The sequence below is a fragment of the Echiichthys vipera genome, assembly GCF_963691815.1.
Source record: "Echiichthys vipera genome assembly, chromosome: 21".
In the NCBI taxonomy this organism is placed as follows: domain Eukaryota; kingdom Metazoa; phylum Chordata; class Actinopteri; order Perciformes; family Trachinidae; genus Echiichthys; species Echiichthys vipera.
Genome location: NC_139846.1, coordinates 4,365,499 through 4,436,704, shown reverse-complemented (window position 1 = coordinate 4,436,704; position 71,206 = coordinate 4,365,499). Strand labels below are relative to the sequence as shown.

Below are 71,206 nucleotides of genomic sequence, written 5' to 3'. Positions count from 1 at the left end.
GTTGTGGTACTTCAACATATTTTCTTTTATTTATTTATTTATATATTGAATACATATTTAGTAGTTTTCAGTAGGCTGTGGCACTACAAAATACTTTATATAATGGATTTTTATTTATTGTTTTTATATATTGCATAAACATTAGGCAGTTTCCAGTAGACTGTGGCACTACTAAATATTTTATTTAATTGATTTTTATTTATTGATTTTATATATTGAATAGATATTTAGTAGTTTCCACTTGGCTGTGGCACTAACAAAGTTTGGAAACCTTTACCCTTTTGTCATTTTTACGACTGCAAAAAGTGCAAAAAAAAAATTATTTCAAGGCAAAAAAGCAGTAGACATAGGATAGAGCATAAACATGCAAAACAAATAAATCAGAAAATAAGGTAAAACAGTAGAAATAAAATAGAGGATATAAGGAGTGGGGGAAAAAACACAGTAGACGCCGTTAAAGTAAGACTTGTGTTCTTTCCTGGTGCAAATTAAGCTGATTTTCTTGAAAAATGAAAAAACAACATTTGAATCCTCATTTTCTTTCAAAGGGTGGCCGAAGAGTCTTGTATCTCTACGGTTACACCAATCAGCAGATAGACGGCCTCAGTTTCCCCGAAGAAGTCACCGATCCCGACGTTGCTAAAGTGGCCGCGGTGACGCTGGAGGTCATGAGCTTACGCACCGAAGTGGACATGCTCATTAAGGTTCGTATTTGTCGTCTGAATGCCATAAACGTCACAAATAGGTTTGGGTGGTAAATTCACTGTATTCCATGACTTTTATATATATTTCTGTGTTTGTTTAGGGCACACATCCTCACGTAGAGCTCTTCAAAGATATCATCCCATTCATCACCCAGCAGGTCTGTGCAAACATTTACAGGCTGTAATACTGGAATATGTGTCGAAATGCATCGTTCAACTGTAAAAATGTTTTTCCCAACAAATGAGGGAGCAGAAATAAGATATATTTGAAGATATATAACGAGGAATGTAACATTGCACCAAACGCTTTGATTTCACTTTAATAATCCTCAGGGGGAAATTCCATTGCCACCACAACACACAACAACATACATCCCTGAAGACAAGGCACAGTACAACACACAGTACAACACACAGTACAACAACAAATAAATAAATAGGTTGGCACCAGACTTGGGCACTGAAAGGACACAATAATCACAGCAATATCACCAGCATAAGTCACAACAAACCAACATTATAAAACACAATCAAGGCATAAGTCACAACAAACCAACATTAAAAAACACAATAAAAGCATAAGTCACAACAAACCAACATTATAAAACACAATCAAAGCATAAGTCACAACAAACCAACATCATAAAACACAATCAAAGCATAAGTCACAACAAACCAACATCATAAAACACAATAAAAGCATAAGTCACAACAAACCAACATCATTAAACACAATCAAAGCATAAGTCACAACAAACCAACATCATCAAACACAATAAAAGCATAAGTTACAACAAACCAACATCATCAAACACAATAAAAGCATAAGTTACAACAAACCAACATCATAAAACACAATAAAAGCATAAGTCACAACAAACCAACATCATAAAACACAATAAAAGCATAAGTCACCCATATCAACAGCTATTATTAAAGAGTCTGATCGCTGTGGGAACAAAGGACCTCCTAAATGCTACGCTAGGCTTTCTCCCTCAAAAAAAATGAGATTAAAGACAAACGAGGAGTGAAAAAGATCCCTTTATTCTAATTAAAGACATATTATTTCTGAGGTATAGATTGTGTAAAACAGTGCATATTTCCTTTTTTTTGTGTAAAAAGTGAAACTGAACATATATTTTAAATAACAGAAGCAATACTTACATTTTAAGTTTGTAGCTCCGAACGTTCTGTTTTTTAATGAATGTTAGCGTATTTATAAAATCTGTGAACTATAAACCTCATATAAACACCAATGCACTTTGTAATCTAGTTGACTTGTGCACTCTTTTTGGTGAGTGGGGTTGCAACTTTTTCCGCTCGGCTGCATCATGTTTGTGTCGTTCATCACTGTTGTTGTTGTTGCTCTGACTGAGGGAAACTTAATGCTGCCAAACCTCCCATTTAACCCATTTAGACCGGCTCCAACGTACATGCGCTTCTACTTTTTAAGGCTGGATGAGACGTCTGTGTGTTTTGTATAATCCTGGTAGTTTTTAAGACAGGTGACGCGGTGAAATGCAATGCGATTCACTGAAATACACGTGAAGAAAGCGGAAGGGAAAATGAGCATTATTGACAACAATCAGACCATGACGCAGAATCTAATGTTGGCAACGTTGACTTTCGGTGCAGTTTTTCAGGTTTTGGGAGGTTGTTTTGAAACAATGCTGAGATTTTAGAGGCTGCTTTTGAAACTTAATGCGTTAAACACAGACTGCTGCATCCTCAATTTCTCTTAATGCACCCATGATCCTCAAGGATCATGGGTGCATTACTTTCCACAAGCAAAGTCAAATGTAGATGTCGTCATGTACTGTCTGTATCACACATTTGTATCATTGTATTCCTATACATGTAAACTGTTTATGAGTTTGTGTTGAGAAATGTGGTTTTTCTGCAGTGAATTGTAATTTTAAGAACAAAATTGTGTGTTCATGTCTTTTATGAAGCAAAACATTTTTAAAAAGTTACATAAAGAACGGTAGAAAAACAACAGATCCTTAAATATGAGTAAGTCTTTCCTCATCTGTCGTCATACAGTCTGTCTGCTGCGTGTTCAAAGTGTACAGAGTGTTAAATCTGATGTCGGTTTCTTCAGGATAAGCTGGCGGTGAGTGACGCTGTGGTCGTCCCGCCTGCAGAGGAGAAGCCGGCAGAAAAACCCCAGGTGCCATCTAAACCCACTCTGGGCTCCGGGTCAGGACAACCTCTGAAACCATCAACAGGTGAGCTTCCACCATCGTTTTTATAGAAAGACACCAAGAGACTAAACGGGTCACTTGAACGCTTTCTTTGTCAAAGTGTGACATAAAAGTCTCTTTTGACACCACAGATGTATGATTGCGTTTGCTTTTATTTCTAATATTATTAGGTGGAAGTGTTTTGTGCAGCTAAATGACACTCATTGGCCCTCATTTATCAAACGAACGTACGGCAGAAAAACGTGCGTACGACCATTTCCTGGCAAACTTCGGCATTTATCAATTTGGACGTGAGTGGGAACTACGATCAAATCTCACGTCAGGTCTGAGATCGTGTACGCAAATTTCAGCCTGTGTATTTGCGGTGCAGCAAAACCTGGCTGAAAATAATGAATAAACCTCAGCTGTCATTAAGCATAAGCAGTCACATATTAAGAACAGATCAAAACGGATTCTTAAAACGAATAAAAAAAATAAGAATTCTTGGAGCAATTGATTGTATTCATGTGCGTCTGAAGGCACCATCCATGAATGATTACGCATTCATCAATCGCCAAAACTACAACTCCATAAATGTACAGGTGATTTGTGGCCGGGGGGGGGGGGCACACGCGATTCCCGACCCCCGACAGGGACAAGCGGTTGAAGATGTATGAATGAAAAGGAAAGCGCACTGCAGAGCCAAAGTCATCTCCTCGGTTAGTGGCTACCCTCGATAAATTGCATTAAATCAATCAAGGTATCAGATGATTAACATCTTGGTATGGTTCTTCTAGGTGACAAAGGTTATCCTCTAACGGTATACCTAATAACCCAGCTGGCAAACCCCGCTACAGAGCAGGAGCGATGGTTCAGCAGTGCAGCAGTTTTTATGGGCCCCTTTTATTCCACTCTTAAGACTGACGAAATGCACATCTTTATTTTGCTCCATCTCGGATGTCAGGATGCAGATCTGTGTGTCGGAAAAGTTTCTTTTCTTAGCAGTGTTTCTCCTCTCCGTGTTTGACCTCAGTGGGCGAGGCCTCCGAACCAGGAATATTTAAGGGCGTAACATGTTAATGACGATCAAATTCAGCCGCTGCATTTATCAAGGCCCGCTCATTCGTACGCTGAGATTGGTCAGATACGAATGTTTCATAAATCACACGTGGGTCCTTTCCTACGACCAATTCTGCGCTCAGATCTGCGCCCGTTTTCAAGCAAGATTGATAAATGAGGGCCATTGTCTTTCTGTTTTTCTTTTTCTTCAGGCTCTTCTGCAGCGAGCGACTGCAGTTTGTGCGGCGCCGCTTCCTCTCTGCTTTGCCTGTCTTGTGACACTCAAACCTTCTGCAACGCATGTGATGACCTCTTTCACCACCACCCCTCCAGGGTCACTCACAAGAGAGAGAAAATACAGAAAACTAATCCGGGTATGCCAGATTACAACAGGCTTTTAAAAACAGGAAATCTGTGTTCTTTAGTTTAAAATTTAAATGTGTCTTTTGTTTGCTTGCTGTAGGGACCTGCACCATCTGTGGGATTTCTGCAGTGCACGCTCAGTGCTCCACCTGCAGCCAGAGGCTGTGTGAGAACTGCGACAAGCTTTTCCACTCTCACCCCGACCGCAAAGGACATAACAGAAGTATTCTCACGCCGGTCAAAACATCCAGGTGAGGAGAACAGGAAGTTAGGGTTCACCTCTTCACTTCTGCAGCAGTGTGGTCTAAAGACCAGAACGGCGGTAACGTTAATAAGATCATAGGTTTGTTCACCTCCTGTTCGGCTCTGTCAAGGTTGATACTGAACACTTTTTTTAAACAATGTGGATACGTTTCTGCAAAAAACAAAATGAACATTATCGCGGTTCCTCAAACAAGATCTTATCAGGGTGAAAGCTGGATGCAAATTTTGCCCCAGAAAACACTTTTATGTCACGTGACAAAGAATAACTTTCAGAAATGTTTTGTCCAGTGAGTCCACTACTGACTACGCCCTTTACCTCCCTTCAGGTCATTTTGGGTGCACCGATAATAATATACTCATTGCAATCATGATTTTGGCTTCCCACAATGAAATGCACATGATGAGGATGATGATCAAAGTGCTTCCTAAACCAGCAATGTTTTGGATCAGCAGCAGCCTGTGAAAAACCTTCCTGAATGTTGCAGCTGCAGTCCAGAGTAGAAGAGTGATATACAGCAAAGACAAGACAGGCAAAAAAGGGGAGTGCAACTTAATTTAGTGCATCTCTTCTGGGGGCTACACTGAATTAATATGCACTAAGTATTTTTTTTCCGACTACTGTTGTAAAGTACTTACTAGTTGTCCAACAGCATGAGAGCTAAGTCACCATCTGTGGTGAATCCCTCTTCGTCTTTAGCTCACGCCAGCGAGTGAACGCCTGGCCAATATTGATCCTCGTCCGCCCTCGGATTCTGTTATTTCCCTTTTTCTTCTCTTGGTCTCCACCGACAAAACCTTTGCTTTCTTCGGTTTAGTTTCATTTTTCGGCCGTGACATCAACAAAGTACACACAGACTACACACGCTGTAGAGGCCAACAGACAGGCATACACATGCGGGCAGTGATGTATGCCGTAGAGCAGTTGATATTTTTTTGTAGTGCACAGGTGTCTTACCGAAATCCAAAGTTGCATTGTGCCGGAGAAAGTGATACAGATTCCGTTAGGATACGACAGATGTGTCATTACACTTATTGCAAGTCGATGAACCATCACAAGGGTCTTGGAAATATATTATCAAGGTTGAAAAACTACATGGTGTTGCTTTAAGGTGAAGAAAAACGTTATTTTAAGTCTTATTTTGATGCAAAGATTGGTACATTAATAGGAATGTAACGCAGCGTGGAAGTGAAATTTAATGTGAATGTACAATAAAAATATTTAGTCTCTAAAAATCAGTGAATATGGTTCAAAATAATCATGAAGTGCAGCCCTTCTTTTATTCTTTATTGTTGTTTCATATTTTATATAATGCTGGTTTATCCTTTATTTGCAGCCTTGTAAGTTCATGCTAAAGAGAGTAAAGTGGACCAGATATAAGTTCGACTAATGATTGAATAATGTTAAAGAAATTAGAAAAGCAGGTTAGACTTTACCATTAATGTAGTTTAATTTGTTTTCTATCATCTTCCAGTCCGTCTCTGTCACCCTGGGAGTGCGCTCATTGCACTACAGTGAACGAGATGCGAGCCGTCCTCTGCACGACCTGTGAACGGCCTCGACTCGCGACACCCGCATCCACCGTTCAAGAAAGCCCGATCTCACTTCCTACATCTCCCAACACAGGTGAGACTCAGACATATACATAATAACATAGTTCATTTATACAGCACCTTTCAAAACAAAGTTACAAATGAAATATTCTACACCTTAAACCAAAAAAAAGATAACCGACTGTTTAGTTATTGCATGGAGCAGTGATTTTGATTTTGTATTTGTGCTCCACCCCTCAGAGTGGCAGTGTAAGAGCTGCACTGTTGTGAATCAAGGCAGCAGCATCCTCTGCGAGGTGTGTGAGCGCCCTCGACTGGCCACACGCCCGCCCCTCGCACCGGTGCTGTCCAGCCCAGGATCTCTGTCTGACTCTGGAACAAAGGTTTGATGAAGCTTTCTTGTCCTTTTTATTCTGACTCACATTAACACGGTGGAGGTTTGGAGTCCCTATTTAACATTTCTGCATTGTATTAAAGCGGCTGTAATTTATATGTTTATAACAACAATCCATCAGAGAGCTTTGTACACTGAGTTTCAGCTCATTGTTTATCTGTCCAGCTGCATTTTCACTCTTCCGGTTCACTCTCACCCCTCATCATAGGACGCTTTCACACCAAGACTTTCTGTTTGATCCAGTAAGGAAGTGCCAAAAACTGCCGTTAGTAACCCTAACCCCAGGTTTCATAACAGAGCAGTTTGTCATTGACCCCCATGTTAAACAGGCCGTTTTCACAGTATCATTAAACCTATCTAAGGACTTGGACAAAAACATTTTGAACAGGGGGTGCTGTGAAAAAAATGTTTTTATTTATTTTTCTGATAAAAAACCTACGAGCCTATTGGCCTATTTAAAATACATTTTTAAAAGAAATAGATTGAGATTGACTACTTTATTGTCATATACACTTCAGTGCACACAGCCAGGGTCTGTAACACACAGATGTCATCAGTTCTCAGATGGATATGCGCTATTAATTAAACATCACAATTATAACAATGCAATAGATTTGGTCAGCTGCTCTGCACCATTTACGTTTATGTCACACGACTTTATTAACTCCAAAATCATTTTACGCACATCACAAGGAAATAATCTCTGATTATTTAAGCGTTACGCAAAGAACATGTTCACAAAATAACACTTTCTGTCTCCGTCGCCAACCTTTTTACGCAAACCACAAAGAAATAATATCTGACTATTTAAGCACATTATTGAACAGTTCTCCACATCCATTACGCAAAGAACACACGATCAAAATAACACTTTCTGTCTCCGTCGCCAACCTTTTTACGCAAACCACAAAGAAATAATATCTGACTATTTAAGCACATTATTGAACAGTTCTCCACATCCATTACGCAAAGAACACACGATCAAAATAACACTCTCTTTCTCCATCTCCAACCTTTTTACACAAACCACAAGGAAATAATCTCTGACTATTTAAGCACGCTATTGAACAGTTGTGGGCATGCATCAGCGAAAGGTGTGGGAGTCTTTTCTTGGTCATTGTGCTGCGTATCCATGTCTTCAAAAGACAAAAAGGCTGAGAACGTGCGCTCGGATGAGGCCAGGGAGATAGACACAGACATAAGTCCATCAGTTTTTCTGTCTCTGAAAACATGGCTCTTGTTTGTGCACTCTGTCTTTGTGAGATCGGTAAGCTGGTTGGTGATGCTTGGCCCAAGCATTGTGAGCTGGAGTTCAAGTATCAAGCCAGTGCCACAGAACGTGAGAATGTTTCACAACCACAACGACGTGCAGGAAATCTGAAACTGGATGTTTGCTGGAAAGGCTCGTCTAATCCAATCACTCTAGGCTGGTTTGAGGGTGTTGGGGCTGGGCCTGCCGGTGCAACTGCAGCAGAGGCGGGCGTACAGTCTCCTCACTCCGGCTGCTACCTTGGTTGTAGTACTAGTGTTCTTCTTCACTGGGGGTGGTTTTCCAAAATAATCCCAAATTACTCGTCTGCTGCTGCCATGGATGTATTAGGTCTCCAAATAATTAAATTAAAATCCAAAATACACGTAATAGCCTATGTGTGTCAAAATAATTTCCCAAAATATTCATACGGAATTTATAAATCGTGCAAATATTTTCAATACATTTTAAAAAAAGTCTTTCTCTCGGTAGCAAGAGGGAGAACTACGTTGATTTCAAGATTCCTGAAATTATCAGCGAGGCGGCCGCCTCAAAATGTATAATGCAGAAAAAACCCTGTGATGATTTGTTTTTCTGCAGTCAAAAAAAATCTGTTCTTGCAGGTTTAAAGACAGAAAACAAGAGTTGACCAACAGACTACTCTCTTAAAAATGCGTTATATTTATTTTTGTTTAGTTCTGTCTACTTAACGTGTATGATTTAGTCTTCTTCTCTCTCTCTCCCACAGTGGATGTGCCAGTTCTGCACCTACATGAACACCACTCCCACCGTGGTTTGTGAGATGTGCAACCTGTCGGGTAAAGACTCTGAAGCTGGAGTTTCTCTGCCCCAGTCTCTCCAGCAGACTCTTTCATCCAGCAGCAGCAGCAGCAGCAGCAAAGATCAGCCACAGCCGGGCGTGAGGCCTCAACCGAAGCCCCGAGTCAACATGGAGGTGAAGAGACAGAAGATGATGAGGGACGACGGCCTCCATCTCATCCACCAGATCAGAGTAAGTCAACAGGGAGCCATCTTTCCTCAGGGAAAGTGTGAACATTATAGTTTTCTCTTTAAAGAGATGAGCTGGGAAACTGTGTGCATTCATCTGTCCATAAGCTCATTTAGTCCAAAGAAAAGCACTGAATTCTTCAGATGAATCACTCAAAGACATTAGAAAAGAGTGAAAAATGGCCAAACGTGACCTCTTCTTGCTCAACAAAAAGTCCAATGCACAAAGATGTTTAATTTACTATTATCATTAAATGTTGTGCATTCAGTACATCAATTAACAAAATAACTGCAGATTAGCCTGTGAATGTTCTCATTTGTCCAGGTCATCGTTATCCTCAAAGCAATTTCAGTCAAAAGCAACTGGACTTGGTTATTTGTCTAGGAAGACAACTACACCAGTTAGTTGGACCAGACCCGGCCTGGGCCTGGTCCTGGTCCTGGTCCTGGACCAGTCCCAGCCTGGTCAGATGCGTACATGAACTGATGAAGCCTCTTGGATGAGAGGTGAAACGTCTTCCTAGACAAATAACCAAGTCCAGTTGCTTTTGACTGAAATTGCTTTGAGGGTAACTGCAGATTACTTTTAATTAACTAATTGATTCATTTGCTAACTATTTCAACTCTGCAGATACATTTAAAAAAGCGAATTGGCATCAAAGTTGATGATCAAATACTCTTACTTTTAAAAGTAATATATGAAGCAAAAAAATGCCCCCCAAAAACTTTTCAGCTTCACAAATGTGAGAATCTTTGAAAAGGTTGTAAATTGATCATATTTGGGTTTTGAAAACTTTTTTCACAATTTTCTGACATTTTATAAATCAAATAATGAACCTTTTCATGTAAATAAAATGCTAAAATGATCTACTTAGTGGAACAAGTTACCTTAAACACCAGTCACATCCTAAAAGTGCTAGAAGCGGGGCTACAATAAACAATTATTTTTCATTATTTTCTTGATTAATCGATTGATAAAATGTTTGAAAATTATTTAAAATTGCCAGAGAAATGCTCTAAAGCCAGAAGTTAAGTCTCCAAATGTCCAAAACCCCAAATAATTCAGTCTTCTATCACAATTAAAAAGCTTAAACCAAAGAATGTTTGGTATTTATTTCTTTAAAAAGCATTTAAAAGATTAAAAAGTATCAAAATAGTTGCCGATTAATCTCCTAATTCTTCCAGCTCTACAAAATCACAGTATTACATTTTTTTTGTGACGATTATAAAGTAAACAAACCGGTTTCTCCTCCACAGGAAGCAGAAAAGCGCGGCGTCAGTGCAGAGGAGGTGTACGCGGCCATCTGCATATGCGGCGGCAGCAACACCAACCCCTGTGATTGGCTGGCGTCAGAGCTGCCTCACCTGCTGGACGAGATCTGTGCCATGGCTGCTTCCGTTCAACAGAACTACGGAGGTGCAAGGAATTCTGGGACGCAACCCGATGTGGAGAGAGACGGAGAGGAGGCGGCGGCGTCGGAGCACAGCCGTGCTAATGTCACGGGTGAAGGTGTGAAGCTGTCCAGAGCTGAGGCCAAACTTGCGTGGTTATCAGCCGGAGGAGACACCGACAGAGCTGTGAGACAGCTGCTTAGAGACAGACAGGTCAAGGTAGGAACATTAAATATGACTTCTTAAACACATACACACACACACATTCAAAAACATACAGTATATTCCTGCAAGAGGTGGAGAAATTTCAGCTTTAATTTCTGTACTTTTTTCCCTACAAAACACATATTTTTGTTTATCAACAAAAGCAAAGGTCACACACTTTGTTTAAACACAAGCAGAGAAGAAGAACTTTACCAAAATTAAATAATCTAAAATGACCATGCAACAAAAATAATATCACAATATACATGTACTTTTACAAATGCTTATTCCAAGGTTATTCTAAGAAAGGAAACGTGCAGTTCATCCATATCTTAATCTAAAAAGAGACTTAAAGAGGCTTTGAGTATATCACACAAAGCGCGAGTGAGGCAGCAGGCGAGACAGTGTACGGTGTAGATACGGTTCATATGTTTAAAACACATATACAGACTGATCTGATCAGTCTGTGTCTCATCTCCTTGAGTACTGTAGGTTACACCACAGCTAACACAAGCACTATGCAAAGACACCTGCAGCACCACAGCTCTCTGCTAAAATCAACCCACTGTAAAGAAAATAATTAAACTTTAGTGTTAAAGTTTAGTGTTAAAGTCTCCTCCCGTTCTTGTGGACTCAATATCGTGTATCATCTCGTCACACCCCTTATTCTGAAGTATGGTATCTTTTTTAATATTGTACTGTCATCACAGTGATGGTGCTGTCAGTTTACCTTCTGTGTTTCATCTTCAAAAGAGCACAATAAAAGTTTGACAATTTGAAACGGCACATTTTGATTTCTGCATCTATTATTGACTTACCGTGTGTGCCCCTAAAATTTCTGGTCGGGGGCCACAGTGCTCCTGGTGAAAAAAGTGAGTCTGGCCCTGATTGTATTCTTCTATTCAGGAATGATTCTTTTTTTATGCTGCTGCTAATAATGTTTCCAATGTCGCAGATGAGAGAATGTCTGTGTGCCTGTGTAATATTTTGATATTTTCTATTCAGAATATGTTTGATATGCTACCAAAATTTGATTCCCTGCCCTCCAGTGAGTGATAGAGGAATATGATTTGCATTTTTCTTTATATCATAAGGAAGAACATAAACATTCTAAATGTGTCCAAGTTTGATTCCTGTTGCAGTGAATGCGAATGACATCAGCTGACAGGAAGTTAACAAGGACCAAGGCTGTTGCCCAGTAACGGAATTCCATTAAAAAGGTCTATACAGTTAACCTATTCATAGGTTAAAAAACAGAACGTGATGATACTCTGTGACCCATTACAGTCCATCAAGTGTCTTAATGTTTATACGTCTCGTACTGCAATTCATTTTCAATCTTTTTATATTTGCAGTGACAAAATCCCCAGATGTGATGATAAAGGTTTTGAGAGTCTGGAAAATGTCTTTAAGTGCTTGAAAATCTTAAAAAACTGTATGAACCCTGTATGTTTCTGATGCACCAGTGTTGAGTTTCTTTATTTATGATCACAAGATGGTGGTGGAGCTCAACATCTGGCTGCAGAGAGGTCGATGAGCAGCTTTTTTGGTTCACAGGTGAAAGAAAAATATGAGAAAACAGGATGTCTCCGGGAGTGTCTCCTGGTTTTCTGACCTTGAAAGATAACAGCTTACAAAAACAGCGTGTGGTGCGCTGGGAGTGATTATGTAGGAGTTTTATTCTCCATTTAATGAGTAGAAAGAAGAGATATATGTCTTGGCTTCTTTACAGTTAAAAAGTTATAGATCCAACAAATCAACTGTGTGAAGGCAGTTCAGGTGATTGAATAAGTCAGGTGTTCTTGCGTGGTTGGAATGAAAACCTGCACCCACAGCGACCCTTTACTGGAACAGTTTGACACCCTTCAGTTAAGTCTTTTATCAACTAATATACCCAAAAATCTAGTAGCTTTTACTTGCATAATTTCTGATCCATTTATGAATATTTGCTTTTATTTGTCTTGAAAAAGATCACAAAGTTACATTTCTTTATTTTAATTGTTAATTTATTAAGTTGAAACCATATAGAAATATAAGATAATTAGTCATTCACACAGTCCATCGAATTATTGAAATAATTATTAATTGCTATGAGGTTTGTGTCATCAGCAAATACTATAGGAGAAAATGTTTACAGGACATGGCTAAATCGTGGCCCAGAATTGAACCCTGTGGCACCCCATGTTTAATTCTGAAGAAAACCCCTTAAGCGACACATATTTATCTGTTTGGTAAGTAATTAATAAACCAGTTCAGGGCAATATGCTTCACTTCACACTGTATCGAATGCTTTACTAAGGTCTAAAAAGATCCCAGTAGCAAACTTTCTTTTGTCCATGGCAGTTGAAATAATATTAGTTAGCTGGAGGAATGAATGTTTTTTAAGAAATCCATACTGGTGAGCAGATAGGATGTTAACTTCAATTAGGTGTTTGGATACTCTTTTATAAACTAATTTCTCCACTTATTCGGAAATGCAAGGCAAGATGAATATGGGTTGATAATTACCATCTTGGTAGTAGAACCAACAAAACAGTTTTTGAGGCTGGGACACACAGAGCAAATGCCCGCTTTTTAAATTTTTTTTGTTTATTGTAGTTTATTCTTCTTCCACCACTTCTTTATATATATATATATATGTGTGTGTGTGTGTGTCTGTGTGCAGATGAAGGAGCTGCACTCTCTGGGCTTCAGAGACGTGTTTCAGTGTGAGGAGGCCCTGCGGCTGAGTGGAGGAGAGGTGAAGGGAGCTTTGTCTTTGTTGCAGCGCCCTCTCCTGGAGCCCTTCCACCAGCGTATCTGGACCGACCAGAAGGAGCCGCCGATTGATCCCAAAGACCCGGACAAACAGGTTAGTCTGCACTGAAAACCACCTGAGGGCATAAAGTATGGTGGTGTGCTATTATTATTACTATTATTATTAACTGCTTGATTGTCCCGCGGGATCTCTCTGCAGAGGATGTGCAGGCGTCTGCTGGCGCTGTACGACCTCCCCAGCTGGGGGCGCTGCGAGCTGGTCCTCGCGTTGCTCCAAGAGCCGGACGTCACCTATTCTCTGGAGGACGTGGTCCAAGCTGTGAAGGAGTCGCACGACAAGGATTTCATCAAGCGTCTCCTCATCAACGAGTGTCCCATCTGCCTGAGCATCTTCCCCCGCAGCAAGGTGACAGTTCAGAGTTTACACCGCAGCGCTTTCGCGCAGTTTAACTGGTCTAACTGTTTTCTACATGACTGTTTTTCAGTTGCCTTCAAGTGAATTGATAAGAAGAATATATAAGGAACCCAATTACACATAATGACATCACCAAGAGTAGTTTCAGAGTTCAACGTTTAGTGCACAGTCGTTCATTTCTTCGTCTTAGTCTTCTCCTCTCTGTGTTCCAGATGCAGTCCCTGACTTCTTGCCAGTGCTCCGTGTGCCACGAGTGCTTCGGGCATTACTTCACCATCACCGTGAGAGACAAACACATCAGAGACATGGTGTGCCCCGTCTGCAGCGAGCCGGACATCAACGACCCCGAACAACTGGACAGCTACTTTTCCACGCTGGACATCCAGGTACACAGAGAGAGAAACACATGAAACAACAACAAAAGCGTTACTTTTTAAAATCTCTGAACCACAAACGGCTTCAGGGCGTCACGTTTTGCTCACTGTGGCCTTGTTCTTTACTGTAATATAACGTCCTGCACCTCTATGGAGACAGCCATAAATTGAGGAAAAAGGCATGTTGAATTTCTTTGATCATTTATTGTACAAACGTTGGAATAAAAGTGAATCTCTATAGAGTGCCTTTATTTCTTTCTGCTCTTTTCAAACAGCCTGCAGTTCAGTCAGAGTTTCACAGAAGTTTTGTCTTGTGACTGTCGATCACAGCTTCACAATTGTGCTGCAGAATGCAGAATTTAATGTTTTTTTACAGGATCTAGTTTGTGCAAACGCGTTATTTTTGGGCCAAATTTTAAATGAGACATGTTTAGAATTAAGTGATTCGGTTCAAATATCACTACTAACAATGATGTTTTATACATACCAAATGTCAGTAGCTAGTGTGTAATAAGAGGAAGTAAAAATAAAAAAAAAAATAAAAATGGATGACATCAATCAAAATATGGAATAATTCTGAAAAACGGACAATACAACAAAGATGCATTACAGTTCAGAATCTGTACACAATACAGTATAAAACAATATTTAACCGAAGCGTTTGTCGCACGTGATCCGTTCAACGGCAGTAAGAAATGTGAAAATCTGACAAGAAGTGCTTTTTTACTGAACATAATATTGAACAAACATCAAGAGTGTTTAACATTGACAGATACAGTAAGTTCTCAAAACATCTCTTAATCTGTGTAAATGAGCTGCAGGGAGGTGACGATGGATGAGTGTTTTGTTGATCCACATGCAAATGTCAGTGCATAGAGAGAAAGCAACTAAACTACAAGAATAGTAGTATCAAAAAGAAATGAACCCTTTGAACTAAAATTGTTCTCTTTCCACTTCAAGTTATTCACGTTTTGTTTTTCCAGCTGCGGGACTGCCTGGAGGTGGACGTGTACGAGCTGTTTCATAAAAAACTCACCGAGCACGCTCTTATGAAAGACCCAAAGTTCCTGTGGTGCTGCCATGTGAGTTCAACTATAATGAGTCCACTTTTATCAGCTCTCACAATCTGATTTCCTCTTTTCTTACCTGGAGTTTGCATATCCTACTTTGCATTACTTCGGCCGTGATGTGATCGCCATGTTTATTCAAATCGCTGCAGACTTTAATGCTAACTGAGGCCCTTACTTCATTCCTTCTGATGTTTTATTTATTAATTCTTATGTGTTATTGTGTTGTTGTTGTTGTTGTTTAGTAAAATCTGTTCATACACCATCAAACCTTTTTAAACACGAGGAGGAAAAAAAATGTTCTAAACACTAGAAAAGATGCATATTTGTATTAAAGCGTAAGTCCTGTGTTAATGGTCCCCATGGTCTATTTTGGCATAAATATACCTCAAATAAACCATCAAGACAGTTTTTTTCATTGATCAACTATTAACAGAGAAATCCCAAAGAGACGCTATAAGCCAGACATGGCTAACAGTGATTAGCTAGGGGTGCACTGAACGCATCCAGAACTGCATTTTTTAACCACTAATACTGCTGAAAATAACAGCAAACCTCTGCAGCAGCATGAGAAGAGTCCCTACACAGAAAACAAAGCACCAACTACGTAGTTAGTAGGGGTGGAACGGTTTATTGACGTAGCGCTGTCCGTCTCAGCGCTACGTCTAAGCGCTTCAAATCCCTGCGTGCTGGGAGACTTGCTCCACGTGCGCCCTGTAGGCACACGGCCACAATGCTACGCACACTCCCGCTCCGCTCTTCTTCGTGGGTTTCTGAATCCTCTTGGCAGCAGCTCGCTAAGCTCCGCTCTGTTTGTTCGTTTCTGTCTGGTTAAATCTGTGGTTAAATCACCACATCAATGTCTCTTTCTACTCTGAAAAAAAGAAAAGTTGACACAGAAAACCGTCAGTTCACCAGAGAACGGACAGAGAAGTTGTTGTTTCTGTCTCTGTGAAGCCTGAGTTTACTCTGCAGCCATATCTGAGTGTAAAGAGGAGAAGTTGATCAAAATCATGCTACTCTGCATTTATGTTAGATTCATTTGTGTCAGTCCAGTTTTTGATGAATAATCTAATGTTTCATATGTGCTCGTCAGCCTGGTAAAGTAACTAGTAACTGAGGTAATCAGATAAATGCAGTGCAGTAAAAAGTAAAATATTTCCACTGATTTGTAGTGGAGCATGTATAAAGTAGCATCTAAATAAAATACTCAAGTAAAAGTAAAAGAGCCTCAAACTTGTACTTTAGTCCAATAATGAGTGAAAACCTCTGGTTCACAGGTTTGTTCATTCAACAAGGATTGTTTTTTGACAAGCTTGTTGCTTTGAGGCCTATGGCTACTATTTACATTGATACAATAAAGACAATATACTGTATGTACTCTACTACTGTTGCTGCGTTGTTTTACAATATCCATTAATGTGATGCTCATATTTTTCCAGCCCCTCATTTTGGATCATTTTCGTCATTTGGCCCCAATTCCAAATTACTTGAATAACCCTGATGTAGCCTTTATTCAGTCAGTTCAGTGATTGCTGTTTGTGGCTAATTTAGTGAAAGAAAACCTATTTTCTTCATTTTGTCTAAGATTTGATCATGTAAAAGTGTTTATATTCTTACCTAGAAGGCAAACAATTGTTTACCTTTTTGCCAAATAAATATATAAATGCATAAAGTAATCGCTGAAACAAACTGCCTTATTATTTCAGTTTTTGCATGATTGCATGACATGTCCTTAAGAATATCTGATTACATTTTTTTTTTTTATTAGGCTACAGATCTGATGCATGGTATTTTTAGAATCTAAAAGAAAATGGAAAAAAACAACCGAACTGAACCGAATGACCCCAAAACCGTGATATGAACCGAACAATGGATTTTGTGAACCGTTCCACCCCTAGTAGTTAGTGACCCAGAGTTTGTTAAATAAGACTGTTTTACAATAGTACAAGCCTTAGCAGAAGGCTAAGTCCGTGTTGAGAGGGAGTCCGTACAAGTCGATTACCAAATGCACTGGAGTTCAGTTCAAAACTTTCCTCCTTGAACTGAACTCCAGTGCATTCAGTATTTGACTTGTACGGACGACCTGTCACCATAGACCTTCTGGTCTTTTTTAATAAACCCTGGGATCACTAACTACGTTGTTGGTGCTTTGTTTTATGTGTAGGGACTCTTCTCATGCTACTGCAGAGGTTTGCTGTTATTTTAAGCAGGATTAGTGGTTAAAAAAGACGTTCTGGATGCGTTCAGCACACCGCCCCGAGCTAATCAGTGTTAGCCCTTTGGGGCTGTAAGTGTCTCTATGGGGATTTTCTATTCATGGTTGAGCAACTAAAAAAACTGTCTCCATGGCTTATTGATGGATTTTCATGCCCAAAATGACCATGGGTCCATTTTAACCGGAGTTTCACTTTAAGCCTGATCTAAAGAATGTGACGTAAATAATCCTTCTATCTCCCTCAGTGCACCTCCGGGTTTATCAACGACGGAGATCAGCTGAAGGTCACCTGCCCGTCCTGCCGCAGGAGTTTTTGCGCTCAGTGCAAGAAACCTGTGAGTATGAGTTCACCGTGCTCCCATTTCTCATCACATTTAGGCCCCTTATGTCTATCAAAGAGAATACAAGCCTAGGAATTCAGCCTTGAAACTTTGGCAGCCCTTCAGTGAACTAACAGCGCAGGATGTGCCTCCCTTTATGAACTCCCTCCCTCTCCCTCCCTCCCTCCCTCTCTCTGCTCTCAGTGGGAGCCGCAGCACCAGGATCTGTCCTGTGAGCAGTTCCAGCAGTGGAAGCGGGACAACGATCCGGAGTACCAGAGGCAGGGTCTGGCTGGCTTCCTGAGAGATAACGGCATAAGTGAGAAACATAAAGTTTCTCGACCTTTGTTCAGACATCAGTCTGCCTCAAACACCACACTGTTTCATATCCTTTTTTTCTTATTGTTCATTGTTGTCACTGAGTTGACCCCCTTATGAGCCACTAAAAGTACTTAAGTATTTAAAAAACTAAATTTACACAGTAGTCCTCTCTCCTCTTATTTATTTTATTTTTTGCGACTGTGACAGAATTGTGTTACCAGCCAGACAGTTTTTGGCTGAAATTCTATCAGATTTTCTGTTTATGCTGGTGTAATGTTTTCAGTTAATGAAATGGTGTCAAACTAAAGTCTAACTTCTTACCTTTGTAACCAAATATCGCTTTAACAGCCTAATTCAGCTTTGCGGTGAATTAGCGGTGAATTAGCTGTGTGCTGATCCGATCTCGTCGCTGTAAACACTGGCCGCTGCTGGTCGTCCAAAGTCCAAAATCGCCATTCTGTCAACACATCCTGGACAGTACTTCAGTCTTCCATTATAAAATGACATGCTTCAACAACCCCAAAATATACCGTAAAAACAGTTAATGTCCATTTTTTAATATAAACCACCACTTGAGTCACTCAGGCTGAGCATTGCCCAAAACATTCTTACTGCTTTCTCTCATCAAGGTCACTTTTGTATAATAATTTGACGTATAAATGCCAATGTACTAATATGAAATTTCACTTGTAGATTCAATTCAATTCAATTTAAAATTTATTTATAGTGCCAAATCATAACAAAAGTTATCTCAGGACACTTAACAGAGTAGGTAAAGACCACACTATGACTTCTATGAATTCTTGGAAGTGTGTAGATTAATTCCACTTGCACTTTGGTGGCGATAACCCATGAAAACACCACAAACCACCGCTACTTTCAGTCCACTATATCTACAGCTACAGTTCCTTTTCTGCACTTTAATAGATCACATTAAAATGCTGCTCACAGGTTTATGCATAAAAAATAACGACAGAAAAAGTTATTCAATTTAAGTAAAAGCGTAGAAATACTCTGTTACAAATAAAAGTCCTGCAATCAAACCTTTACTGAAAGTATCATCATCGAAGACACATAAAGTGGAATAAATATCATTCCAATTATTGATGCATTCATATGTTTATCACTTTAATGTTGCAGCTCATTTTAATAACTTTATATTGTATCATGATATATTATTTTATGTGTCCTCCTGCAGCCTGCCCTCACTGCAGGTTCCAGTACGCTTTGACCAAAGGCGGCTGCATGCACTTCAGCTGCTCCCAGTGCAGGTACCAGTTCTGCAGCGGCTGCAACAACCCCTACCACAAGGTGAGAACATATTCCAAGTGCTGCACGCTTTGCTAACTGGATATCAATCACCAACCGTTACCACATCTTCCTCACTGTTTGTCTTGTCTTGCAGACGGTGTGTAAGCCGGTGCCGTGCACTTACACAGGTCTACATGCCCATCACCCCCGAGATTGTCTCTTCTACCTCAGAGACTGGGAGCCTAACAGACTACAGGCTCTGCTGCAGGTACCCATACTGTTAGTTTTAGTCTTGTGTTGTGTCAATAAATGTAATATCAGCTGTGGGTTTTTTTTACTGTTGTTATGACAAAAGCTGACTGGGTTCATGCAAAGTCTTAAAAGTTTGGAAAATGCTTAAATTCAACTGTTACGTTGTCACGGTTAGGACAATTTGAAATGAAATAATTCAGATGTGATTATAAATGCTTTTAGACTCTGGATTTTCTGTTCTAGGTACCTTGGAAGTGCTTGAAAAGTGTTTAATTTATTTACATACACAACATACATAAAAAGCAATACATTTAAAAACAAGTATCCAAAAAGATATTCATAAAACAAGTTTAAAAACAAAGTAAATAAAAATGACACAATAATGGAAAAAAAGCTGATGTTTCTGTTGGTTGTATATTATATGTATGTCCTCTGTGGGTGTTACTGTAATCATGTTACTGGTTGTAGTGGCTTATTCCTATCATGTGACATTGAATCAAGAAGCGGAAGAGCTGCAGCTGAGTAAATGAAACCGTGTCTGACCTCAGTGTAACTGTGTTTCCTGTGACTGTGCCAACATGTTGCCTTGAGTTAGGAAGAGGATTACTGTGGGTCTGCAGGGACTCAGCATGCACACAATACCATCATTCGTTTACACATGAGGTCTCTATAGATGTGATATGACATTAATGCTGCTGAATGATTGGATATGATAGAGTGTAAGGCCTTTGCTGTGAGTAAACAAAGACGCTTCACATGCCGCGCCTTTATGAGCGACTGTTAACTCAGGTTCGATTTGACTCTGTATTTGTTTGCAAAAGCTTTAATAAACCACACAAAGGCGAGGTTCTCTCCTTATTATCTTTATTTGTTTATTTGTTCAGGTTCCCACCACACTGGTCAGCAATATTCCATTCATATCATGGCCAACCTAACTTTGGCTCTAGGGCACTGGTTTGGCTTCATCAGAAAGAAAGCAGAAGCTCCTGTTTGCAAAGCAACTCTTATTTCATGCTACAGGAAACTTCAATCACAAACGTTTAAATGAATCCAGCACAGTTATAGCACTGAAGCAACAGTAGCAGTAGTTGTAAATATTTGAAAATTTAAAATTTTAATGAATGGGATGTCCGCGTGTTCATTTTTCTGTCCGCAGAGGAGCGGTGTGGAGTTCAACACGGATCCTTCTAATGGAACTCAAACCGGTAAAACAGCTTTTACTTCTCGTCTAACCTTTTCTTTTCGTCACTTTTAGGAAGTAAATATAAACTTTAAGTACAGTCTAAATCATTTTTCATTGCCTAAGAATAAACGCATCCTAAAATTTCCTTTAAAAAAACGTAATTCCTTAAAACGTTCCTGTGTGTTGTGTGACGCAGATGCTTGTTGTGTGATGGAGCAGAAGGATGAAGACGGGCAGCAGATCGATTCACCGTGTGGCCTCCAAACACAGCCGGGACAAGCTGGACTCTGCGAGTGAGTTTCTGACGACTGCGGGGAAAATCTGGGGTGTTTTTTTAGACAAAAGAATTTTAATGACATGATTTACGATTACCTCTGTCAGTTTTTGACATGCTATAACTTTTTTTCCACAAATAATACTACAACTTTTTTTCCCACTTTTTTCAACATACTATACTAAGATTTTTTTATATATATATTTATTTATATAATTTTTTTTTCTTCAAGAGACGTTAACAGCTCAACATAAAGAGGCTCTGCACAAAAAACATTTACAAAAATAGACATGGTCACAATCAGAAAAACAACAACAAACAAACAAAAACAGACAAACATTTACATATTGCAGTTGCGTAAAAATGAAAAAGAAAAAGATGAGCACATTAAAATGGGCTATGTGGCAAATGTATACATGATGTAAAGTAGTAGAGCTCCATTACATCTGGGGTGCATTAAGAAAAGAGGGGAATTAAAGCCTGTTTCTAATGGAGTCCATTCTCAAAGTTATCGGAGGAGCCACATTCTGTGGATCTCAACTTTTTAACTAGATTTCCCTCAGCCTTGGAGTCCAGCTGATAAACTATACTATGATTTTTCTCACTTTCTTCGTACTATACTATAAAAGTCATAGTATATCAAAATAAGTGCTAAACAAAGTCACAGTATAAAGTTTGTTGAAGGTCAGGAAACGTTCATTCCCCGTCTGCTCACGTCTTTGACCAAAAGCCGTGTGTTCCTGCAGGAAGCACTACAGGGAGTACCTGGTGAGCCTGATCAACGCTCACTCTCTGGACCCGTCTCCGCTCTACGAGCCCAACGAGCTGATCCGGGCCTGTGAGAGATACCAGGTGGACGCGCAGAGAGGAGAGAACGAGGACGACGACGTTTACCACGCTCGACTCCTCAAGGTGAGAGACACCGCTACCTTCAAAATAAAAGAAACGCTGTGTAGAATACAGGAATCAGGGTGCTAGAGTTTATTTATCCGTAGTACAGGCTGACTGCACGTCCTTAAAGATGTTTTAAATGACCTTTTATAAATGTATATTATAAATTAATAAAAGTTATTTAATAGTCTTAAATTTGAATTTCTGACGTTTTAATTGCCACAAATATTTTTATTTAACTCCATTTATGTGTCTTTAATTCATCAAAATGAGTCAAACTCATGTCATTTCTGGAATTAATAATGAATTTTTACTTTTAGAACGTCTAATAACCGCATTCCGATGAATAACCTTCCTCTGCACAGGACCACATTTATACTAGTTTTTGTGCAAAATCTGTCTTAAATTTGGTTTTAAATCATCCTGAAAAGGTCTTAAAAAGCACTGAATTTAAGTGTCACACCTGTCTACATACTAACTTTATTTCTTATATTATAAATATATAATTATCAGACTTAGACTTCTCTTTATCGATCCTTTGGGATGACTCCTCCCTTCAAGGGAGATATAAAAATATACAGTTCAGGATAACCAATAAACTCTTAGCTAAATAAATACAGAAAGTATAAAAAAACAACAGTAAGCAATAAACTCTCTAAGTCAAATATTTTTGAGGTAGATGTAAGAATACAGGTCAAAAAAATTCACAGAAAGTTAAATCAGATAAGTTACATGTAGAGAAAATGTATAAGAATGTATAAGGCTTTTTAAATGCATCTTATTGACGTTTATTTGTATGTGGAGTGTGAATAGCTGTGTTTTCTCCATGTTTCAATCGAAGGATTAAATAAAAGCATAAATGTCTTTATTTTTAAGATAAATATGTTGTTATTTTGAACCCACAGAAACTGATGGAGGTCCCTCTGGGAGAAAAAGTTCCTCGAAACAAATAAAAGCCTCCAGAATTCCTCCTCCTGCTCTTAAACAACCACACTGAGCTGTTTTTATAAAAACCATCATCTGTAAAGTGATGTTTGCTCTTCACACTTTGACAAAAGCAATGAACATTAAACTGGTTTGATTTGTATCTGATCATAAACTTCATTATTATTATTTATAAAGTAATGAAGCTGTTTGTTTCTTTGGGTTTCATCTCAGCTACGCTCAGACTTGTTAAAATACTTTCAAATGTATTTTTTGGATCTTGGATGTGACGTTTGCACAAGAAGGAAGACACATTTTCTATCTCAGAATAATGTCGTATATATATATATATATAACAGAAATGAAACTATCTTAAGGTTAAATATATTGATATATTATCACAGACTGTCAGGATTTTGTCTGTTTTGCTTTTAAATGTTGGATGAAAAGAATAAATCATATTTTGAAATGTGGATTTATTGATGTTCTTTGACCCGTTGTTGTTCTTTCAGCACTAAAATAATATTTACACTTATTATACTTATTATAGTACTTGTTGGTGTACACACTTTATATTATCCAAGTGCATTAATAGGTACTTCAGAAGAGAGTAAATCCATTTGCCGATTAGTTTTTATGGACCAGATATTGTTAAAAACAGCCCCATCAGCTGTCAACGTTAAATTCTTCATTTTTATGAAGTTGAGTTGTTTGTAACTTTACCTTAAAATCCCTTTTTCAAGTGTCTTCGGCTCGGCATCAGCCATCAGGAGCTACTGACTAAAAAAGAGAACACAAACTTCATCACAAGATCAGATATCGTCAGTTTAATCCGTCAGCTGCTCCACTTCCACTCATCAGTATTTCATAGATGGGATAAATGAATGTGTATTTTAACATTAATAACCTTGAAATAAGGCCGGAAATGTTTTTCAAATTCCTTGAATGTTAGAGTTTACCAGAATAAATCTTATTTATTTTCTTGTGTTTAGCAAATATTTCGCTGGAAAAGCCGAGTTTAAACTAAAACTACTCACATCAGTGTAGAAATAGTCTACAGCACTAAAAGTCCTGCATTCAAAATGTTCTTAAAGTACAAAAAGTAAAAGTACTCATGCAGAATGGTTGGTTTAGAATTGTGTGTGTGTGTATATAATTTAAAAATATATATATATATGGGAAGTACTGAAAAATGAATGTAGGCATTAATTAATTTGTCAAATAAGACATACATGGATATTTTAGTTTTCTTTTAATTTATGTAATATAAATGTTGTATATATTCTTAAATGTTAATTTTAATTATTATGTTTAAATATATTTTTGCATTTGTTTTTAATTTAGTTTACATTTATTTTCCCAAACTTATTTATTTCTATATTATTGTTATTTACACATTTCTAAAACAAATATATTATTAATAATAATAATAGGATCCTAGGATAGGATAAATAAATAAACTAACAGAAATATGAGCTTATGCACAACGCTGTGCTGGAACATCACTCTGGTTGTTTTCATCACAATAACATTGAATTGGATGTGAAGGAGAAGTGTCATCACCGGTATCCTGTGGTTACTGGCAGTTTGGACTTTACTGCGCATGTCCGTTGTCGCCCCCTGATGGTCACGCACACACACACACACAGTTTCCTCAAAGTCACGTGGTTTCTGGGAAAAGGAGCGTCTCTCCGTGCAGCAGCGAGCAGCAGCTGCAGCAGCAGAGCCGAGCCGAGTCGAGCCGAGCCGCGCCGGGCAGCACTCACCCTGTCCGCAGACACCTCGGAGGAGGAAACGCAACCGAGGTAAGCGAAACTTAGCTGCACTTCCTTAATGGAACACCTTTAGCCTCCGCCAGCCTCTATATTTATATGGACCTATATTCACGTACAAACACCATAAACACACACACACAGTTCGCAGAGGGTTCAGACCAGACTCCGTTCAAAAAGAGCCGACTGAAGAAACGGGAGTTAAAGTGCGTGCGTGGAGCCACAGCATCCGCATCCAATGAGCTGGCTGTTTACACTTTAAATGTTATATTCTGGTGTTATTGTCAGCTTATTAACACACTTTATTAACTCTTCTGAAATGTTATATTTCACACTTTATGAACGCGTCTGAACTGTTATGTTTCACCCTTTATGAACGCGTCTGAACTGTTGTGACTAAAGGGGGAGGACACCAAGCATGTGACGTGTGTGTTGTTTGTGTCAGGCTTGTTTTTATTGTTCACTCTGAAGAAAGTCATGGCCGCGGGGAGAGCGCGCTCCACCCGCAGACTGCGCAACTGGATCGTCGAACAGGTGTGTGTGTGTGTGTGCGTGTGTATGTGTGTGTGTGTGTGTGTGTGTGTGTGCTTGCGTGCGTGCGCGTGTGTGTGCGTGCGTGCGTGGAGAAGGAAAGAGAAACAGTAAACACATGAGTGATGGAGGAAGAATTCACATAATTTCCTTTAATAAGTTGAATAATATATTCTATTATTATTATTAATTATTATTATTATTATGCTCGTGCATCAGAGTGAAAGCCAGATGTTACTGCCCCACTAAGTGTTTTCTATTTTTATTACGCATAAACAAAGTTAACCATATTTTAAAAGGAAAGAGTTTGTATGAAAACTGACTTTTATACAAATGAAAATAGTTTTATGTGAAACAAATATTATATTATAATATTATATTAACTTCTTTTGATTATATATTATTGATATTATTACTTTTACCATTATTACATTTTTAATAATACATAGTTTGATCATAATGTATTAATAATTATGATTTAAAAATAATCCCAATTATTATTGCCCCTTTTTTGTTATGGTTATTAAAATATATATAAGTATGCTTTATTATTATGTATTAATAATATTATAATTATTTAATAATACAAATTATTGTTTTTATTATTAGATATTTGAACTATTGTTTTTTCATTATGTAGTAATTATAACAATCATAATTATTATTGGATAATATTATTTATGAATTATTATCATTATTTATTATTCTATTTTTTTGTCTTAGATTGGCTAAGAAACGCGTAAATAAAGTTGTTGCTTTTTAAAAAGCATCAAAGCAACTAAAACAATAAGTGATTCATTTTTGATGAAGTTATTTCCTGAAACCAGATATTTATTAAAACTGTCATATTTGTATTTGTATCCATTTATGCAGCAAAGTATTAGAACTAAATGTGGACTTAAAGCTGATTAAAGGTGTTTTTTGCAGGTCAGCAGTGGGAAGTTCCCCGGGCTGATGTGGGACGACGAGGCTAAAACCATGTTCCGTATTCCGTGGAAGCACGCCGGGAAACAGGACTTCCGTAAAGACGAGGACGCCGCCATCTTCAAGGTCATTTCCCCTCCTCGGGATTCTTAAACACTCTAAGGGCGCACTCACACTGTCCATCTGTCCCGTCCCCCATGCTTTAGGGTACTTGTCGCCCCCTCCTAGACGCTCCTAGACGCGGTACGGTTGCTGCCGTGGTCAGGCTGCACTCCCACTGGTCAAACGAACTAGACTGTAGCCGTGAAACGTGCTCGGGCACGGTACGGATGGACAGTGTGAGTGCGCCCTGAGAGGGCACAAAAGCCCCAGGCTGATGGAGGGTGGAGCTTTGTGACTTTCTGTGTCCTCTCTGCAGGCGTGGGCAGAGTTCAAAGGGAAGCCGACAGACGGGGTTCAAGACAACCCGGCGTCCTGGAAGACCCGCCTGCGCTGCGCCCTCAACAAGAGTCCAGAGTTCACCGAGGTGATGGAGCGAGCACAGCTGGACATCTCCGAGCCCTACAAGGTGTACAGGCTGGTGCCCCTCAGCGAGCAGGGTGAGGCGCACACACGCACACACACACGCATGCACACGCACTCACACACACTCACACACACAAACGCACGCACCCACGCACACACACACACTCACACACACGCATGCACACACACACACATGCACACGCACGCACTCACACACACACACGCACACACAAGCATGCAGGCACACACACACACGCATGCAGGCACACACGCACGGACACACACAAACACACACACAAAATGTTTGTTTGTTTCAAACAGACTCACCACTGTTTACAAAACATCACAAATCAAGTCAATGTGCACAAAAAAGAGTTTGCAGCAACTTTTCTGATACACTGGAGAAGATCAGAAGAATATTTAAGTTATTTCATATAAATTTACCACTTTAATCTCAGAGAATATTCAAGTTCTTTCTCATATATTTACCACTTTAATCTCTGAGAATATTCAAGTTATTTCTCATATATTTACCACTTTAATCTCAGAGAATATTCAAGTTCTTTCTCATATATTTACCACTTTAATCTCAGAGAATATTCAATTTTTTTCTCATATATTTAACCACTTTAATCTCAGAGAATATTCAAGTTCTTTCTCATGTATTTACCACTTTAATCTCTGAGAATATTCAAGTTCTTTATATATATATATTTCACTTCACTGCAGTTATTTAGAACCTTACCTGAGAGTCTAAAGTCAGGAAAAGTCACATGTCTATCTTCCACGGTTCTGCAAATCATTATCACACTTTTTGACTTGTTGTACTTTATATCATGTTGTTCCCCATACACAGAACACACATTTAGGAGCTGCTGTATACCAGCTGAGCTAGGACTAAAGATCACACAATCATCAGCATACATAAGATGGTTCATCACTGTGCTGCGGACCTTACAGCCAGTGTTACATGAGCTTAGATTATGTGATAAATCATTCATGTAGAAATTAAATGAAATAGGAGAGAAGATGCTCCCTTGTCCTACTCCATTACTGATATGAAAGGGAGCAGACAAGCAGTTGTCCCATTTAACTTGCATGGTCTGTTGGGCATACCAATATGACAGGATTCTGACTATATACTTAGGGACACCTGCGGCACCCAATTTTTTAAATCATTTCTCATGATTCACCCTATCAAATGCCTTGGAGGCGTCTAAGAAACAAATAAAAACAGATGAGTTCTAGTTGCTCAGCAGTTCCTTTAGCACATATACACACATATCTGTACCGTGTCTAGGTTTAAACCCAAATTGATTATCTGTAGAGATAATTAGGTCATTAATCCTCTCCAGGAGAATCTGTTCAACAACTTTGGACAATATATTAGCTGGAGCGATGGGCCTACAGTTTTCTGAGGAACCCACTTTTCCTACTTTATCCTTAACCAAAGGAGCCAGCTGCTCATCCTAGAGTCTGGAAGAAAGCCATGGACTATGAGGGCACTGAAGCATAAGGCAAGAAGTGTATATAACCTTGAGCTAGCAAGTTTAAGATGTTCAGCGGAGATATAATCCATACCTGTCGTTTTGTTAACTGATACGTTTTTAATCGCTTGAAAAACCTCACGAGTTGTGTTTATATCTATATTTTCAACATTTGCTACTTGATGGCTATTAGTCTGAACACAGTTAAACAATTTACTATAATGCCTTCACCAGAGCTCAGCAATAGCACTAGCACCAGAGACTCCATCTACGGTATATGGTAAGGAGGGTTTGCAGTTATGAATGCGTTTCACCTCTTTCCAGAAATCTTTTTCAGTATTATTTAGAAGTTTCTTGGCCATAGAGTCGGCCCTCAAAGATTGCTCATTTTTACTAATGAAACATATTGCATATTTATATTTTGTGTTTGTACTCTTTTATATTCAAAAATGGCCCGTGTCTTGGTTTACCAGCCATTGCGCAGGATTTAGTAGCTTCACGAGCCTCAGCATAGAATTTAGCCACATAGGTATTCCAACCAGGCTGAACTTTTCCTCTCTTTATGCGCTTAAGCTGAGGCTTACTAGCTTCAGGTAATGCTGAGACAATATCAGTATACATTGCAGAAATATCTGTCTTATGTTTGGTGTTTGTACAATTACTGTTTTTACATATGAGTGCCTCTCTAGAGAGACATATATTGTTCAATAACTGATCAGTATATTTACAGTAAGAAGCAATGTCTTCACATGAAAGAGAGAACCAGTCCAATTTGCCAAGATTAGAATTATTTGCCATTTTACAGTTGCAGGTATGTTCTCAGATCTGATGACTATCTTTACAGGGATGTGATCAGAGGTGGATACATTGTATAAGATTTCCATGTGTGCAAAAGAAGCGTGAGCATCAGCTGCAGAGAGACAATGGTCTAACCAGGACGTGGTGTGCCAAGCCTCACTTATGTGTGTAGCTCTCGGCTGGCAAAAGCTCTCTGCAAGACATTACCAGGTTATTATCTGTACAGATATGATTTAGCTGGTTAGCAAAAATTGACCCTTTTGTCTGAAATATCTGCATTCATATCCCCAACAATAAAAATATTTGAGAGACACTCATCTTGTAAATAGGAACTAATAAAAGCAAGCTTATTTACATAGTCTTCCTCATTATGTTGTCATTGATATGGAGTGTAAATATTTAAAATGATAAATTCCTTATCACGCTGACTGAAGTGTATAGCAATGCACCAGTCCACGCCAAGCCTAATAACATTTATCGCTGAGTCTAGTTTCTTATTCCACAGAATTGCCACACCTCCTGGAATTCTGCCCCTTTTTATACCCAGCCTGAGGTCAGTGGTGGACTCTCCAGCACCGTGAAAACTGTCACTGATGGAGTTTAGTCCCTTTAAATCCTGCTTTGCTAGAAAGGTTTCCTGTAGGCACAGAATGTCACAGTGCCCCAACAGCTGATCAACAGTAATGCGGCGAGCTTTATCCACTGCACATTGGCCCAAGCGCAGGCCATGACAGTTGTGTGACAGGATGCTTATATCCATAGCAGTATCATATTTAGGCATTATTGCCAGTAGCGAGCACACTCATATCCCCAGCAGTTAGAGTAGCCGCATTAGCAATGACTCCAGCTTTACGTGGTTCATAGAAGCGCCGTACAAACGCTCCCTCTGGCCAGAGCTCCGGATTATACATATCGCCAACATCTCTGCATTCAGCGGATATTTTAAAGGATGCGTATCTGCTGTTGACAGTAACAATCCTTTCACATGACCCGCCACGTCCCAGTTTATTCTCAAGATGAGCGTGCAGTAATTCAGCACCTATGTCGGGTGAAAACCTAGTTGCAAAGATGCTCACCCGTTTAGTTGTTACCATCTTGATGTCTCCTGCGTCTCCAGTGCCCACAATAGTTTTGCCAGCTTTCTTCCGTCCCACCTCAGACTTGATCCTTGTTGGTAATCCTCAGTGCGCTTCTGTTTCCCCTTCTTGACGACTCGGCTCCACATTGAAGATCCGGGCGAGGACATCGTTAACCCAGGGCCAAGTGCTGGTGTGGCGCTCTCCACTGTTAGAGGCAGCGGCCCCTGTGCCTCTCCTCAGTGTCTGTCATCTGGAGTTTCAGTTCCCTCCGCCGATCCGTCGGAGTCTCCAACCACCGCTGAGTTGGTGGCATGTGCAGCACTAGCATTCCCTGCGTCCAGCCGCCTCACCGGCGCAATGAAGCCAGCACTGCCGTGGTCAGAGTGCTGCTCCAGGGCACTAACCCGCCGGTTCACGTCCACGGTGACTACACGCAAACCTTCACTCGTTTCAGTCTGCCGGTGTAGCGCATGTTTCATGGCAGAGACCTCATTGTGTAGCTGCTCTATTTTTCGAAAAAGGGCCGCATACATCCATGTTGGTAAAAGTCACAGGTGGTAGCTCGTCCAAATAGTGAGATACAAATCTCGGCACATTGTCCCCGCACTCATTCAGCACTTTGAGACAGCTCTTGATGTTATTGGCGTCTTTCTGTGCTCCTCTGTGTGAGATGTTCCGTTGAGTAGTAGGACAGAGTTCATACAGCATTTTCTTTGACGCCTCTAACCAGTCTGAGTTGAAGTTGTTGGCAGCTAACAAGATAATCTCATCCTGACTTAATGTTCTAATTTTTATAGCAAGGAAGTGTAAAAGTTCATCTTCCACTAGGACTTTGCCATCAACAGTCTTATAACTATCTGGTTTTAGTCGGGCTCTGGCAAGCACTGGACACCTGAGGATGCGGCAGTAACGTCCCCCATTATCAGAGAATATATAAATGATTTCTTGTAAATTTACCACTTTAATCTCAGAGAATATCCAGGTTATTTCCCCATAAATGTGCAAGTTCTTCTCTAGTAAATATACGTCCTTAACCTCATGAATTCAGAGTTTTTTCTCCAAATATATTACCCCCTCCTCCGGCTCTAAAATGAATGGATTAAAGTCGTTAATTTATGAGAAAATGATTCTGAAATTCTCTGACATTATAAAAACATCATTCTGAGTGAAACTTTGTCAGAGATTCTCAGAGATTAAAGTCACAAATTTGAGGGGAAACAACTAAAGGAACTACATGGCTTTACCTTGTAAATCTGGATCAACCTCAACAACTTTGCCTAGTTTTCTCGTCATTTTTACGCCTTTAAGTTTTCTCTTTTCAAAATGACGTGCTCCCGTTCTTCTGACCTACATTGAGCCCAGAACCGGTCGCAGGGTTCTGGTGGTCTGAGTGATTTCTGTACTATTCAGCTCTTTTGTCTGCACACTTCTCCTGTAGACCACCTGACTGAGAGGTGTTTACGTTATCTTCACTCAGCCCGACTGCATTTCACACTCATCTCAATGACTGCTCATCATCTCTCTCTCTCTGTCTCTCTGTCTGTCTTTGCCTCTCTCTGTCCATCTGTCCGTCTTTTCTCTCTTTCTCTCTCTTCTTTTCTTCCTCCCCAACCGGTGCAGACAGACGTCCGTCCTCCACAGAGCTGGGTCTGTCTGACGTTCCTGCCTGTTATAGTGAAGGTTTTCGTTGCCACCGTACTCTACGGGGGAATTGTTGGGTCTATGTAAATCATAAATAAGTCATAGAGTGTGGTCTTTACCTACTCTGTAAAGTGTCCTGAGATCACTCCTGTTATAATTTGGCACTGTAAATAAAATTGAATTGAATAGAAATTGAATTTAACGGCAGTGTTGATTGCGTTTGTCGCCTGCACTTTACTGTTGCTGCTGTTAAATATGTTGCTCTTTATTACTGGACTTAAATTCCTCTCGGCTGTGCTCTTTTATCCTCGTTTAAAGCGTCTCCAGCACTTTAAATAGAGCACTGGCTTTTGTGTTTAACGCAGCAAACATGGCGCTGATTCACTGCACGCGGTGAGCCACAGAGAAAAGGACAAAGTTCAGTTCTGACTCATCTGGTGCATTGTCTCCTGATTTGTGTGATTATTTTAGTTTTAAACAATTAAAAAAAGGGGAGATCTACTTTACTGAAAGATATTCATTTATTAAAACACAGAAGTTGAAGAAATCACAAGAAAATCACAAATGGATGAGGAAAACGTCACAAATCCATGAGAAAAAAAAACTTGAAAATATAATAATCATTTCAAATAATAATATTAATAATAAAAATATTACCCGGAGTTTAAATGGGTAAATTTAGGAGAATCAATCACAAATTGACTTGAAAAAAAGTTGAATTTGAATGAGGCATTTTCAGTTCAATATTGGATAAAATAAATATGTTCTGATAGATTTAATATTTGAGGGTTTTTAAACACATTTTGTGATTTTCTTTTTCCAAGGTTATTAATGTGACAATACCCATTATTATTCCATTGTCTATTAAATATTACATTGTAGTGTTTTTAAAACAGAAGGTCCCTAAAAATAAACAATTCTTTTTTTGCTTGAATATCAATCAATCAAGTGAAAAACGTGAGTAAAGAAATGAAATATACCCTGAGTTAAAAGAGGTTCATTTACGTTTTTCACTGTATATATATTCTTCACTATTTCTTTGACCATTTATACACTAAATAATGGGAAGATTCATTTTACCACTTTAATCTCAGGGAATATCCAATTTATTCCACCATAAATTTGGAAGTTCTTTTCTAGTAAATATACGTCATTCACCTCTTGTCTTAGTAAAGAAATAAAATATGCCCTGAGTTAAAAGAGGTTAATTTACGTTTTCACTTGATTGATTGATATTAAAGCAAAGATACACAGTATATTTTTAGGACCTTCTGTTTTCAAAAACACTACAGCGTAATTATTGAATAGACCTTTTTAATGGTATTCCATTGCTAGGCAACAGCCTTGGTCCTTGTTCACTTCCTGTCAGCTGATTCACATTCACTGCAACAGGAGCTAAACTTGGACACATTTCCAATGTTTATGTTATGTTAACATTGAAAAGGTCTTTAGAAAATGAGAATAAAATGGGTATTTTCACATTAATAAATCTATGAAAACACATTTATTTTATTATGTTTATCCAATATGAAAGTGGAAATTACTCAAAGTACAAACGTTTTATCATTAAAATACACTTAAAGTACCTGAAGTTAAAGAGCTCATTATGTAGATTTTTCAGAATAGAGTATAATGTTTTATTGATGCATTAATGTTTGAATCACTTTAATGTTGCAGCACGTAAAAGTGGAGCGCATTTGAATAACTTTGTGCATTGCTGGGTAGTTTATTATATAATGAGTAAGTATCTTCTGTCCACGGCTGTTAGAACCTCAGGACAAAGAGGCAAAGTGTCCGATCCCAGCTGTTCCACTGAGTCAGCAGATGATACTGAGGGCACCAAAGTCCAGCCAGCGTCACCACTTCAGTTCCTCAAAGACATTATGATGAAAGATTAAGACAGAGACAATCATGCTGGAAATAAAACAGTGTTTGTTTTACTCAGAGAATAGTCAAGTTATTTCTCGTGAATTTAAATTCAATTCAATTTTATTTATAGTGCCAAATCATAACAAAAGTTATTATTAATAACACTTTACAGAGTAGGTAAAGACCACACTCTATGACTTATTTATGATTTACAGAGACCCAACAATTCCCCTGTAGAGTACGGTGGCAACGAAAACCTTCACTATAACAGGCAGGAACGTCAGTCAGACCCAGCTCTGTGGAGGACGGACATCTGTCTGCACCGGATGGGGAGGAAGAAAAGGAGAGAGAAAGATAGAAAAGACGGACAGATGGACAGAGAGAGACAAAGACAGACAGACAGACAGTCCCAGAGATGCAAGCAGCCAAAGAGTAACAGTAACTATTATAATATCTATAGTAATGTGAATATGACTTATATGTTATGACAGTTAATACAACAGAATAGTAGAAACAAACACAGCTAAGGTGATAGATTATGACAATGCTAATAATTATGGTGGCAAACATGATCAATGATGAGTAGTGGTAATAACAGCTTCGATACAATAAGATATATTACTGATGATGTTTTTATGGCTACAAATGTTATTTATAAGACCAATTATAGTATATATGAGTAATAGTGATAATAGCAGCAGGAAGCGTCATGCAGGACCACGGCAGCAGGCACCACCACGATCAGCAGAGACCTGAGAGACGACAAAGCACAAACAACTCCAGGAAGAAGTGAATTAGTAACATGCATTGATGAGACATAACTGATACAGACAGAGAGGAGAGAAGCTCAGAGTATCAGGAAAAGTATTATCCCCCGGCAGACAAGGCCTATAGCAGCATCATTAAGCAGAACAAAATCAACTTACTCATTTACAACTTTAATCTCAGAAAAAAGTTTTCCTGCACTTTTGTTTCCCAGTTTCATTCCCATATCTCTATTCTGACAGTTTCATATGTCATCCACAGCCTGATTCATACTTTTTATTCATAACAATATGCATAAAAAAACATTTTGAACCCGGCTTTAAACAATGTTCACATTTCTGTTCTGGAAATGTAGCTCTTATTTCAACATAACATTTAAACATAACATTTCCAAGAAAAAAGAATAGTCTTAATGTGTAAGTGTGGTGATATGTTTTCACTGGTGTGTATGTGAAACAGGCTCTTCAGTGTGTGCTTGCTGCAGACTTCATTGGGTTGGTGTTGTATCTGTAGGTGTGCTGGTTCCTGAAAAGAAATGCAGAGTAAAAGCCACCAAGAGGCCGAGGAGGAGGAGGAGGAGGAGGAGCAGCAGCGACTCAGAGAGCAGCGACGACGTACCTGCAGTGAAACACATCAAGTCAGAAGAGCTCACGTCCCAGCTGGTGACTTTCTCTTCACTTCATATCATGTTCAGTCAGAATGTGGGATTCTTTTCCTCCAAAATGTGCCTCTTTAAACCCAGGGTATTATTTTTATTATAGTTATTAGTATTATTACTTTTTGTTTTTTAATTCTCTCGTAAATTTGTCATTTTCTTTCTCACAAATGAACCTCTTTAATCTAAGAGAGTTAATTGTTTCCTCATACATTTGTGGGGTTTTTTCTTCCCTCATTAATCGACCTGTTTAATCAAGTTTCTCATAAATTTCCCTCTTTAATCTCAGAGGACATCATTTGTTTTTACCCGAGGATATTCAAGTTTATTCCTGGTAAATGTAGAACTTGAATATGGCTCTTTTCTCTCTCTATGACCCCTAGCTCGTCTCTGTTTTGGTTGTGTAGCCTACAGCGGTCCTACGCCATCCTACTTTTGCTACTGAGGCCAAAAACCTTATTTAAAATAGGGGGAAAAGCTCTTTGGTTTCTTGCCTTTAAACCAGGCAGCCTGAGCTGAAGATCTTTTAAAAAACTGCCTCATCATCTGCTAAATGTGTGATTGTCAGTGCCATGAAGACGTCCTGCTGTGGAGCGACGTCCCCGTGCCCACAGAAGAACCTGCTCAGCACATCCCCACCGTCCAGGCCGACAGTAAGTTTCTCCTAACAGAGCCATGTGTCTGTCTTCCCACATTTTCTACACTTTCTCTCATTTCTGCACAGAAATCAATATATGATTTTTTTTTAGTCAAATTACAACCTGAAACACTCGTATAAGGCCATTTGTCATTCCTACCTGCAGAATAATGACTGCCAAAGAGAAAAATTTGCTACCTTAATGGAAGTCGGAGCAGCATTTCAGATGTTTGCATTAAATCGTAACTGTGGTACAGATTTCTCTCGGGGCGGTTTCTTATAAATTAATACACGAGGAGGATGCAGCTGTGATAGCAGCGCGACAAAAAGAGACTTCAGGATAGGCACGATGCCTTTGCTTATTGCATCACAGTGTTTCCCGTACATCGACCAATGCATGGGGCAGCAACACAGAATCAACACCGAGCGCCACAGATTGATTCAGGGTTTGTTTTTTCAACGCAATCTTGAAATATAAATACCGTTCCGTTCATTCATCTCCGCATAGACACACACACACAGACAGACACACACACACACACACACTTGCCAGTGGGGGTACGCTTATCAAGAAGGCCTGCACTCGCCCGACGTTTCAACCAACCCAACTACAACTCGGACCATAAAAAAAGGCTATTTATTTAAGTGTTTTATAGGTCAAAAAACAAAAAATCAAATCTATAAAAAAGGGCCTTCACTGAATTTGATTCAATACAAGAATCCTCAACAAAACATTTGAACGACATGAACGCTTATGCCGGTATGATGCAACGCTTTCTCTCGCCTCAAAAAGTTATTTTCCAGAGTCAAGGGGCGCCATCGTAACCATGGAAACAACCATGGAATTTTGTTTATACATTCATGTGGTTTAGGCACGGCACAAAGATACCTGGCCATGAAACCAACCCAGAACCAGCAGCTCTCTGATGTCTCCCTCTCCTCTGCAGTGGTGGATGAGATCACGCTGGACGTGCGGATCGAGGAGAGCGTCCCGACTCCAGCGGGAGGTGAGAAACTGAAAAACACCTTCATACGTAATCACGTGGTCATGATGTTTGTCAGCAGCTGGCCTGATTTTCATCAAACTGTTTGGATTTTATTTTTTTAACTTTCATTAACAATGCAACAAAGGCAGAGGTCTGTGCCCCTGAGTGCCCTTTTTCGTTTTTTGTTTTTTTTGTAAAGTAAATTTATCTCTGAGATTAACGCCGAGTACGTTCAAGTTTTTTCTCGCTAATTTGAGATTTTTCTTTTCTTGGAAATTAGATTTTTATTTTTTTCTCAGGAATTAAAAAAAAAATTCTCATATAATTGTGATTCCTTTTTAACATAAATGTACATATTTGACCTCAGAATATCAATTTTTTGTAAATTTGTGGGTTTTTTTCTCATAAATGAACATATTTAATCTCAGAGAATAGTTTTTTTAAAACTTAAATTTACCTCTTTAATTCCAGGAGTATATTGAAGTTTTATTCTTGTATAGTTGTGATTTTTTTTCCCCGTAAATTTATCTCCTTTTTTCTCGGAGTATATTCAAGTTTTTAAGCCCGTGAATGCTCTCACTTGTCCAAGTCATCGTTACCCTCAAAGTAATTTCAGTCAAAAGCAACTGGACTTGTTTATTTGTCTTGGAAGACGTTTCCCCTCTCATCCAAGAGGCTTCATCAGTTCATGTACACAGCTGAATGCAAAGATCTCTACACTGGAGAAACAAAACAACCACTGCATAAACGCATGGCTCAACACAGGAGAGCTAACTACTCAGGCCTGGACTCTGCTGTCCACTTACACCTCAAGGAGAAAGCCCACTCCTTTGATGACAACAATGTCCACATCCTGGACAGAGAGGACAGATGGTTTGAAAGAGGAGTAAAAGAAGCCATCCACGCAAAAGTAGAGAAACCATCGCTAAACAGAGGAGGAGGTCTGAGGGCGCACTCACACTGTCCTTCCGCACCGGGCCAAAACCGTTTTTTCAGCTAAAGCCTAGTGCGTTTGAGCAGTGTGAGTGCACCCGCTCCGCGCATAACTGCAGACAGCGGGCCGTCCACGGCTCGCCTGAGAGAGGTGGGCTTTTGTAGAGCCCGTTTGCACATGTACGAGCGCACGTGTACGAGCACGAGCATGAGGCCTACGACAGTTCTGACTTCATTTATGTGCACCTGTTCGGACATAGGGGGGAGTGTTTACTGCAGATTTGGTCGATGAAAATATTCAAAAACAGTCGACAAGACGCACAAAAACTCTGAGGTCTGTGGAAAGATTTGGAAACAATGAGACGCATCGCGATGACGTCAATCAATGCGTGTGACGTGTTACGGCGTGATGACGTATGGACAGCAAGAAGCATTTGCGCGAGGCCCAGGTAGTGTGAGTACAAACGGGCCTGGGGCGCGGGGGGAGAGGGAGGGGGGACAAGTACCCTAAAGCCCGGGGCGCGGTACGGAAGGACAGTGTGAGTGCGCCCTGAGACACCACTTATCTCCAATTTACAATGCTGCCCTTTCATCCCTTCCCTGGAGATTCAACAATCTAACCTCAAAGAACAACTGTTCACAAAAGGCCTCCTGTGACTCCCAACGACTGTGGTTAAGACTCAATAGAGCATTAACGAAGTCCAAACCAACTTCCAACCAACAACTGTCACTCTAACGACGGTCGTTGGCACTTGGAGCACAAAGGGTTCCAGTGACATCATCAGTGAAAGGTTGAATACCTGGATCTCCACACCAGATAGTTGGACCAGTCCCAGCCTGGTCCTGGTCCTGGTCCAGTCCCAGCCTGGTCAGATGCGTACATGAACTGATGAAGCCTCTTGGATGAGAGGTGAAACGTCTTCCTAGACAAATAACCAAGTCTGGTTGCTTTTGACTGAAATTGGGGATAACAATGCCCTGGACAAATGAGAACATGCACAGGCTTATTTATAAAGCGTTTCATCATTTGCTCCGTAAATGTCTGCAGAACTGGTTTGAATCTAAACAAAGTCTTCACCAACTGACGTGAATTGGAATGGAATAATGGAATAATCTTGACGAGGAGCTAAAAATGTGAAACTCAGTTCACAAATGTTGTCTTTAATTGTTTGTGTGTCTGCAGCCGAGGACTCCTTCAACGTGGTGGTTCATTATTTAGGACACGAGGTCCTCAGACGTCAAATCCACAACACCGACGTCAGGATATCGTACTTCCCTTCCTCCATTGCTCCGCCGACGCCAGCCGTCCTGAAGGGGAGGTTTCCGCGCATCCTGCTGCCAGAGCCACCTTCCACGCTGCCGGCCGGCGAGGAGCGGCAGGCGCTGTCCACCCTGCTGCCCTTCATGGAGAAAGGGGTGGTACTGACTGCCACGCCGAGGGGAGTTTACGGCAAACGGTTCTGCCAGGGGCGGGTCTTCTGGACTGGGCCGCACACCGCCGCACCGGGGCCGCACAAGATGGAGAGGAACACGGAGCCGGTGATGCTCTTCAGTAAGGACGCCTTCAAGCAACGTGAGTTTGAACTCTGGACACATTTAACATTAAAAACGGCTTCATTACATTCAGTTCAACTTGAACATGACAATTTAAATTTACTTCAACCATAGAAAGAACCATAGACCCATAGATAGAAGAATAGAACCCTAGATAGAAGAATAGAACCCTAGAAAGAACCATAGAACCATAGATAGAAGAATAGAACGATATAAAGAACCATAGATGGAAGAATAGAACCATAGATAGAAGAATAGAACAACAGAAAGAACCATAGAACCATAGATAGAAGAATAGAACTATAGAACCATAGAAAGAATAATAGAACCATGATTAGAAGAATAGAACCATAGAAAGAACTATAAAAAGAACCATAGAACCATAGATAGAAGAATAGAACCATAGAAAGAACAATAGATAGAAGAATAGAACCATAGATAGAAGAACAGAACCATAGAAAGAACCATAGATAGAAGAATAGAACCATAGAAATAACCATAGAACCATAGATAGAAGAATAGAACAATAGAAAGAACTATAGAACCATAGATAAAAGAATAGAACCATAGATAGAATAATAGAACCATGATTAGAAGAATAGAACCATAGGAAGAACTATAAAAAGAACGATAGAAAGAATAGAACCATAAAAAGAATGGTAGAAAGAACCAAAGAACTTCAAAAAGAACCATAGAACCATAGAAAGAATGATAGTAAGAACCAAAGAACTATAAATAGAACCATAGAAAGAATGATAGAAAGAACCAAAGAACTATAAAAGAACCATAGAACCATAGAAAGAATGATAGAAAGAACCAAAGAACTATAAAAAGAACCATAGAACCATAGAAAGAATGATAGAAAGAACCAAAGAACTATAAAAAGAACCATAGAAAGAATAGAACCATAGAAAGAATGGTAGAAAGAACCAAAGAACTATAAAAAGAGCTATAGAACCATAGAAAGAATGATAGAAAGAACCAAAGAACTATAAAAGAACCATAGAACCATAGAAAGAATGATAAAAAGAACCATAGAACCATAGAAAGAATAGAACCATAGAAAGAATGATAGAAAGAACCAAAGAACTATAAAAAGAACCATAGAACCATAGAAAGAATGATAGAAAGAACCAAAGAACTATAAAAAGAACCATAGAACCATAGAAAGAATGGTAGAAAGAACCAAAGAACTATAAAAAGAACCATAGAACCATAGAAAGAATGGTAGAAAGAACCAAAGAACTATAAAAGAACCATAGAACCATAGAAAGTATAGAACCATAGAAAGAACCAAAGAACTATAAAAGAACCATAGAACCATAGAAAGAATGGTAGAAAGAACCAAAGAACTATAAAAGAACCATAGAAAGTATAGAACCATAGAAAGAACGATAGAAAGAACCAAATAACTATAAAAAGAACCATAGAACCATAGAAAGAATGGAAGCATAGATATAAGCATAAATCCAAAGTCCAAGCTCACACCAGGTAATGGGTTCTAAAGAACCGTGGCTGTAAAGAACGTGTGATGAATGACTCAGTCCACGTTCTCTCCTGGCGAGCAGAGCTGGAACTGTTCCGGTCCCACGGTGGCGAGCCGCCCCAGTGCGGCGTCACGCTGTGTTTCGGAGAAGAGCTGAGTGACACGGAGGAGCTGTCAGGAAAAGTCATCATAGTCCAGGTAAACGCACGAGTGCACGCCTCACCCTGCCTTTGGATCTTTCTGTCAGCTCTGTTCTTTGCTTCAAACGCTAAGAACTCCAAACTATTGTCATCAATACTTTCTATCACTTACAAGTGTTCATTCATAATTACTTAGTTACACTCTTTTGAAGTCATTATCAATTACTGGAAATTAGTCATTATTTATTTAATTTCTTACTTTTATTGTTTCAAATTCCAAATTATTATTAACTTATTATGACTTTAAATTATTATTATTACTTGAGTTGAAATATAAATGTAACATATGACTCATTTTAAATTATAATTAACTTATTACTTTAAATTATTATTACTTGAGTTGAAATATAAATGTAACATATGACTCATTTTAAATTATAATTAACTTATTACTTTAAATTATTATTACTTGAGTTGAAATATAAATGTAACTTATTACTAATAACTCATTTTAAATTATTAACTTATTATGAATTTAAATTATTATTATTACTTGAGTTGAAATATAAATGTAACATATGACTCATTTTAAATTATTATTAACTTATTTTTACTTACTTTAAATAATTATTACTTGATTTGAAATATAAATGTAACTTACTACTTATTTTAAATTATTATTAACTTATTTTTACTTACTTTAAATAATTATTACTTGATTTGAAATATAATTGTAACTTATGACTAACTTTAATTTATAATTAAGTTATTACTTACTTTAAATTATTACCAACGTAACATTATTATAAATGTAACTTACTACTTATTTAAATTATTATTAACTTATTTTTACTTACTTTAAATTATTATGAAGTTATTTTTACTTACTTTAAATTATTATGAAGTTATTTTTACTTACTTTAAATTATTATGAGTTATTTTTACTTACTTTAAATTATTATTACTTGAGTTGAAATTATAACTGTAACTTATGACTAATTTTAAATGATTAACTTATTATGACTTACTTTAAATTACCAACATAACATTATTATAAATGTAACGTTTATTATTAACTTTAAATGATCAACAAATAATAACTTTCTTTATTAGTTATTCCTAACTTTATTTCTTATTATAGCTTTAAATTATTATTAACTAAATCTAAATATAAAATCTAATCAAATATTAAATTGGTAGAAACTCCTGTATTTGTGTTGACAGTGTGAATTGAAATGTGGAATTAAAGTAGAGTGTGAAAAGAATAATAATAATCATACTAATAATAATAATACTAATAATAACAACAGTAATAGCTGCTCTCCTGTTTGGCCCGGCTGCAGATCAGGTTTCCGTGGGCCGAGCAGCAGGTCCAGAACCTCCGCTCCATCTTTGAGTCCATCAGCATCCTTCAGTCTCTGGCGAGTCAGTCCGGAGAAATCACCCTGAACCTGGTCAGCGTTCCTCCAGCGGAGGCCGAGGCGCTCCTCACCTGCGGAGGCTGTGCCTGAACGGCCACGGCTGGGGGGGGGTTTCATTCCAAAATAATAGAGAACCCATTCTTTCAAAATAAGAGGTCTGAGCAGTTACTGAGGAAATGAATCAAGTGTGATTTCTGATTTCAGTGTAAGAGCTTCCATTTCTTCATGTGCCCAGCCCTGACAGCATAAAAACAAACCTTACAGCACTTCTGAAAAACTCTTTATAATCAAACCACAAACTTCAATGTTGGACTATTCTTTTTCTTCTTCTTTTTTTGGGATGGACTTCAACCCCCAGAGATTCTACAGGAAGCACTACATTTAGAAAAAAAGAAAAAGTGACCTCTGTATTTTCTTCAGAGATATTTCAGTAAATCTTATATTTTTGGTTCTTTGCTTGTTTATTTTTACATTTCATAGATTAATTAACAGTGAAAATAACCGTTAGTTGCAGCTCCGGTCTTGGGTTATCTGGAAATGTTGAAAATCTCTCCTGTTGTTTCATCACAATGTTTGTCCTCTAAGCCGGTGGTTCCCATCCAGTGGTCCGAGACCCGTCAGAAAACATCAAAATGACATTCCAATACAGCAAAACGGCATCCTCAGTTTACGTTTGCAGGAGAAATGAATTATCTCAAAGGATAACGTGTGATTTTAACATAATACAGAAAGGTTTCGAACAAAATCCGACAAAAAGTCAACGTTGTTACGGAACAGACTTATTTAAAGTCGAACCATGATCTTTTCATGAACCTAACCAAGTAGTTTCGTAGTTAATGAGGTTTTTAAAACTGTGACCGCAACCAGAGAGAAACTAGAATGAACGCTGTGTAACACGATACATCACTGTTCGCTGGTGTGGCTGTTACACTTTCAGATGCTCCGTTTGCCACTTTGCACAGGTGCAGTGATAAAAAAAAGAGGAAGTTACCGTAAATCGACTTGTAGCTTCGACTGAAGAGTTCTAACACGTCAGAAACTCATGTGAACATCCGGTCAGGAGCAGTCGGTCAGCCTGAACCGCTCAAAATCGATCCAAAATGAGTCAGGGACAAAAACAAATTCCCCCGGAACGTAATCTAAAATGTGCCTTAGTTGCTAGGGAATGTCATTTTGTAGCAGACACAATTTCAAGAGGTCAGCAGGAAAACGAAAAAGCAGAAAAACATTTGTCTGCTTCAAAATATTAACCAATCGTGTGCTTTTATTCTTGTGAACTATTGGATTATTTTAGGGCTTTTATTCTGAAAAAGGGTTGGGAACCACAACCTTAATGACAGCTTCACATACAGCACTATATAAAGCTTGTTCGTCGTCTTCCTTGAGCCTTTACATCTCCATAATCACAGTAAAACAAAGGGAAACACATAAAATAGGTTGAAGCTACAATAAAAAACTAAGTTCAGTAGCGTAGCAAGAAAATCTGTTTATCTTTTTAAATGTAACGTCTGTAATGTAACTTTAAGGATTTTAGGTTTTTAAACGTTTACAAGGTTGTTTTTTGTAAAAAAACACAAAGCTTTATGCTCATTAGAAATCAATCCTCTGGTGCATTCAGTGCTTTTTTATTATTATTACATTGTTATTGAAAGGAAATCAGATTCACAAGAGTTAAGACTTTAGGGGTTATTGTTTGGATCGGTTCAACCAAATTCAGACATTTCCACCGTAGTTGTTACGGAAAGGTTAAGGGGCGGACAAAAGGACAAAACATAGCATGTTTAAGGACAAAAGTCTCGCAGTAAATTCAAGTCTGCTGAAGCTCAGAACATTTGTTTTGTGAGGTGGTTTGGCATCGTGTGTGCGTGCAACGTTATCCCTACTTTCTCATGCAGTTAAATGTTTTTGACATGACGTAGAACCTTTTGTAATAGATAGCATCACTTTTTTTCTAAAAGCTGCAAATTCAAGAAACACTATATAAACATTTAATGAACTGCTTATAACGCACTATAATGTAGCTGTACGCTGCTATACAGGGCATTTAAGTGTTTATTAATGTATTTGTCAGCAGTTACAACCTATTCATTGGAGACTAATCTATTACATATTGTAATTGTTTATACAGCAGCCTCGATGCGTTACAGTAAAACACTAATATCTGCTTGTAACTACATTATAGTGCATTATAGACGGTTTAAATGTTTGTATACTGCTTTTAAATGTTAAATATGAGAAGTGTTGCCCCATTTTGTATTTTCTTATAACATTTGTTTTATAACGTTATCTAGTTAAAAGGGGAAATGGCGACACATCGTTCTTTTGACACCATAAAATATTGCTTATTGTTATATTTGAAGGACGCATATTCTTAACAACACAAACTACAAAAAAAAAAAAAAAACATTTTAAGCTTCAACAAAGGTCTTTTTTACTGCAGGACTTTTGTAAAAAAAGCAACAAAAGACACAGGGGGACCAGAAATAGCACAGGTGCATTGTATCAGAGTTAGAAAGGATGCTTTAAGGTGGATTTTCCCTTTAAGTCAGAAGGTGTTGGGCTGGACCAAAGGCACACTCTGAGGGGGGGGGTCTGCAGAGATCTGGAAACATTTTGTTATTTATGCCCGTTCTATGTCGTCACTGGAGGAAATGCATTAAAAAATAAAGCTAAACTCTTGTCTGTGTTAATAAAAAAATCACATGATGATGGGTGAGAACATAAATAAAATCTGAGCTCTTGAGGACAAACTAACGCCCTGCAGCTTCTAGGCGCTCTAGATGTTCCCGTTGGCCGGCGAGGCGAGCTCGGCTATCTTGGTGTTCAGTTTCTGATTGGTCCAGTCCTTTGTGATGTCGTCCAAGTGGCTGTCAAAATCCACCAGCAGAGAGTGATCGCCCGACTCCAGCATCTGAGTGGCTATGGCCCGAGTCTCCTCCCACTGCCTCAGCATTATCCTTAACACATGAACGAGGACAGGGCAGGGTTAATGAGGTATAATGTGAGTAATAATAAGTGAAATAATTACACAAGTGTACGCTACATTGACATTAGTTTCATATCTGAAGGAACTGAAGCTGTTCTGTCCATGTATGCGTTCTTCAAAAACCACCAGAATCCACTGACAAAAACAGGGATTTGACCTCAGAACACAGGAGCTGCTGGGCGACCACTGCCTCCGTCTCTAAGTTAGTTGGTCCGTGTTTCCCGTACATAGACCAATGTAAATGGGCTTCTGACTACTCAAGATGCTTTCTCACTACTTGTCACATTCACTCATTCGCACAGACATCTACACCTAACCACATCTAATCTAACCATTCACACCACATTCACACACCCATACGCAGCGCAGGGAGCAATTCGGGGTTCAGTGTCTTGCCCAAGGACACTTCGACATGTGGACCACATCACCCTGTAAACTTCAAATGGAATCGTGATTATTCAGTTCCCAGAAACATTGAAGTTTAAATAAAAAAGACATATCTTTGCAATACCCACGAACATATAGTTATGTATTTTTGCATATTATGATCCAGATAGATCTGGATAATCTGTTGTCAGAGTCTGCACAGGGTAGAGGTCAGAGCCCCTGCCCCTCAAAAGGGCTCCGTATGGGGCTCCGTACGGCCCTGCACCACACATTGCTCCCTGCTCTGTGGGAAACACCGTTTGTGTTATATTGAGACTTTGGTGTTAGAAAGTGTGAGGAACTAACACAATCTTAAACAAACTAACCGACTGAAGCAGCAGTAGCTCAGCGACTCCCCCAGATTATTTCTCTCCTGTGAGGTAAAATGACTGGTCTGAGTCTGGTGGCTTTGAAGAGAGCATTGATGACAGCTTCAGTTCACCCCTCGTGACCACAAACAAAGCTGTGCGACGGGAAAATAAAGCTGTGCAAATACTCTTAAGAAAGCGTACACTTAAACTGATACATTTTTCCTGCTGCGGTATCAAGAAAGGTATCGAGTATCATTTTTTTATGCTAGTATTATATTAAAAGTTTAAATTTCTGATCTTGCGACAACCTTACCTCATGCAGCCCGCTTCAAAACAATTCCTTTAAGATGTGTAAGATTATATATTTATATGATCAATTAGAGACTTTTTGATCCACTATGGGGAAACGGAGATCACATGCAGCAACAAGTTATGTGCACGTCTCTACTCTTAATTCTTTATTTTTAGGTGCTTCATTTTTTGGTGATTCCACTCAGATTTTGTTGTTTTGGTACAAATTGAAACTACACACATAAAAACATCTGGATGGAAATCTGACTATCACATGTGATGTTCTAAAGAATTATTATGTGACTCCAACAAACTGCATCAGTGTACGTTTGAAGGTAGAACAGTGCTTAACACCGCAAATACCTTTACCTGTGATGGTACATGATGCTCAGGGTCTCTGCAATCTGCTGTTTTTCATTTTGTCTCCTTAAGCTGCTACTGTGTGTGTGTGTGTGTGTGTGTGTGTGTGTGTGTGTGTGTGTGTGTGTGTGTGTGTGTGTGTGTGTGTGTGTGTGTGTGTGTGTGTGTGTGTGTGTGTGTGTAAGCTTGTCGTTTTAAATATGTCTTTTAAAGGTCTAGCCTATTCTTTTTGATGCTTTTAAGGGATTGTACTGTAAATTTTGTTGTACTGGTACAATTACAATAGAGACATTTCAAGCCAATTCACTTCAATCACCAAAATGTGTTTGCACCATAAGAACATTAGTGACGGTGAAGAAAGAGCTGACATTTGGAAGTCTGTTTCTGTCTGTCATGACTCACGTGTGTTTGTCTTTAAGCATCCATCTTGAATCTTTGCGCTCGTACATCACGATGGGAGGAACCCGATAGTCTGCAGACATCTTACTGCCATCCAGCTGTGGAGCAAAACAGAGAAACACATTCAATACCTTTGGTAAACTGATGGATCCATTTATTTAATTAAAAATACATATTTTAAAAAGGCCCTGTTCTCGATATTTAGTATATATATATATATAATATAGTGGAGTAATGCCCGTGAAAAAATGTCAGTAAATAATAAAAATGAGAAAATACATTTAAACAAAAACAATAAATTAAATCTATTAATTAAAAATATAACAAATAAAATTAATACATTGAATTCATTAACTCACATAATAAACATAATAGATAGAAATAAATAAAAAATAGAAATACACATGATTAATTAAATCACTTAATTAAAAATATTTAAATATAAATAAATAATGTATGTAAATACATCACATTAATTAAATTAATTAAAAATATTACAAAATAAAATATAAATAAAAATATATATGCATTACATTAATTAATTTGCGATATTCATTTATAAAATGTAAAAAATTTCAAACAAGATTTCTTAAAACTGCAAACAAAGAAAAACACAAACTCAAGCGTATCTTAAACATACTAAACTGACTCATCACCGTACCGTTTCACCACAATCTTCAAGCCAACAGATAAAAGAGAAGGTGTTCAAATTCTTACCATTAACAAAACCGCGTTGTCAAACTGCTCAGAAATCTTATCGGCTATCTTCAGTGCACACGGAGTCGGGCTGTCGAGTTCAGAAGATGAATGTAGATTGAACAAAACGTTAGAAAGGTTTACATTTGACTGAAATAGTGAATTTACCGACAGACCCAAAGGTGAAGGTGAAATGAAAGGGGGGTTATGGTGAGGCAACAGCAGGAAGCTTACCTGCTATCTGATACGCAGGCGTTGGCTTGATAGTATCCCACAATCCTCTGCTGAGTCTGTGAACACCACACATCCACCTGAAACAAGAGAACGGACAAATTAAAAATTGGAATCTCTTCCTGCTGAGCCAAGATTTTGTCTCAATTTAGGCTGATACTCAGGTCCACAGAGATCTGTTTCTATAAATTCTGAAGAATGTTTTCAGCACCTTTTATTTTTATTTATGCTGCGAAAAATTAAGGCAGTTCTGGAGGAAAAAAAGTCCAGCCATGGATGGATTACCGAACGGGCCTACAGGGCAACAAATGCTTCTGAAAAGAAACATAAATAGATGGTAAATGGCCACGAACACACACACACACACAAAACAACTACTGTACAAACGACCCCAAATTACTGCAGAGATGCAAAATGAGCACGCAGAGATGCTAAAAGATTTAGAAAAATCAACCGAAATAGATGCAAAAATATAACAAATGCAAAACTATAAAAACAACCACAACAAAGTGCAAAACGGCTAAAAACAGATGCAACACAGCACAGAAAGATGACAAAATGACTAAAAACAGATGCAAAACAGCACAGAAAGATGACAAAATGACTAAAAACAGATGCAAAACAGCACAGAAAGATGACAAAATGACTAAAAACAGATGCAAAACAGCACAGAAAGATGACAAAATGACTAAAAACAGATGCAAAACAGCACAAAAAGACGATAAAATAACTAAAAACAGATGCAAAACAGCACAAATAGATGAAACGACACAAAATGACCACAGGGAGGTGCAAAACCGCTGAACGTAGACTGAGTTTGGGTGTCCAGTTCAGGGTGGGGGGCCTCTTCCATGATGGCCGGTGGCTGTTGAACTGTGTGACCTAACTTTGCACCGCACCTGTCGGCGGGTGGCCTCCCTACCTGCGTGACCTAACTTAGCACCGCACCTGTCGGCAGGTGTCCTCCCTACCTGTGTGACCTAGCTTTGCATCGCTCCTGTCGGCAAGTGTCCTCCCTACCTGTGTGACCTAACTTAGCACCGCACCTGTCGGCAGGTGTCCTCCCTACCTGTGTGACCTAACTTTGCACCGCACCTGTCGGCAGGTGTCCTCCCTACCTGTGTGACCTAACTTTGCACCGCACCTGTCCGCGGGTGGCCTCCCTACCTGTGTGACCTAACTTTGCATCGCTCCTGTCGGCAGGTGTCCTCCCTACCTGTGTGACCTAACTTTGCACCGCACCTGTCCGCGGGTGGCCTCCCTACCTGTGTGACCTAACTTTGCATCGCTCCTGTCGGCAGGTGTCCTCCCTACCTGTGTGACCTAACTTTGCACCGCATCTGTCGGTAGGTGTCCTCCCTACCTGCGTGACCTAACTTTGCACCGCACCTGTCGGCGGGTGGCCTCCCTACCTGTGTGACCTAACTTTGCACCACACCTGTCGCCGGGTGGCCTCCCTACCTGTGTGAGGGCCAGCTGAGTGATGGGAGCCAGAGGCAGGTGGGAGTGAAGCAGCGGGACACAGTCTGTGACACACACGGCGCCGCCTGCAGAGCCGGACGACAGCAGCAGCCCGTTGATGCTGCACCGTGGAAACAGGCAGGCGTGCAAGTACATCTTGACATAAGCCCGACAGGACAGCTCCACCTCGCCCATGATGAGGACTTCCTGAGAGGACACAGGAACACAGAAGCACTGTAAACTGCCTTCAAAAGACCAAGGCAGAGGCAAATACTTGCTGCTGTGTCCACACTTGTAAAAGATCAAAAGAGAGAGAACTAGGAAAAAGATCGCACAGGGTTCAGAGATGAAGGGGTTTGATTAGTGTTGTGTATTTATTTATTTATTCTTTCTTTATTTCACTTTTTTCATTCTATTTTTTTGCTTATTTTTTGTTTATTTAATTCATTCATTTTTAAATTCTGAATTAATTTGTATTTTGGATACTAAAAATATACCGATTAGTTTAGATTTGTTTATTTAATTAAATGAATATGCAAGAAATTATAATATATATGTGATAGGACTATGCGAAATAAATTGTATTTTGTAAGATACTTTAAAAAATGGTTGAAAAACACAAAATTAATTAATAAAAATAATAAATCTATAACAGATGAAGCTGAAGAAATATGGGGAAGTGTTCGGTTTAAATACGTGTAATATTTCTGGATGACCTTTTCTGCTGTCTTTTTTTACATGTTGAAAATAATTTAAAAATAAAATGCATTACGTGAACGACAAAGAGGATTTCACAAACATAAGAACCAGTTTTTATTTTCACCCTTAAATCAGTGAACATTCGCCCCAAGTGTGTTTTTAACTGGATGTAGCTCAATAAACCAGCTAGCCGCTTGCTAGCATTAGCATACTAGCAAACCAATGAGAGCTGTCTTACCTTAAGAGATAAAAGATAAAATAGTGTGTAAGTAAGCGTGTCCTCAACAAACAAATGCGCGCTTTCCGAAGTTCACAGATACCGGTCCATTTGGGTTTTCAAACCGCTTTTTAAGGTTTCAGAGAGCTGTAGAGGCTGATTGTTTCACTAGACAGCTAATATTAAAGCGTATGAATAGCTACTTCCGGCCCCGCCCACATGAGTCATATGTATTTATCTGATTGGCCGAGGCGTTGATCATTTGTAATCGAATTGGAGCAACGAGGTGTCAATCATTCATCCAGCCTTCTTCAGCTGCTGTGTAACGCTTGTGCTCTGCAGCAGAGCGCCCTCTGGCGGAGCGGATGAAGCCTGCAGCTCTGGAGGAGTGCAGGGATTTAAAATAGGAATTATATTTATAAAGAAGAGGAAAATGGTTGAAGAAATATGGAACGCCATTAAATTAATATTGAATAAAAGATTCCTACAAAATAAAGACATAGTAAGCAGATATAGTTATGCAAAAACAACAATGCAAGGAGATACTATAAAGCTGTGCAAATGCATCATGCGCAAGGTAATTGAAGGAGCAAAATAGAAATACTGTATATGAGGTAATAAATATAAACATACATGTGAATATAATTATATAAATTAGTCAGGATGGTTCAAGAATTGTTTTCAATTTAAAAAGGACATTTTTCAGGACTACATTTATATATTTCACTTTTATTCCCCAGTGCTACTTTATTTCAAAGCTTTTTATTTGTTATGGGGTTTTTTTTTCACTTTTATTATGCAGCGGTTCATATAGAAAACACAAAAACAAAACATTAGTGATAGACCAGCAACTACTCCGTTCTGAAAGGTACAATAACCGTTGGTCAAAAGGCGATAAAAGTGCTTCAGTGTGCCGTCAGGAAGAGCTGTCTAAAGCCGTGCAAATATTCTAAATAAAGCGTAAAAATGAACTGAGCCTGCTTTGGGTGGGTGGTCCTTATTTTTTTGAAAGTAAAAGGACCTGATATTTAAACTTGCAGTGCTTGACTAAATGTTACATTTACTCATACAGGAAAAATGTAATTTATGAAAACCTCAACAGTCTAATAGAAAAGCACAATAAAATACCACTTGTGGAAGACATGAAGAATATTGGTGTGTTGAACTTTTAAAATCACTTTAAACATTTTATACAGTCGCTGCTTTGTCACGTTTTGGGGGAAAGTCAGATTTAAATGAATTAGAAACGAAGGCAAAACATTTTATTAATGCATTAGATAAATGACAGAGCAGTGACTGTTGGTCTCTTATAGTGTAGTCTGGACCTACTCTATAAAGGGAGAGTGTTGACATAACGTGTTATAGTTTGACACCATTGATAAAATTGCAGTAAATTCAATCTGTCACGTCCTGTGAACGTTTCAGTGTCGATGAAATGGGCTTTTGCAGAACTTACGTTTGGAACAAAATAGAGCCTCGCCAGAAAGCGTGGGAGAAAGATATTGATATTCATGCATTTATGTTGATATTTGGGCCTCAGTCTTCACCGGTCACTCCTTGCATGTCCACATTTATGGATCAGGAGTTTTCCCTAGCCATGACAAACTACAGGTCTGATACACCCTCACAGCAGGTTTGAAAGGTCTGATAGGTGCATTTGAAACCTTAACAAAACCAGTAGAGTAAACAGAGGTCCATAAACACAACACTGACTGGATTCAGAGTTTACTCAAATCAAAGTAAATCTATTTTAATTTGGCAAGTCAATGCAGCAGCTTAGTTGGAAGCAGTCTTTGAAGAACCTCCAGCGTTGCAGTGCCTAAAACACAAATTGAAAGGAAATGAGTATTTGAAAGTCTGAATCATCTAATAAATTAAATACATACCATGACCATTGTTACTATGAACTGCAGTGGTGCTGTACCTGGAAGAAATCCAAGTTGGAGGAATGATAATGCTGACCTGAATTTGGTTCATCCTGCTTCACTCATCCATCTGGGATCGCTGCATAGCAAAGTGATTTCAGGAGGCTGGGCCTTATCAGAAATCCTTGCATATGATTGGATAAACCACTTGTCTGTCATCTTTAGTGCTGTGCTACTTCAACCACTCACATGGAAAACAACCCATGACGCTAATGAGTGATGCAGGGAAAAGCCAAACAGAACAGCAGACATGGTTTCCACCAACAAAAGCCTTCAGAGCCATTCTCTAGTTCTTTTAAAGAAGAAATATTCTCTAGATTGGACAACACAGATTAAACAGCAGCATCCATGTTGCCACCACAGTCGTTTCTCCGCTACCTCACATCTATAAAACCCCGCCCGCGGTCCTGATTGGCCTGACCACTTTTTGCAGACCCTGAAATCTTTTCTTCCACCCAAACTTTATTCAGAACATTTCGCTATCATCAAAAACATTACAGACGTATTCATAAGGCTCGATTGACAATACAAAAGGTACATTAAAAACTACTCAGTACATATAAACTAAAGTAAAAATATTTAATAGAATAGAATAGAATGACTTTAATGATCCCAGACTGGGAAATTATTTTGTAACAGCAGTAGTGGGTCAGCAAATAAACACTTTGTACATAACATTAAAAGAATCAAATATATACATAGTGTATATATACAGTGCACAGTGTGCTATAAACAATAATAATATATACAACAAAATATGAAAAATATACTATAACAATAATAATATATACAACAAAACAGTAGAGAGAGCAGAGTTCTCTGTCAGGCAGAGATGAGAGAGTTATTATAAAAAGTGATTTTTTTATAATAGGTTATTTAAACTTTTTTGAAAAAGCACAAAACATAGCAAGTTAAAGGAAATTGTTTTCGTTTTTTTTTCGAACATACAGCTCCCCTCAGTCAGGTCTCAGTCCTTTATACACAGTTAGTGTATCTTACAGTTAATTTAGTCCTGAATAGTGTGACATTACAAAAATAAAATTTAAAATCAAATATTACAATGTGGATGTTTTAGGGAAGATAACCATCTGCAAAGTTTTAATGGAAACAAAAATGAAATGCAACTTTAATAAAAAAAAAATTAAAAAGCCCTTTATCACAGGATGACGTGAAATTTCAAAATAAAAGTAGTGGGCTGTAGAAAAGGACGATACTTAATCAGTCCACAGGCACAACAGTCCTGTGACTGCCAATAACTATTAATAAAATTTAATAATATAAAAAATATATACATTTATATTAATAAATGACTATATGTAATGTGAAAGGTCAGTTCATTTTAAAGAAATCACAAAATGGAAACTGTAAATGTTAAAGCAGACAAATTGTGAGATGGTGCAGAGTTTGACCAGCAGACACGAGTTTGGATTAACAAAGTTTAGTTTAATAGCCTTTTAATGTTGATTTCATGATCCAATTTTAGAATTCAATAATCAATAATCATCTAGGCAACAATACATAAAAGTTATTTTGTCACTTTTTACTTCAATCTCAATGAGGCAAAGTTAATTAACCGGTTTATAATCATTCATTCATCTTCAACCGATTGTCCCTGTCGGGGTGCGGGAGGCTGGAGCCGATCAAGTTTTTTTAATTTAAATGGTAATAATTAAACATCAAAAAAGTCTTTGTGGCACACTGAAACCATTCTGGACAGAATTCTGGGACTTTTTGCAGCAGGATGGATCAAAACATGATGCGGTCTGCGTGTTATTTATTAAGGCAGTGGCTGTGAAGATGGAGATAGGTGTGTTTCTTTGTTAGAAGCTGCAGTTTCTTCCTCTTGAAGTCTGTGGGCTTCTTGTACAGTTCCATGACAATGGGGCCCAAGGCAAAACATTTAGTGCCGGTGAACCTCTTTTTAGGTTTGTAGTGCTTGAATTCAAAGAAGATAGCTGCTCCTTCTGGTAACTTCTCCACTTGTCTCTGGATCTCCACGTCTACACTGGAGTGAATGTAGGTGTCTTCCTTTCTGGAGGCCACAGGGGTGTCCTGCACTGGGTTCACATCTACACCGTTCAAATCTTTAACACCAATAGTCATGTATGGTAAGGCAATATACCAGTTTCTACCAATCTGGATCTGAATGATGAACACTGACATTTTACCTCAGGCAAAAGCACGCTAAAGACAAAGGCAACAGAATCTATAGGTTGTCTCGCTCCTGGTGTGTCTTTAAGGATTCCAAAAGGAAAAGAGACCACTTCATCAAGTTGCGTGTCATCAAAGCAGATGATGGCCGTTTGCTTTTTTCCTTCCCACAGCGAATGCAGATAGTTGGTGGTGATGGCCTGCAAATAAACATCACTTTAAAATGACATGGCATTGATCATCTTCTGATAAATGCTTTAAGATGGACATCCAATGAATGCCATAACTGCTAATGAATTAAGTGCCATATAGATACCTCAAGGTGTTGTCTTAGTTTAGTGTTCCCTGTTATGAAGTCAATCAGTACTCAACACTGCTGTTTCCGCTTCTCCTGTGCCTCTTCTACCATTTCCTGTAATTTCATAGAGCAAATATTAAAATTACACTAAGCGCAGTTAATTCCACATACTTAGATGGCTTTTTACTGACCTCTAGTCTTTTCATGCTCCCTTAGATCCATTGTCCTAAAAGTAAACATTTTAAAATTTAGTTATGTTTAGTAAATGCTTGATATAAATTAGGGAGACAAGATAGCATGTTTGATACTAATAACTAAATCACATACTAACCAACTCAGCCAGGTTGATTGTGCATGGCCTCTTTAAGTCACTGTGCTCCCTGATGACGTGATCATCCTGTGTTAGCTTCTGTTGGCCACATTTATCAGTGACGTGCAGCCAGGGGAGACAGGTGAGGCTGTGCCTCCCCTGTCATTATGAGAGGAAAAAGAAACGAAATAATAAAATAACACAAGTATTAATATTTATCCTCTGGACTATGATTTTGGTGTGGTTCTTAATGTATTGTGACCGTTTTTATAGTAAAAATGGCAGAAAATTCTGTATTTCCTATTTAAATAAACGGAGTCTCTTCGGAGATGAGAGGTGAGGCACGGACAGCCGAGCCTCCCTCCAGATTGCGCAATCACTCACAAACTGTATTGAGCGCGTGCCCTCTGCGCGTGCTTGTTCCCATTTCTGTTTATGTTTCCAATATGATGGTTGAGGACACTTTTATGTAATAAAAGTATACGTCTTCTTTTCCATGGTGTTCAGTAATGTATTTTACGTATGTGTGTAATATTTACATCTTATTGATAAGACATAAATCCACAGGGGAGATGCCTGGCTTGAGGCAGGCAGTACCTCTGCCTCAAGGCAGGCGGCGATAGTGAGCAGCCTGATAGCCTGCATCCAGCCAGGTCAAGGTGAACTCTGACCTGTGTGCAAAAAGTAAACACAAGAAGTGTGCTGTGCGACGCTGTAGAGCTTAGCGACAAGCTGTCATTTCTCCCACTGAAAATGGAGGATTTATTTCTAAACTAAGACATTTTTCAAAGCTGGACTTTCAGTCAAAGGGAGAAGTCATTTACAGTAAAGGTCAGATATACTGCAATATACAGTTGCACTGGTGTTTTAAAATGGTTTTCAGCATCCTATTCTCTCCTCCTATCCTGTTGGCATCCTACTGTATGTTTGTAAATCTGACTTGTGAGTCAGTGCCTCCCCAACCCCAACCCTCACTGCACGTCACTGACATTTATAATATAATGAACTTTTAGTAATGTCATGATAATTTACATTACTACCACTATTGAAAATTGTAAAAAAAAAAAAAACACATTAGTTTCTTAAACAAATAATGTCTCAAACCTTTCCATTTTTGTCCTCCCCTTGGCTTGTCATCTCCTCCTGGACATTAAAAACAGCTGTGTCTTTTTGAGGAAAGTATTCATTTTTTACCATGTCAAACTGTTAGAAATCAATCAGTTATGGTGATTAACATACATAGCCTTTTATAATATTGGACCCTTAATTCACCTCTCTTTCGTTTTAGTCTAAAGACTGGTGGAAGAAGACCATGCAGCATGCTTTCTGCCTCCTTGGAAAAATGGGCAAACCTTCTGCCATGTCTGTAGAACAAACAAATATAAATATGATACAGACAAAAACAGACACAGACCCCTCCAGCTGCAGGTTTTCCACTAGCACTGCACACCACCATCTCCATAGAGCTGGCATGTCATCCTAAAGGAAGAACATTGCCACAAATACAAAGTGCATGTTTGTATTTTTCTATGTTGTACGGTAACCTCATGATTCCAGAGAGATATTATTTCTGTTTGATAATGTCTCCTTACAACAGTGAAGTCAAATGGTGCATCCATATACGGGTTAAAGAGAAATATGCCGAGGCTGGCTTGTCTTTTCATCATTGTGGTGCTCATGGTTTTCATTAGCACTGGCAGTTTAATAAGCCTCTAGCACACAACAATCTCAGCGCAGGAAAATCCCTTACACATCTCACAGGTTGCAAAAAACTTTATCAAAAATGTATTTGCCACAGAGTGACAGCACTATCCTCAAATTCCCGCGTATCAAAGATTGCTAGTTAGCTTGTAGTTAGCAACATTATCAACATAGCAAAGCGTACGTTGGTTTTAAACGTCTCCATTACCTTCATCATGTTCAGCCGTGACAGCGAGTATCCTCAAATTTCGCCTACTTTCTGATCTCATACGTCACTTCCGTCAAGCCAGGGGATTGTGTCAAGTGAGGGACTTCTGTCAAGTGAGGGACTTGTGTCAAGTGAGGGGCTTGTGCTCCGGGTCTGCAGCTGGATGCTACCCCAGAAATCCCTTCTGGCTCCCACAGTTAAAAACAAACAAACAGTCTTAACATTGTCTGCAGGATTCAAAGCTGCACGGGGGAGACCCAAACACATGCATATCTTTAGTTGTTTGACTCTCAAACAATTAATGGAAAGTTAAGTCTTCCAAAAATTCTTCTGTTTGTTGCTCTATAAATGACTTTAGCAATTAATCACTAGTTGTTGATAAATTCAGCATGAGTCAGATGGAGTTCATTGGCGTCACCAGAGTGACACAACTTGAGGTATAATAATTGCCTGGGAAAGTATAAAAAACTATGTCCCTACAAGAAAAGTAATTTTAAATCTACCAGAGAAGAAAATAACTGCGATGGCCGGGAATCGAACCCGGGTCAACTAGTCCTTATTTCTCTTATCTTTTCCCATTCATTCTCTATGGTAGTTCTTATCACTACGAATGCCATATATTTTTGGCCACAAGCGTGATTGTGGGGGCGCTGTTTCCTCCTTTGGGAACAGTCAGGAGGGTGATTTTTTTCAGACGGAGCAGCAGCAGAAAAACAATCAGTGCAAGGAGTTTTGGTATAAACACGGACTTTTATCACAAACTAAAGTGTTAGTGACGGTTTGACTCGACAAAGGTAAGTCGGGCTCAGGTTTCATAGTGCTAAATTAACGTTTTTCAGTTCTATTTACCCGCAAGTGTTTTTTTAAGTTTTTTTGTGATAGCATCAACAGGTTATAACTGTATTTACAGTCACCGTTAGTTGACCTTATTTAAATCCATCAATTGCCATTAGTTAGTTAACGTTATCTACACTCTTTCATCGTCTTCTCTATTTAAAACGTATGGGAACTAATGGCTTTCGTGCTTCCCTTGTGTAAGTTCATTACTGTCGTTAATATTTCTGATACAGGGGAATAACAGTACACTTGAATGAGCAGCGTGTATAACGTCTGTGTCTGTCTGCTGTACTGTACAGGTGCACACTTTGATTGAGCAGTGTAAATAACGTTACTACACTGTGTGTCTGTTATAAAGCTTACATGTAAGATGGAGGTAGAACTGCTCTGTAATACATAAATAATAATACTGTATGTGAAACACAAAATAAGTTATCATCTATCTGTCTGTCTGTTTATTGTTACCTAGTCAATACAAATACTAAATAATGATTATATGATTGATGATACAGTTCTGTGTGTGTGTTTATATATATATATATAAATGTGCATGTTAACAATAGTGTGCATACATTTTTCATCATTACTATATAATATGCATTGTGCTTTGCTATGCACAGGAGAAAATGAAGAAGAACATCTTCAGCTTCTTTCCAGGAAAGATGACGGTGTCCTTCAGAAAGGGCCCATCAGGCCATCTGCGTCAGGACCCCTCTGATGAAGCCATGAGGATGAAGACTCATCCCTCACTGCAGGACAAGTCTCGGCCTCAGAGACAGGACCTAGTGAGGACCAAGGCCCTCACTGTGGTCCTTCAGCGGGGCGGGGATGTGTCGGACCGACAGGAGGTGATGGGGGAGTATCGGCTTCAGTTCGGGAAATACAAGGGGAAGTCATTCAGATGGCTATTGCAGAACGACGTTGGCTACACCATCTACCTTATGCAAAAGGTAGAAGATGAGGAGCAACGTGGGACCTTCAATCCTCAGGGAGCCAGCAAAGACAGCCTGCTGTCATTTCTGGACTATGCCAGAAGCTTCCAGGAAGTAGAGGACCTGAAGGAGTATCTGTCCTCCAGGAAGCCTGCTCCCCCCGTGGCCTCAGAGGGGGACAACATGGTTGGTTTCGGACAGAGGGCCAAGGACACCTGGAGGCAGGTCTGGGAGAGCAGGGCAGATGGGTTTGCTGGCTTCATTCTGGGGGTGAAGTGTGTGAAGAACAGTAGGATGGACATGCTTCAGCGGTATATCCAAAGGCAGCAGACGGCCGAGTCTTCTCCACCACCTGTCTCCACCACATCAGCTGCCTCCACAGCGACATCCACCACACTTGGTCAGTTCACAACCATGCACATACTGATTTAATGTGAACATTTAATGTACCTAACATGTCATAAATGTTATTGTTTTATCCCCTAGTGATGGAGGAGGACGAGGAGCTGGAGAGAGAGATGTTAGAGATGTCTCCGTCTAAATACGACACGCAACCAAGTAGGTGGATCTAGTTTAATACAAAGAGTTTTCTAAAGTCTTACTGTACATGATAAAAGTCTTATGTCCCCTGTGCTTTCAGGGCCATCAGCAGCAGTCTCCAGATCCCCGGCTGTGCCTCCAGCAACAGGTTTTTCTCCATCACTGTGGAGGAAGGATTCTGTTTCACCAGAATCCTCCTGCTACTACCGTTCTCCGTCAACTCGTTTGTTATTTTGGCCGTGTTCTGGCCTGTTCTGATGCTTGTGTTCTTCTACTCTCCTACTAACTGAAGGAAATAACATGTCAGCGATGAGGGTAAGTGTTTTCTGTTTTTGCATGCTTTTTCTCAGGTTGTCATTCAAGGATCTGGCATGTGAAATATCTATCTAAGATATATTATAGGTTAACATGCCACATCCTTGAAGGACAGCTGGTGTGATTATTACAGTATCTGTTGATAATGTTTCTGTGCTTTGACGTTTGAAATAAATCACAGTTCACAGTCAACAGCAGCTGTAGTTTCAGTGTGTAGCAGCAGTTAGTGACATAAACATTGTGAAGCAGAAACAAACTTGACGGTGTGATGACACTGACAGTGAATATGTTTGACAGCACACAGGACCAAGCCCACAGCTGCTGCGACTCTTCCCTCACCTGCTGACCCCGACGTCCCCTCTGTGACTGTCGCTTCTCTCAAAGGTTATTGTGTGTTCACTTCTTAAAACCACCCTGAACGTTGTGTGATGTTATTACTGCACGTGCTCTGTGACCAAACAGTGTGGCCTTTGCGCTTTAATCCCACAGCCACGGAGAAGGCCCCGCTGCCTGTCCCTCCTCAGCTGCTCGCCCTCGCCACACAGCTGGGGATAGAAGAGCAGCCACCCAGTGTGTTCAGACCAAGTATGTATCCTCTACATGTGTGTCTCACATTCATATCCCTTTTATTCTAATGAACAAAAGTGAGTTTTCAATGTGTTATACTGTCTAGCACCTGGAAAGCCTGTCTCCTAGTTCTTCTGTAGAGCCCGGGATAACAGCAGCTCCATTTCTCCCTGAAGGTAGTAAATGCTTTATTAAGGAATATCTTACAGTTATTTTAATGTGTATGTCTTACACACATTTCCTGTTTTATCTCACCATCCTATAGATTCATCATCAAAGAACCGTGCTCCTGTGGAGGCACAGGGAGACACTGTCCTGCATGAAGGTATGAACTTCTGCCATAACGTGTATGTACCGTATTGTTTGATTATGTTTTTCAGCTCTGCCATGTCCAGCACCTCCTGTCCCTGCAGCCTCTGTCCCAGGCTATGATCAGGACGTTGCACACTGGAACTGCTCCCAACAGCAGAGACTTTGGATGAAGACTGAGATGGAGATGTTGGGGCTGTGGCCGGGGTCACGCCCAGTACGTCACCTTATGAACATGCTTTCTCTGTGGCGTTATCCCCCCCAGCCTGAGCTCATAGACTCAATCTCTGAGCTGCCTTCACCGAAGTACTTCCAGCTTCATCCGTTTTTTATTTGGAAGCCAGAGCATGCAATCATGGAGAGGGTGAGGAGCAACTACATTTTGCCCTGTCTTCATGGTTGTCTCAACCCTCAGGTAGCTTCTTCTGGCGTTGGAAGGCCAAGAGTCATCATTGGCACCAGCGGTCAGTATTATATTCTTGCCTCGCGGCTCACCTGTAAGGCTTGCAAGAAGTGCTGGCATGCTGACAAGCCCCAGTGGCTGGAGAAGCTTCCAGAGCGTTTCCAGAACATTGTGCCGGCATTCCTGACCTTAAAAAAGGCCATCTGCAAGTCTGTGATGGATGAGATGCGGCCCAGCAGCAGATCACCAGAGGACATGTCCAAGCAGCTGACTGAGGCACTCCATCTAAAATATGAGAGAGCTCACCTGGCCTACCTGCTGAGCGTGCAGAACGTAAGGGATGCTGAGGCAGGAGCCTACGGCCAGAGAACAATCACTGGGCTCCTCAGAAGAACTGACACTCAAGCTCCTTTTGGAGGATATTCCGATGATGATGGCTGGTGCGGAGTGTCTGTTTCTGCACACTACCTGGTCGACTGCCTAATCCGGGAGTATCAGCGGCAGGAGCAGCTCCTCAATCTGCTGCTGCAGGGGACCTTTGGACAAGCCTTGAGGGCTGATCACACCCGCAAAGTGGCGAGGAAGGTGGTGCTGTCGTCCGGCACCATGTCTTCCTACGCCATAATGAATGAGAACTGGATGATTGTGAGCTGGGTGATGCTGCAGTCAGAGTGTGATCGGTCCCTTTATCCGATGAATGATGGTCTGTCCCAGCGCTACTCTGCAGCAGGAGTGGAGAAGGCAAGCTGCCAGTGGGTGGACAGGTAAAAACACTGTCTTTCAATTCAACTGAATTTTATTTTTGGACTTATTCTTCATATAGTTTTTATTTATTGTAGTGTTATCTGACTCCTTTTGTTAGTAGTCTAAATTAAAAAAAAACCCACACAAATAGATTAAAAACATATTGTTTCTAATGAGATTTATTTTCTACGTTTTAGAGACTGCTGTGCTGCCTTCAGGATATTGCAACCCGGGCCTCAGGAGCACCTTTTGTGGGACCTCTGGAGGACCTCTGAGGCCACTATTGCACAGGCTACCACCGGGAACCTTGAGAACAGCAGCGCATCCAGAAGCAGGTTCAACAAGAACATCACAATCAAGCTGGACTTGTTTCATTGCATGCACCGCTTTACAAGGGAGTGTGTCTCAGAGCACCATCCTGTGTACAGCTCTTTCTGCCAGTTCCTTTCTGCAGCGTTCCTTGTTGTGGACCAGAGCGACCTGAAAAGGCTCCGGGAGGCGTACAACTTCTGTGGCATATCCCCTGCTAATCCCACCAAGCAGCACATCCGGGAGCACTGTAGGACCAGGGTGCCACAGCCCAGAGAACTGCTGCAGAGAGTGGAAGATGTTCTGCATAATTTCCACCTCTCAAAGGACGCCAATGATGTGCTCCTCTTTAAGGCCTCCATGTTGAAGGTGTGGCAGATCCAGCGTGTCCACATCCTAAGAGGCTGCCTGAGCGACCCAGAGGTAGGGGAGGGAACCCTGTACAGGTTTGGTGGAACCTTGCAGCTCAACTACACCAAGGGAGCAGGAGCTGCTGTACCTGTTTGGATCCCTGTGAGAGGCACGTCTCAGCAGGAGGGCTTCCACCTTCACCAGGCTCACTGGGTCACAGGCAACCGGGTGTCCTGTGAACTGTTCCAGGCTCAGGCAATGACGGGAGTGGTGCGCTGGAACTTCCAGATGCTGGTGGACCTGAAGCTACCTGATGTGGAGCTGCCAGCTGTGTTTGACCCCCTGTTGATTTCAGAGATGAATACAGCCTCTGTAAAAGTGACAGGGAGGGCAAAATACTCAATGCTGCAGACAACCAACAGGGACACAGGGGAGAGATTTGGACTGCAGTATGTGGAGCCAGGCTGTCGTCCTGTGTTCTTAAACTGGGACAAGAACAAGACACAGCCCAACATCTCAGCTGCTGCAGCCATGGAGACAGAGGATCCCTGCCCTGCCGCTGTGGTGAGCACGGACTCTCAGGTAATCTAGGTTTATGACTCACTGTCACTGACTGACTGACCTGCAGACTGGCCCACTGAATCACTGTATTGATGCTGTTTTTCAGGAGAACAGTGAGGATCCAGGAGGAGCAGCACCTGTCCTGTTGTCTATGCAGCAATCAGAAGCAGTTCCCCAGTTTCAGCAGCTGTGGACACCAGCTCCTGCCACAGCCAAACTAGAGACTCAGTCTTTGACAGATACAGGTAACTCATACCACCCACCTGCCCTCCCTCAGACAGGGAGGGGGGATGGGTGACACTTAAAAACAGTTTGAAACAGTTTGCTCGGAATAGAGTTCATGACAATCATTTATATTTTGTCCATTAATAAAGATTAGTAAGCTCATGTATGCAAAATTCAAAAATGAAGGGAAAATATAATAAATGTGACATATTGAACAGCTCAAAAAGCTCAAACAACAAACACACACACACGCACACACACACTCACACACAGACAAGCACACACATGCACACAGACACACACACACACACACTGTACATGGCCGTGGCTACATGTTCATCACCCAAACATAGATTTTTTTATTTTATAAATGAAAACGAAGATGCTGATATTAATTTATATGTTTTTATAAAGCAAAAATAAGTGGTTATTAATATTTTATAATGTATAATTTATTTTAAAAATACCACTAATTATAGAGAAAGGGTGGGACTAAAGAAATTATACTTTTTCCTACTCCTTTCAAATGTTTGAATTTAATTTTTTCTTTTTTGTTTGCTTGCAATGGTGAGATCATTTTGCTTTGTTATTTTTAGAATAATTTGTATGCTTTTGTTTTCTGTTAATTATTATATTGTATATATTTATGAATGCACAAATATCTTCTGTATTTAATCTGTGATCTCTTTATCTGCTGTTTATTTGTTTTATTCATGTGTTTAGTCAGTTTAGTTTTTGTGTGTTTTAGAATTTAGCTGTTTTTCAATAAAATATTTCATATAAAGCATCACTGTGACTGTCTTTACTTGGGAGGGGGGAGAATTAGTCATAAAGAAATGATTTTGTTAAATATTATAATCTATTACTGTGTTTACTTTATGCGTGAAGTAATAGTGATAAAAAATAATTACTTAAATATTTAAATCATAAATGTGCTCAGCTGTATGCTTACGCATCAACACAATATATTAATGAAACCTTAGTATAATACTAACATCATTTTGGAAATTAATATCTTTCTTGTGTAAATCACTGTCTAGTGTTCAATCTGTTATTTGTATTGCTATTATTATTGAGTTCAGTTCAAGTAATGTTATTATCACTACTACTTTAGTTCAATTTATTTTTTACCAGCAGCAGCATGTAAAAGTTGCATTATTGTCCATTCTTTATATATTATGGTTTTATCATCTAATTATCATCCTAAAAAATTCTTTCTACAAACAAATTGGGATTAGTTTCACTTTAAACGACTGAATCTGATAGTCTTGTGTTATGAACGCATGCTGTAGTTTAATATTCTTGGTTATATATATGACATTTCTTGGTTGACTCTTGCCGGGATCGAACCTGTGACTTGCTTGCAGGGCCTTTCTTCAAGGAAAGTCCTCTATAACTATACGCGGGTGGCCACTGCGCAACAGGCGGAGATACTGTCCACTATACTAACGAGGACTGGCGCAAAGTGGTCTGGCACAGCAACGCGTGGCCCGCTCTCTTCCACACAAAAGGTCCCCAGTGTTAAACCGGGCGGAAGCACATTTTTTTCTTTGCATTCACTTAACACAATTCAAATCTGCTAAGTTGAATTCCCAGGACACTGAGAGCACAATTTCAAATACTGTAGCTCTCCCAAAGTCTTGTACTCCTTTGTTTGGGGTAGTAACTTACTTCCCACTCATGGGGAGCAATCCGGCGCCCAATGGAGGAGAACCACGGCCCCAGAGGTGCTGACTCTCATCTCCACAGCTTCACACTCGAATGCAACTTGCCCCAGTGTGTGCCGAAGGTCATTGTCTGAAGAAACTAACAGAACCACATCATCTGCATAGTGTTATTCTCAGTCATCTGGATAATAAGCAGCACTCTTTGACATATGCTATATCTCTGAGATAGTTGAGCTCCTTCCCTTGGCTCAAAACATCAGACTTAGAGTAGGGTATCATTTGGATTTTAACGATTCAAAATGTCATTCTAATTCCCATTTTGTTCATCAATTACAGTTCTTAACTGTTCTTGATTCCAATTCTTTGAGGGGTCGGGTTAAAACAGGTCACATGCTTATTTTGCAACTTTTCAGACATCGCTCCAAGAGAGATGTAACTACGTCTGTCACAGTATCTGTAAAGAGCAGAGAATTCTGAATACCCAGACCAGACATTCTCCCACGCTGACTGCGCCTTAAGATGTGTTGGTCGGATTCAGGGAGGCCTCAAAGTGCCCTTTCCACTGCTTGACCTTATCCCCAGAGAGTTTCAGCAGTTCGCCCACCCTGGGGTACACAGCCTGAGCCAAGGCCAACAGGGAAATAAGATGGATAGAAAGAGCACTGTTGGTAAGGACTTTACTCATGCATATTTTCCAAAAATTGCTATTTGGGCCTTTTTATCGTTACTTCCTGGATAGTTAGGTATGTGAAAATATTATCACCGTAAAGCTATGATAATACTAGACGTCCAAAGTCTTTTCCGACATGGCTTCAAGAGAGATGTTAATATGTCTGTCACATTATCTGTCAAGAGAAGAGAATTCGAAGGACCAGCCACTCTGCCACCCTGACCGCATGAGCTTTTCCAAATCTATTCCAGATGGTGGCGGTCGGTGTGTTTGCAGTCTTTGCATTACTTTTAAGACGGCAGATTTCTTCCTTTAGCAAACTTCTTCTTGGTAAACTAGCTTGAGACGCAGGTGTATTTAATGCCTACCGGAATCCGCATGTGGAACCATTGGAGTCGCATGCGCAGTCGGTGGTCAGTGGCTAAAGGACTCCCCGTCGGGGAATCGGACCCCGGTCTTCCGCGTGACAGGCGGAGATACTGTCCACTATACTAACGAGGACTGGCGCAAAGTGGTCTGGCACAGCAACGCGTGGCCCGCTCTCTTCCACACAAAAGGTCCCCAGTGTTAAACCGGGCGGAAGCACATTTTTTTCTTTGCATTCACTTAACACAATTCAAATCTGCTAAGTTGAATTCCCAGGACACTGAGAGCACAATTTCAAATACTGTAGCTCTCCCAAAGTCTTGTACTCCTTTGTTTGGGGTAGTAACTTACTTCCCACTCATGGGGAGCAATCCGGCGCCCAATGGAGGAGAACCACGGCCCCAGAGGTGCTGACTCTCATCTCCACAGCTTCACACTCGAATGCAACTTGCCCCAGTGTGTGCCGAAGGTCATTGTCTGAAGAAACTAACAGAACCACATCATCTGCATAGTGTTATTCTCAGTCATCTGGATAATAAGCAGCACTCTTTGACATATGCTATATCTCTGAGATAGTTGAGCTCCTTCCCTTGGCTCAAAACATCAGACTTAGAGTAGGGTATCATTTGGATTTTAACGATTCAAAATGTCATTCTAATTCCCATTTTGTTCATCAATTACAGTTCTTAACTGTTCTTGATTCCAATTCTTTGAGGGGTCGGGTTAAAACAGGTCACATGCTTATTTTGCAACTTTTCAGACATCGCTCCAAGAGAGATGTAACTACGTCTGTCACAGTATCTGTAAAGAGCAGAGAATTCTGAATACCCAGACCAGACATTCTCCCACGCTGACTGCGCCTTAAGATGTGTTGGTCGGATTCAGGGAGGCCTCAAAGTGCCCTTTCCACTGCTTGACCTTATCCCCAGAGAGTTTCAGCAGTTCGCCCACCCTGCGGTACACAGCCTGAGCCAAGGCCAACAGGGAAATAAGATGGATAGAAAGAGCACTGTTGGTAAGGACTTTACTCATGCATATTTTCCAAAAATTGCTATTTGGGCCTTTTTATCGTTACTTCCTGGATAGTTAGGTATGTGAAAATATTATCACCGTAAAGCTATGATAATACTAGACGTCCAAAGTCTTTTCCGACATGGCTTCAAGAGAGATGTTAATATGTCTGTCACATTATCTGTCAAGAGAAGAGAATTCGAAGGACCAGCCACTCTGCCACCCTGACCGCATGAGCTTTTCCAAATCTATTCCAGATGGTGGCGGTCGGTGTGTTTGCAGTCTTTGCATTACTTTTAAGACGGCAGATTTCTTCCTTTAGCAAACTTCTTCTTGGTAAACTAGCTTGAGACGCAGGTGTATTTAATGCCTACCGGAATCCGCATGTGGAACCATTGGAGTCGCATGCGCAGTCGGTGGTCAGTGGCTAAAGGACTCCCCGTCGGGGAATCGGACCCCGGTCTTCCGCGTGACAGGCGGAGATACTGTCCACTATACTAACGAGGACTGGCGCAAAGTGGTCTGGCACAGCAACGCGTGGCCCGCTCTCTTCCACACAAAAGGTCCCCGGTGTTAAACCGGGTGGAAGCACATTTTTTTCTTTGCATTCACTTAACACAATTCAAATCTGCTAAGTTGAATTCCCAGGACACTGAGAGCACAATTTCAAATACTGTAGCTCTCCCAAAGTCTTGTACTCCTTTGTTTGGGGTAGTAACTTACTTCCCACTCATGGGGAGCAATCCGGCGCCCAATGGAGGAGAACCACGGCCCCAGAGGTGCTGACTCTCATCTCCACAGCTTCACACTCGAATGCAACTTGCCCCAGTGTGTGCCGAAGGTCATTGTCTGAAGAAACTAACAGAACCACATCATCTGCATAGTGTTATTCTCAGTCATCTGGATAATAAGCAGCACTCTTTGACATATGCTATATCTCTGAGATAGTTGAGCTCCTTCCCTTGGCTCAAAACATCAGACTTAGAGTAGGGTATCATTTGGATTTTAACGATTCAAAATGTCATTCTAATTCCCATTTTGTTCATCAATTACAGTTCTTAACTGTTCTTGATTCCAATTCTTTGAGGGGTCGGGTTAAAACAGGTCACATGCTTATTTTGCAACTTTTCAGACATCGCTCCAAGAGAGATGTAACTACGTCTGTCACAGTATCTGTAAAGAGCAGAGAATTCTGAATACCCAGACCAGACATTCTCCCACGCTGACTGCGCCTTAAGATGTGTTGGTCGGATTCAGGGAGGCCTCAAAGTGCCCTTTCCACTGCTTGACCTTATCCCCAGAGAGTTTCAGCAGTTCGCCCACCCTGCGGTACACAGCCTGAGCCAAGGCCAACAGGGAAATAAGATGGATAGAAAGAGCACTGTTGGTAAGGACTTTACTCATGCATATTTTCCAAAAATTGCTATTTGGGCCTTTTTATCGTTACTTCCTGGATAGTTAGGTATGTGAAAATATTATCACCGTAAAGCTATGATAATACTAGACGTCCAAAGTCTTTTCCGACATGGCTTCAAGAGAGATGTTAATATGTCTGTCACATTATCTGTCAAGAGAAGAGAATTCGAAGGACCAGCCACTCTGCCACCCTGACCGCATGAGCTTTTCCAAATCTATTCCAGATGGTGGCGGTCGGTGTGTTTGCAGTCTTTGCATTACTTTTAAGACGGCAGATTTCTTCCTTTAGCAAACTTCTTCTTGGTAAACTAGCTTGAGACGCAGGTGTATTTAATGCCTACCGGAATCCGCATGTGGAACCATTGGAGTCGCATGCGCAGTCGGTGGTCAGTGGCTAAAGGACTCCCCGTCGGGGAATCGGACCCCGGTCTTCCGCGTGACAGGCGGAGATACTGTCCACTATACTAACGAGGACTGGCGCAAAGTGGTCTGGCACAGCAACGCGTGGCCCGCTCTCTTCCACACAAAAGGTCCCCGGTGTTAAACCGGGTGGAAGCACATTTTTTTCTTTGCATTCACTTAACACAATTCAAATCTGCTAAGTTGAATTCCCAGGACACTGAGAGCACAATTTCAAATACTGTAGCTCTCCCAAAGTCTTGTACTCCTTTGTTTGGGGTAGTAACTTACTTCCCACTCATGGGGAGCAATCCGGCGCCCAATGGAGGAGAACCACGGCCCCAGAGGTGCTGACTCTCATCTCCACAGCTTCACACTCGAATGCAACTTGCCCCAGTGTGTGCCGAAGGTCATTGTCTGAAGAAACTAACAGAACCACATCATCTGCATAGTGTTATTCTCAGTCATCTGGATAATAAGCAGCACTCTTTGACATATGCTATATCTCTGAGATAGTTGAGCTCCTTCCCTTGGCTCAAAACATCAGACTTAGAGTAGGGTATCATTTGGATTTTAACGATACAAAATGTCATTCTAATTCCCATTTTGTTCATCAATTACAGTTCTTAACTGTTCTTCATTCCAATTCTTTGAGGGGTCGGGTTAAAACAGGTCACATGCTTATTTTGCAACCTTTCAGACATCGCTCCAAGAGAGATGTAACTACGTCTGTCACAGTATCTGTAAAGAGCAGAGAATTCTGAATACCCAGACCAGCCATTCTCCCACGCTGACTGCGCCTTAAGATGTGTTGGTCGGATTCAGGGAGGCCTCAAAGTGCCCTTTCCACTGCTTGACCTTATCCCCAGAGAGTTTCAGCAGTTCGCCCACCCTGCGGTACACAGCCTGAGCCAAGGCCAACAGGGAAATAAGATGGATAGAAAGAGCACTGTTGGTAAGGACTTTACTCATGCATATTTTCCAAAAATTGCTATTTGGGCCTTTTTATCGTTACTTCCTGGATAGTTAGGTATGTGAAAATATTATCACCGTAAAGCTATGATAATACTAGACGTCCAAAGTCTTTTCCGACATGGCTTCAAGAGAGATGTTAATATGTCTGTCACATTATCTGTCAAGACAAGAGAATTCGAAGGACCAGCCACTCTGCCACCCTGACTGAATGAGCTTTTCCAAATCTATTCCAGATGGTGGCGGTCGGTGTGTTTGCAGTCTTTGCATTACTTTTAAGATGGCAGATTTCTTCCTTTAGCAAACTTCTTCTTGGTAAACTAGCTTGAGACGCAGGTGTATTAAATGCCTACCGGAACCCGCATGTGGAACCATTGGAGTCGCATGCGCAGTCGGTGGTCAGTGGCTAAAGGACTCCCCGTCGGGGAATCGGACCCCGGTCTTCCGCGTGACAGGCGGAGATACTGTCCACTATACTAACGAGGACTGGCGCAAAGTGGTCTGGCACAGCAACGCGTGGCCCGCTCTCTTCCACACAAAAGGTCCCCAGTGTTAAACCGGGCGGAAGCACATTTTTTTCTTTGCATTCACTTAACACAATTCAAATCTGCTAAGTTGAATTCCCAGGACACTGAGAGCACAATTTCAAATACTGTAGCTCTCCCAAAGTCTTGTACTCCTTTGTTTGGGGTAGTAACTTACTTCCCACTCATGGGGAGCAATCCGGCGCCCAATGGAGGAGAACCACGGCCCCAGAGGTGCTGACTCTCATCTCCACAGCTTCACACTCGAATGCAACTTGCCCCAGTGTGTGCCGAAGGTCACTGTCTGAAGAAACTAACAGAACCACATCATCTGCATAGTGTTATTCTCAGTCATCTGGATAATAAGCAGCACTCTTTGACACATGCTATATCTCTGAGATAGTTGAGCTCCTTCCCTTGGCTCAAAACATCAGACTTAGAGTAGGGTGTCAATTTGGATTTTAACGATTCAAAATGTCATTCTAATTCCCATTTTGTTCATCAATTACAGTTCTTAACTGTTCTTGATTCCAATTCTTTGAGGGGTCGGGTTAAAACAGGTCACATGCTTATTTTGCAACTTTTCAGACATCGCTCCAAGAGAGATGTAACTACGTCTGTCACAGTATCTGTAAAGAGCAGAGAATTCTGAATACCCAGACCAGCCATTCTCCCACGCTGACTGCGCCTTAAGATGTGTTGGTCGGATTCAGGGAGGCCTCAAAGTGCCCTTTCCACTGCTTGACCTTATCCCCAGAGAGTTTCAGCAGTTCGCCCACCCTGCGGTACACAGCCTGAGCCAAGGCCAACAGGGAAATAAGATGGATAGAAAGAGCACTGTTGGTAAGGACTTTACTCATGCATATTTTCCAAAAATTGCTATTTGGGCCTTTTTATCGTTACTTCCTGGATAGTTAGGTATGTGAAAATATTATCACCGTAAAGCTATGATAATACTAGACGTCCAAAGTCTTTTCCGACATGGCTTCAAGAGAGATGTTAATATGTCTGTCACATTATCTGTCAAGAGAAGAGAATTCGAAGGACCAGCCACTCTGCCACCCTGACCGCATGAGCTTTTCCAAATCTATTCCAGATGGTGGCGGTCGGTGTGTTTGCAGTCTTTGCATTACTTTCAAGATGGCAGATTTCTTCCTTTAGCAAACTTCTTCTTGGTAAACTAGCTTGAGACGCAGGTGTATTTAATGCCTACCGGAATCCGCATGTGGAACCATTGGAGTCGCATGCGCAGTCGGTGGTCAGTGGCTAAAGGACTCCCCGTCGGGGAATCGGACCCCGGTCTTCCGCGTGACAGGCGGAGATACTGTCCACTATACTAACGAGGACTGGCGCAAAGTGGTCTGGCACAGCAACGCGTGGCCCGCTCTCTTCCACACAAAAGGTCCCCGGTGTTAAACCGGGCGGAAGCACATTTTTTTCTTTGCATTCACTTAACACAATTCAAATCTGCTAAGTTGAATTCCCAGGACACTGAGAGCACAATTTCAAATACTGTAGCTCTCCCAAAGTCTTGTACTCCTTTGTTTGGGGTAGTAACTTACTTCCCACTCATGGGGAGCAATCCGGCGCCCAATGG

The 71,206-nt window shown here is 40.1% G+C and overlaps 5 protein-coding genes and 1 long non-coding RNA gene across 8 annotated transcripts in view; 4 read left to right on the top strand and 2 right to left on the bottom strand.

The window, feature by feature from the left end:
• Positions 1-23,091, top strand: part of LOC310963679 (E3 ubiquitin-protein ligase RNF31-like) — a 25,499-nt gene extending 2,408 nt beyond the window's left edge. Inside the window, exons 4-24 of the mRNA XM_083936572.1 lie at positions 549-704; positions 806-862; positions 2,806-2,932; positions 4,159-4,320; positions 4,410-4,560; positions 6,046-6,197; positions 6,365-6,507; positions 8,516-8,779; positions 10,033-10,386; positions 13,037-13,222; positions 13,328-13,534; positions 13,756-13,929; positions 14,901-14,999; positions 17,448-17,537; positions 17,727-17,841; positions 19,042-19,154; positions 19,249-19,362; positions 20,503-20,551; positions 20,726-20,822; positions 21,550-21,715; positions 22,600-23,091. Of these exons, the coding sequence (XP_083792698.1) occupies positions 549-704; positions 806-862; positions 2,806-2,932; positions 4,159-4,320; positions 4,410-4,560; positions 6,046-6,197; positions 6,365-6,507; positions 8,516-8,779; positions 10,033-10,386; positions 13,037-13,222; positions 13,328-13,534; positions 13,756-13,929; positions 14,901-14,999; positions 17,448-17,537; positions 17,727-17,841; positions 19,042-19,154; positions 19,249-19,362; positions 20,503-20,551; positions 20,726-20,822; positions 21,550-21,715; positions 22,600-22,647 (3,024 nt within the window). The 3' untranslated portion in view covers positions 22,648-23,091. The remainder of the gene's footprint in view (positions 1-548; positions 705-805; positions 863-2,805; positions 2,933-4,158; positions 4,321-4,409; positions 4,561-6,045; positions 6,198-6,364; positions 6,508-8,515; positions 8,780-10,032; positions 10,387-13,036; positions 13,223-13,327; positions 13,535-13,755; positions 13,930-14,900; positions 15,000-17,447; positions 17,538-17,726; positions 17,842-19,041; positions 19,155-19,248; positions 19,363-20,502; positions 20,552-20,725; positions 20,823-21,549; positions 21,716-22,599) is intronic.
• Positions 23,092-24,297: 1,206 nt separating this feature from the next.
• Positions 24,298-44,485, top strand: irf9 (interferon regulatory factor 9). 3 transcript variants are annotated; one of them, XM_083936618.1, is made up of 10 exons: positions 24,298-24,423; positions 24,836-24,924; positions 25,849-25,971; positions 26,264-26,444; positions 34,523-34,671; positions 35,233-35,317; positions 36,174-36,308; positions 38,404-38,793; positions 40,343-40,458; positions 41,744-44,482. In XM_083936618.1, exons 2-10 carry the CDS (start codon positions 24,868-24,870, stop codon positions 41,909-41,911), a joined length of 1,404 nt encoding a protein of 467 aa, XP_083792744.1. In that variant the 5' UTR covers positions 24,298-24,423; positions 24,836-24,867; the 3' UTR covers positions 41,912-44,482. The 3 variants fall into 3 exon arrangements, with proteins under 3 accessions (XP_083792744.1, XP_083792746.1, XP_083792745.1); XM_083936620.1 differs by having other exon boundaries at positions 36,249-36,308; positions 41,744-44,479; XM_083936619.1 differs by having other exon boundaries at positions 24,323-24,423; positions 24,862-24,924; positions 41,744-44,485.
• A 98-nt stretch (positions 44,486-44,583) lies between these two features.
• Positions 44,584-50,058, bottom strand: emc9 (ER membrane protein complex subunit 9). Its single transcript, XM_083936621.1, has 6 exons — positions 49,920-50,058; positions 48,983-49,189; positions 47,525-47,601; positions 47,312-47,381; positions 46,598-46,692; positions 44,584-44,778 (listed from the first exon to the last, which is right to left on the bottom strand). Exons 2-6 carry the CDS (start codon positions 49,175-49,177, stop codon positions 44,598-44,600), a joined length of 618 nt encoding a protein of 205 aa, XP_083792747.1. The 5' UTR covers positions 49,178-49,189; positions 49,920-50,058; the 3' UTR covers positions 44,584-44,597.
• A 3,049-nt stretch (positions 50,059-53,107) lies between these two features.
• LOC310963670 lies at positions 53,108-54,995 on the bottom strand. Its single transcript, XR_014593699.1, has 4 exons — positions 54,604-54,995; positions 54,464-54,498; positions 54,291-54,386; positions 53,108-54,174 (listed from the first exon to the last, which is right to left on the bottom strand). It is a non-coding gene; the product is annotated as an uncharacterized lncRNA (long non-coding RNA).
• Positions 54,996-57,954: 2,959 nt separating this feature from the next.
• Positions 57,955-60,057, top strand: LOC310963296 (uncharacterized protein; the record flags this gene model as incomplete). The annotated part of the gene is made up of 8 exons (XM_083936038.1): positions 57,955-58,660; positions 58,747-58,818; positions 58,901-58,948; positions 59,093-59,115; positions 59,413-59,499; positions 59,605-59,700; positions 59,789-59,858; positions 59,948-60,057. The coding sequence occupies 5 exons, from the start codon at positions 57,955-57,957 to the stop codon at positions 59,479-59,481; spliced, it is 918 nt and encodes a 305-aa protein (XP_083792164.1). The 3' UTR covers positions 59,482-59,499; positions 59,605-59,700; positions 59,789-59,858; positions 59,948-60,057.
• LOC310963294 (uncharacterized protein) lies at positions 59,544-62,730 on the top strand (the record flags this gene model as incomplete). Its single annotated transcript, XM_083936036.1, has 6 exons — positions 59,544-59,700; positions 59,948-60,007; positions 60,096-60,208; positions 60,407-61,158; positions 61,336-62,380; positions 62,466-62,730. 6 exons carry the CDS (start codon positions 59,544-59,546, stop codon positions 62,655-62,657), a joined length of 2,319 nt encoding a protein of 772 aa, XP_083792162.1. The 3' UTR covers positions 62,658-62,730.
• Positions 62,731-71,206: the final 8,476 nt, after the last annotated feature.

Coding starts and splice junctions, on each gene's coding strand:
- irf9 (XM_083936619.1), top strand. CDS start 24,868: ATGGCCGCGGGGAGAGCGCGCTCCACCCGCAGACTGCGCAACTGGATC. Junction 34,672..35,232: donor AAGAGCTCACGTCCCAGCTG/GTGACTTTCTCT, acceptor TGTGATTGTCAG/TGCCATGAAGACGTCCTGCT. Junction 36,309..38,403: donor CGTCCCGACTCCAGCGGGAG/GTGAGAAACTGA, acceptor GTGTGTCTGCAG/CCGAGGACTCCTTCAACGTG.
- emc9 (XM_083936621.1), bottom strand. CDS start 49,177: ATGGGCGAGGTGGAGCTGTCCTGTCGGGCTTATGTCAAGATGTACTTG. Junction 47,602..48,982: donor CTCAGCTGGCCCTCACACAG/GTAGGGAGGCCA, acceptor CTCTTGTTTCAG/GTGGATGTGTGGTGTTCACA. Junction 44,779..46,597: donor ATGCTTAAAGACAAACACAC/GTGAGTCATGAC, acceptor TCATGTGTTAAG/GATAATGCTGAGGCAGTGGG.